This window comes from Gadus morhua, chromosome 3 (assembly GCF_902167405.1).
Source record: "Gadus morhua chromosome 3, gadMor3.0, whole genome shotgun sequence".
NCBI classification, from domain to species: Eukaryota; Metazoa; Chordata; class Actinopteri; order Gadiformes; family Gadidae; genus Gadus; species Gadus morhua.
This window is the reverse complement of record NC_044050.1, coordinates 29,810,278-29,881,518: the sequence shown is the minus strand read 5'-3', so window position 1 is coordinate 29,881,518 and position 71,241 is coordinate 29,810,278. Positions and strand designations below refer to the sequence as shown.

Below are 71,241 nucleotides of genomic sequence, written 5' to 3'. Positions count from 1 at the left end.
AAGCTCTCTCTCTCTCTCTCTCTCTCTCTCTCTCTCTCTCTCTCTCTCTCTCTCTCTCTCTCTCTCTCTCTCTCTCTCTCTCTCTCTCTCTCTCTCTCTCTCTCTCTCTCTCTCTCTCTCTCTCTCTCTCTCTCTCTCTCTCTCTCTCTCTCTCTCATACGCATGCGTGAAGCGTCACTCACAGAAGTACTTGAAGGTCTCGTCGATCTGCTGGTGCGTGAGGCCGAGGACGACCTCTGGTGGCAGCAGAGGGCAGTGCAGCCAGTCGTCGTGGTCGTAGCCGAACACCGAGTCGGCTCGGAGGGTGTAGTTGGGCTGGCCCTCCGACAGGAGGCTGACGATCTCCAGCTCGGGCAGGTTTGAATAAAGCTCTGGAGAGAGAGAGAGATAGAGGGGGTGTGTTATTTTGCACAAGGGTGTTTTATGATTAGGAAGGGTTGTAGTTAGGGAACGCATCTCTGAATACAGCTGGCTTTGTTGTATAGGCCTATGGAATGGGTTAACCCAGAGATTGTTGGTTCTATGAACATCTTTACTGAACCGACCGATATATAGTTGTTTCACTTCTTCTGACAAATTTACTTAGGATAAAAGCGTAAGAAAAAATGTAAGAGCTTTGTAACCTGAGGTGAGTCACCTGTAGTGTTATACTGCCACCTTGTGGCCAGGCATGGACTACCACTACTCTGAGGTCACTACCCCGGAGTTTGCATATTCAAACTTCATTAGGAACCTCCTGCAGTCATACACTCTGATTTCTGATTTGAAGTCTCATTCAAATCCTTTTTGCATTTGGGGTAATGTTCAAAGAATCGGATCCACTGAATGGGTTAATATTTACTATTAGCTTTTCACACTTGGCTTTGAAGCTTTTTCAAAAGCAGCATTGAAACATGATACAAGTCATTAAAGGGAAACTCAGATTTTGGCCAAACAAACATGTTGCTAACAAGTCCAACAGGAAGCACCTGACGATTGTCCCTCAATGAGTCTTCAACTTAAAAATAGTATTTAGCATTGTGTAGCGTCTTATCCTAGCTATCTCGGGGGGGGGGGGGCTGAAGGCAGCTGAGGGCTGAACTGGAAAATATGTTACGTCATTATGTTGGGGCCGACGCTTTCAGCATGAATGGAATCGGAACAACGTGTGAAATAGGTCTGATGAATCCACACTTTATTCATTCTGTCCGTGTTATGTTATGTTGCTTTAAATGTATTATTAAAGTTGACGTTTTTCAGCTCAGCAATGAGTGAGTCCAGCGCCCCCCACCAGGGGGAGCTGGTGCGGTGGCGGTGACGGTGGTTGGCTACGGGGGTTACCCCCCCCCCCCCGGGACTCACCCGTCAGAGTGGACACGTCCTGGGAGGCGCGGGCCGGTGGGGCCCCGCGGGGGGGGGCCAGAGGCGAGGGGTCCGAGCCCGGGGCCCCCGCCGTCTCCCCCAGGCCCTCATGGCGGGGGGGGGCTGGTGAGGCGTCGTGGGGGGCCCCGCAGGGCCCCGGGGCGGCGGGGGGGAGGCGCTGGCCGGCGGGAGAGGAGGGGGGGCCGGGGTCCAGGTCAGACAGCGTGACAGGGGCCGTGGGGTTCAGGGTGGAGGCGGGGGGGGGAGGGGGAGGGGGCCCCCGGCGTGGATCTGTCGCCCCCCGGTGGCTCAGGGGAGCGCTGCAGGCGTCCAGGACGGGCTCTGAGACTGGAACAGAGGATGACACCCGTGAAGCAGACGCTTTTACCAAGAGAGACCTACAATACATCTCACCGTGTTGAAGGACACCCGGTCAACAGAGTGGAGTTCTACACCTCACAGAAGGCCTGTCTGATCTCCTAACCCTAACCCTAACCCTCAATCAATCGTTTGAACCTTAAACATCAGCAATAACAGCATCCCAAATCCATCGCAGGTCTGGCTCTTTGCATTGTATTACGATATTGATTAGGATGTGGTCTCAGTCCTACGCTCGTTGTGTTCCTCTGGGACACAACGAGCAACGAGTCGACAAGCAAGATAAGGAAGTTCCTACGAGGCTGACTGCGCTCACCATAAGCCTTTACGTTCTACTGACTTCAAACTGCTGAAACAAAAACGAAATAGGGTTAGAAAGATCGGTAGCGATCTGTAAAAAAAGAAGGCAAGACATTTGTTCTTTCACATTACAACAGACCATCTTATCGCGGGCGGCCTTTGCTATTAGGGTCAAACTTCTACGGTTTCATGGCCCAGGGAGACAGCCTCCTCCAGTTACAGTTACTGACCCCGCCTTTATCACACACACACACACACACACACACACACACACACACACACACACACACACACACACACACACACACACACACACACACACACACACACACACACACACACACACTAATGTTCAAAATTCAAAGTGTCATAAAACAAGTCAGCCGGATTCACACATCGATCTGAAACCGATACTCTGGGTCCTCTGAAATGGGACAGAGAAAGAAGTCTGCAACACGCAATATCGAGTTATAGTCTGAAGATATACGATTATAGTACAGGGACAATCGTAGCCTATAGAACAGGTTAGGTCTAACCGACAACACTAGACCAGGGTTAACCTAGACTCTGCAAAGCCTTACCTCCCCACACCACTCTCACTCAATTATTGTATGTTGTGCGTCCTGGCACTTACATAACTTAATAACAGTACCTATCTTTGTGTAGTGTCTTATCCTAGCTATCTCTGTTGTATACGGGGAATGGGTTAACCTAGTGATCTTTTGTGCTTGGCACTTGGTTCTATGAACATCCTTACTGTACCGACAGAGATATATTATAGTTTCTCTTTCTTCTGCAAGCGTACTTATTGTAAGTTGCTTTAGATAAAGGTGTCTGCTAAACGCCCTGAATGTAACTGTAAACCCCCCCTACACCACAGGCAGGCTCTTCCAGGACAGATTAAACAACCAGCTACACATCAGAACAGTCCTCCCAATAGCAGGCACTAGTGCATATTGTTGAGACAATAACCCCAAGGAAGCCTGAATGATTTGGTAAGCGTGGCCGTACACAGGCCAAGGCTAAAGGGGCTGATCACTCTTATGAATTATGCCCGTCCATAAAACACGAAGACACGAGTGGCCCGTCTAATTAATTAAGTAGTAGGCTGACGATGAGGCCAGAGCACACACACACATCATGAAGGTATGAACACACACACACACACACACACACACACACACACACACACACCATGGAGGTATGAACACACACACACACACACACACACACACACACACACACACACACACACACACACACATCATGAAGGTATGAACACACACACACACACACACACACACACACACACACACACCATGGAGGTATGAACCCACACACACACACACACACACACACATCATGAAGGTATGAACTCACTCACACACACACACACACACTCACATCATGAAGGTATGAACACACACACACACACACACACACACACACACACACCATGGAGGTATGAACACACACACACACAAACATCATGAAGGTATGAACTCACACACACACACACACTCACACACACATATCATGAAGGTATGAACGCACACACACACACACACACACACACACACACACACACACACACACACACACACACACATCATGAAGGTATGAACTCACACACACACACACACACACATCATCTATGTACGACCACACACATCATGAAGGTACAAACACAAACACAACACACATCATGAAGGTACAAACACACATAATGCAGCTGCTACGCGGACACACAACCACACCCAAATCATGAAGGAACGAACACATACACACACACACACCATCTAGGTACGCACACACACACACACACACACACACACACACACACACACACACACACACACACACACACACACACACACACACACACACACACACACACACCTCTCTATTATGTTCTGCTGACCCAGTGAAGCTTTTCTAATCAGTTGAGTGCTTTGGGTGACAGCGAGCCCCTCAGCCCCCTCCTCCCCCCTACCCCCCCTCCCTCCAGCCCTCCTCCCGCCCCGCCTCCCCCCTCTAGCCCCTCCACTCGGAGCTGGCGGGGGGTGAAGAGGGAGGAGAGGGGAGAGGAGGGAGGAGATAAGGGAGGAGAGGAGAGGGGAGAGAAGGGGGAGAGGGGAGAGGAGATAAGGGAGGAGAGGGGAGAGGAGGGAGGAGAGAAGGAAGGAGAGGAGAGTGGAGGGAAGGGAGGAGAGGGGAGAGGAGATAAGGGAGGAGAGGAGAGGGGAGAGAAGGGGGAGAGGGGAGAGGAGAGAAGGGAGGAGAGGGGAGAGGAGGGAGGAGAGGAGGGAGGAGAGAAGGAAGGAGAGGAGAGTGGAGGGAAGGGAGGAGAGGGGAGAGGAGGGAGGAGAGGAGGGGGAAGAGGTGGGAGAGAGGAGGGAGGAGAGGCCGGGGGGAGAGGAGGGAGAAGAGGGGAGAGGAGGGAGGGGAGGAGGGGGGAGAGGAGGGGGAAGAGGAGGGAGGAGGGGAGGGAGGAGAGGAGGGAGGAGAGGCCGGGGGGAGAGGAGGGAGGAGGGAGCTGTCCTGCGGGGGGACATTAGTATTCCGCCCGTGGTAGGCTCCATACGCTGTGTCGGTCTGGGGGGTTCCACATGCTCCAGGTTATATCTGTACTGTCGCCCTTAGGCTCCGACATAAATAAACAAACTCCACCCAGTGAGGGGGCGGGCCCTCTGTCGCCGGCCGGTCAGAGGAGTGTGCGTTGTGTGCATGTTGTGTGTTGTGTGTGTTGTGTGTAGAGTGTGTAGAGTGTGTATGATCCCGTTTGGCAGCCACATGAAGCCCTTTTGTTTGTCGTGCAGCGAGCCAAACGCTGTGGCACACAAACGGCTTGGCACCGCGGCGCGAGATTAGCTCCTATACGCCGCGGGCTAACTGGCTAATACACTCAGAACGATACACACTGGAGCCTGAGCCCATTCAAAAGGGTCCTGTTACACACACAATAACACAACACAAAGGCAGATTTGAAACAGAGCAAAGAAAAGCCAAATAAAGAAAAGTTAAAGTGTTATCGTTTAAAAAATGCTAACTAATGAGTGCCCTTGAAATTGTTCACACAAGCTGGAAGAAAAGCTCTCTCTCTCTCTCTCTCTCTCTCTCTCTCTCTCTCTCTCTCTCTCTCTCTCTCTCTCTCTCTCTCTCTCTCTCTCTCTCTCTCTCTCTCCTCTTCCCTCCCTCCCCCCCCCCCCTCCCCCCCCCCCCCCCCAGGGCCAAGGTAGAGGAGAAAGAAAAGAATAAGAGGTGGAGGGGGTTGAATGATGGCCACACACAGGGAGGGGAACACAGAAGGTATCGGGTGTCCTTTCACAGCAAGACACTGAGTGAAGCCAGCTCAACAAGGTGTCTTTTCAAAGTAGGACTCCTCCACTGAGTGAAACCAGCTCAATTAGGACCAGTGCTGAACTTTCGTCTTTGCCTAGAAAGAAAATTTGCTGCAGTGACAAAGTCTGAATGAATCCTACACACAGTCGCTGTTCAGCGAAGCAGAATATGAATCGGTTTCAATGGAGAGAAAGTAATTATTCTCTGGTCCCAGTCTTTATATGCCCCGCATTACACAAATGTTGTTTGTGGATTTAAATTATAATTTTTCATAAGTTTGACTGTTTATTGTGCAAATGTTCAGTTAAAGGCTGTAGAGAAAACACAATGAGAAAGACTACATGTCTCGTATGTGACGTAACGCTCCCTGCGACTGGTGTGGACAAGACCAACAAACTCCCCACCGGCATGACTGAAACTCTCCACATGCCCAAACTTATAATGGTTTTCACCTCTTTCGATGCTTTTATCCTCCCCTTGGAAAAAACCTAATATTGTCAAACTTCTTCACGAAAATGTTGAGTTTTCTTTGCCTGAAAAATAATCATTTAAATCCACAAACAACATATGTGTAATCCGGGGCATATAAAGACTGGGACCAGAAAATAATTACTTTCTCTCCATTGAAACCCATTCATATTTTTCGATCTCATAGGTCCCATGGGCTCTACCGGAAGGGGCGTGACTTCGCCACTCTATAAGTCATCATTAGAAGGTGCTTGGCCATGAAATGACCATGGCCAGTTTACACCCAATGTATGCCCAACTTATACAATCACAAGAACAAAAGTAATTAGGCTGATCATAATCATGCTCTTAAATGCACAAAGTCAGCTGACGCTAGCAATTTTGTAAATGGATATTTTAGGTTATGATATAAACTTTTGTAAAACATAGTAAACTGGATTCTCCTTCAAAGCAATTCAATTTAAATTCAGTGTCTGGGCTGCGATCCAAGAGACCGTGGATTAAGAGCTTGGTTTCCTAACTTAGTCTTACCATCGATGAATAGAGCAATGCTTTCATCTGGTCTTCAGTTCTTTAAAGAGCGTTCCGGGAACACTCTGATTAGACGATGAGGCCGGAGGCCTGCACTAAGGTCTACGAATGCTCTTAGCCTCTCCGACATAGACCTGCAGACCCCTGCATTAATGAAGACCTACTGTATGTCACACAAGAGTAGCTCCCATGATAACCTCTGAGTGAGTTCACGTCAGAGTGTGTTTATGGCTCATGTGGTATACATAAAGCGCTTTATAGAGCTGGTAAAGAGATAGAAGAGGAGGTAGAGCGGGTCGGAGTGTCGAGGTGACCCACCTCACCCTGACTGCTCCTGACCAGCTGGCTGTCGCCCTGCGTGGTCGACTCCGCCGTCGGTGTGTGGATGTGTGAATGATTGGCTGTAAGTCGCTTTGGATAAAAACGTCAGCAAAATCCTCTAAATGTAAATGTAGAACCACTATACAATTCTGGAGAGAGGACATGTAGTTGTCTTATGTCGTTACAATGGTGTTGATGGACAATGTGGAAACTGTCCAGGTGAACTTTAAGCTAGGATCTGGGATGAGCTGATGTCTGTGTCTGTGTTGTGTGTCTGGATCTGGGTCTTTGTTGTGAGTCTGTGTGTGTGTTATGGTTGTGTGTTTGTGTCTATGTTTTGGTTGTGTGTTTGGGTAATGGTTGTATGTCTTTGTGTGTTATGGTTGTGTGTCTGTGTGTGTGTTATGGATGTGTGTCCATGTGTGCTATGGTTGTGTGTCTGTGTGTGTGTTATGGTTGTGTATCTGTTTTATGGTTAAGAGATGAGCACCTGGCTCCATTCCGATCTAGACGGATCCTGTGAGTCATCCTCTCGTCCTTTAAACCAGGAGTGTGAGCTGAGGCACGTCTGCAGGGCCGAACGCTGTGCTGAACACACGCACAATCACAGACACACAGACGCACTACGTCCAGGTGTGTGTGCTTCAACACAATTGTATTTCATTAAGGGGTTACGTTTAGTTCATTTTAATCATCACCCACTTCAGCATAAATCTTTTTTGTAACCTTTCATCAAGGCTAAAGCTGGAGGCTTGCTTTCAGAATGTGGGAGTCAAGGTTGGACCAACTTTGATATCACAACAGTGGCAAAATATGTGAAGGGAGGAACTGATGAACTGATGAACTGATGAACTGATGAAAACAAATTACCTTCAAGTCCCAACCAGGCGTTTCTAACAGCCTCTCTCTATATGAGGCTATCAACAGCCTCTCTATGAGGCTATCAACAGCCTCTCTCTATGAGGTTAATTGACATCCCAAAAGGTCACAGCGAGAGCACAGCATTCATGTTCCAAACATGCTTACGAGCTACAGCTAGCATCCCTTCGTTGCCATAGATACAGATCTCCTTTTAATCACAATCTGGTTGTCTGGTCGTTACTCTAAAGACATCCTAAGAAGCATAAACCCTGTGGTTAAAGATTTCCCCAGCGGCATGTATGTACTGTCAAACATTAATCAGACCCAGGAGGTCAGAAATAAGTAAATGGTAACCCAACTGCATTAATAACGCTTTCCTAACCAGCGGCCGCTCAAAGCGCTTTACAATGCTGCCCAACATTCACCCATTCATCATCCATTCACACCTCGAGGACGGAGTCAGCCCCGCAGGGCGACAGCCAGCTGGTCAGGAGCAGTCAGGGGGAGGCGTCTCGCTCAGGGACACCTTGACACACAGCCGGGGATCAAACTAGTGACCTTCTGGTTACCAGCCAACCAGACATGTGAATCTATGTGACCGTCTGGGAGGTTACAGAGAGCAGAACTAGCGCTCGGCTGGGCGGTGTTTCCTGTTTAGAGCCACAGTACTCCTGGGCTGTTTAACCATTAACAGATGTCTCCACCAGAGACAGCCTGATAAGACACTGATGATAACACTCACCTGGAGAGACGGAAGGAATCGGCCGCTTACTAAAGTTTATAAGCGTCCAAAAGCCGGCACACCTAGATTCATCACCGTTATGAAGCACTACCGACCCTAAACCCAGGCGTTGGGGCCTGGAGATCATTGAAACATAAGGTGTCTGTGGGAAACACCAAGCACATGTAATTTAACGACAATAAAACAACCTCCATTTTGTTCAAAGGTCACAATGCAAACGCCCGGTCTGATGACAAAAGGCAGGATGTGATGACTTCAACTGAACAAACACGGGACTCCATTGTTAGCGGACAGCAGCGATACAGACCTGAGAGAGAGAGAGAGAGAGAGAGAGAGAGAGAGAGAGAGAGAGAGAGAGAGAGAGGGAGAGAGGGAGGGAGAGAGAGAGAGAGAGAGAGAGAGAGAGAGAGAGAGAGAGAGAGAGAGAGAGAGAGAGAGAGAGAGAGAGAGAGAGAGAGAGAGAGAGAGAGAGAGAGAGAGAGAGAGATAGATATATAGATAGATAGATAGAGCACAACAGACAGACAGACAGAGCGTGAGAGACAGACAGACAGACAGACTTGTCTGCGGTGGGAGATCCTGCAGGTCAGTTCTTAGGGCCCTGCAGCCACTCTGACAACTGGGGAGCTATATCTAGACCCATCAGCAGTGATCAGTAGAAAGAGGGGAGAGAGTGAATACCAAAATACCAGAGAGGCTCGAGATGCCCGGTCAGGTCAGTGGGCGAGGCCGCAACATGCTCTGTGTGTGAGCAGGCTCTGGCCCTCAGACCCGGGTTCAAACCCTGAGGTCTGGGAGCCTGGATGAAGAGGACGTGAAGGCTTAGACCACATTATGAAAGAATGAGAGATTTTTTTTTTTATGGACTGCATTTATACGGCGCTATTCTAACCATCGGCCCCTCAAAGTGCTTTACAACACTGCCTCACAATCAAGCACACATCCACACACCGACGGCGGAGTCAGGGTGAGGTGCCTTGCTCAGGGACACCTCAACACTCAGCTAGGAGGAGCCGGGGATCGAACTAGCGACTAGGGCTCGACCGATTCATCGGCCGATTATATATATAATTATATATATAATCAACATCTGCCAAAAAGACACAGATTACAACTGATTTTTTTTATTATTATTTTTTTTTTAGAAATGTTATTGCGCTTAGTATCCTGCAGATTGCGCTCCTACTCACCTTGCTAACTAACAACTTTAGCTGGAGTAAAAAAGAGGAGATTGAATTTTACCGTACAACATGAAAGCACGTTCGCTCAGGCAGCTGCGCGCTCACCTCACCAATGTACACAAGACGCGTTGTTTGAGCATGTTGTGCCTGTTTTTCTTTAGGTCCCAGGCCATGTTCATTTGTTATACTGTAGACTCTAACGGTGAGACCATACTGCTCAGCACGCACGTGTTAGTCACTGCTCACGAGCGCAGCACATTGGGAGTTAGTTATTTATTTTATATTTTACATTACACTCATTTTTGACTGTAAATGTTTTCTAAAACACTCAAAGGTTCTGCATTCAATTCACATATTCGTCAAAAGTGTTTAAAGTATATTTAAGGTATCAAAAACTACGTTTTATAGGCTTTTTTTTGTTTTGTTTTTAATCGGCCGATTAAATCGTAGTCGTAATTTTTCTCTGAAAATAATCGGCATCGGCACTCAAATCAATATCGGTCTAACCTGGTAACCCTACTAGCAACCCTCTGGTTACCAGTCGACCCGCTCTACCTCCTGAGCCAAATGCCGCCCGTGAGAGAGAGAGAGAGAGAGAGAGAGAGAGAGAGAGGGGGAGAGAGAGAGAGAGAGAGAGAGAGAGAGAGAGACAGAGAGAGAGAGAGAGAGCGAGAGAGAGAGAGAGAGAGGGGGAGAGGGGGAGAGAGAGAGAGAGAGAGAGAGAGATGGGGAGGGAGAGGGACAGAGAGAGAGAGAGAGAGAGAGAGAGAGAGAGAGAGAGAGAGAGAGAGAGAGAGAGAGAGAGACAGAGACAGAGAGAGAGAGAGAGAGAGAGAGAGAGAGAGAGAGAGAGAGAGAGAGAGAGACAGAGAGAGGGAGAGGGAGAGGGAGAGAGAGAGAGAGAGAGAGAGAGAGAGGGGGAGAGGGGGAGAGGGGGAGAGGGGGAGAGAGAGAGAGAGAGAGAGAGAGAGAGAGAGAGAGAGAGAGAGAGAGAGAGAGAGAGAGAGAGAGAGAGAGAGAGAGAGAGAGAGAGAGAGAGAGAGTGTTTGACAGAGTGGTATGGGACATGAAGTCATTCCTACATGTGTGTGAGTCACAGGCATTGGTTTCCTTCATGGTTTGTCCCAGCGATGAGGCCTGTACACTCTACCCAGCCTCTCTGTAGTGAGAACAACCTCGCAAACATGACAATGAAGAAGGTTTTAAGTAGCTATGCTATCATGTCAGATACATACACCATGCTCATATTAACCATATCACTAAACAGGCAGAATAAGCACAATTTGTTTAGAAAAATAGTATTTTTTTCCATAATATTTATATTTACATTTAGGGCATTTAGCAGACTAACTCTATCCAAAGCAACTTACAATAAGTACATTTGTCAGAAGTACGTGAAAAATGATATCACTTTCGGTACAGTGATATAATTTTCAAGGGATGGAAAATAATGAATGAAATGTGTTTGGTAACAATCCACCCAGGCACTACTGTTGACTTCACTACTGTTGACTTCACGAGGTTAGGAAAGATCCTCAGAAAGGATCTACTGCTTATTGATCTAGACCAGATGTTCTGCAGGATCTGGTCTGTGGACAAACAGCAGAGTTCTTACAGTTGTTACAACAACTGCTTCCCTTTTTGCAATTTCCAGTAGCAAAAAGTTTCCAAATAGCGACCCAATGAAACTACTAAAGATAATTGTGTTGGCAATTAATTCAGATTCAGAGTCTGGGGCTACGATCACACTTTACTGGGTTTGGATTCTGATTCACAGGTTCAATTAAAACAGTATTTGAACTGATAGTTGAGAATGAATGGTAGGTCTAATATTCACACAAACCCAGTTATTATGCCTTTTGTCAGTACACTCTCTATCTCTGACTGACAGTAAAGCACTTGGCTGATGTGATCAATTGATTGGTGATCGGAAGGCTGAAAGCAGTGAGGAAGTGGTTATCGATAATGATCCATAATACAAGAGGCTAAGATGTCTATCTGATTTAACCTAGATATCAAACTTATAACAAATCCTAGATATCAAACTAATCATTTAACCTGGATGTAATTACAGTTTTCATCTCACACACACACACACACACACACACACACACACACACACACACACACACACACACATATATATATATATATATATATATATATATATATATATATATATATATATATATATATATATATATATATAAAGCGGGCGGATCGTCCACTTCCTCCTCCGACCCCCCCGGCGATGGAAACTCTCCTTGGATCGGGTTTGGTTTGAATAAAACTAAAGCAGGACCTCTTAATGTTGACGTGTGCGTGGAGACCCCGCAGATAGAGACAGAGACAGAGATAACTTAGTGGTAACTTACTGCTTTAAGTCCTCCGCTGGTCCAGGGTCGCCACAGCTGACTGCTTTCCTCCCGCAGAACTTGGAGCTCAGCTGTCAGGACGCGGTCTGTGTGTCAGTGGTCATTTCACTGCGACGCAAGGGCTGCTGGGAGATGTAGTTTAACACCCGGAATCATGAACTACTACTAATAAAGTAAAAGCAACATTTGAACTGGAATACAGTCGATCTAATAATTACCCTCAAATCAACCCCCTGCCCAAACCAAATATACACACACACACACACACATATATATATATATATATATATAAACCTAGAAGTATATATAAACCTAGAAGTATATATAAACCTAGAAGTATATATAAACCTAGAAGTATAATGAGTGCCAACATGATGTGCGGTATCTGGTAGCTCCATATGATTGTTCTTTGCAGTAGGCCTATTGCTTCAAAAACTAATTAAGAGATTGCGGAATATTTACCTAAGTAATGTGTCATTGGGTTGAGAATATATGTATATACTATAAAAAATGCACTGGGAATAAATGCAGAAATATGTCAGTAAAATAATATGGCAATGCAATGTACTCTTACAGAAATGTATAAGAACAAGAAATGTAAAAGAAAATTCAGAATTATTACACACCACATTGAAATAATGTTTTTTTTCATCAATTATTATTTCATTACGCTTTACCTTTGGAGCTTTAATGCACTAAGACCGTCTCACTGTCGACCCCTGGTGTTATAAATACACACTGCAGTGCTGAGATATCCTGCATTTGCAATAACAACGTTGATGCGGATAAACCTTTGAGATGTCATCATTAATACTACAACAATCTGTTAGACGACAAAACGGGTATATAAATAAATATCTTAAATTGAGTCACGTTAATTAGAATTGTTTCTTGTTTCTTTCCATTGTTGACCAACAATACTTCTGTTGTCCATTGTTCCACAATCATCCTGAGTTGACAGACTACAGTAAGTGTGTGTGTGTGTGTGTGTGTGTGTGTGTGTGTGTGTGTGTGTGTGTGTGTGTGTGTGTGTGTGTGTGTGTGTGTGTGTGTGTGTGTGTGTGTGTGTGTGTGTGTGTGTGTGTGTGTGTGTGTGTGTGTTTGTGTGTATGCGCCAGCATTCATGCATGCATTTGTGACTGCTGCATGTGTGTGCGTGCGTGCTTGCGTGTGTGTATGTGTGTCTATGTATGTCTACCAGTTGGAAGCTGCCATCAATAATGCACTGGCCTCTCCATCAATACAGTAGTCGGGCCCGTGCACGGCCCCTTCCTCTCCCAGGACAATGGGGCAGCTTCCTGCAGGCGCGCGTAGAGGAAGAGAGGCAGGACAGTGGGCCTCTGTGGGGCCGACATCACATCAGCCTGGCCTGCCTCTGGCTGAAAGACCCCCGTCTCACTAGAGCCACGGATCACTGCCTGGAGGGCACAGAGCCACGAGGGCCTGACATTGGGATGGGGTAGATAGTATATATACCGGTAGATAGTATTCATTATGATGGGGTAGATAGTATATATACCGGTAGATAGTATTCATTATGATGGGGTAGATAGTATCTATAGATAGTATTCATTATGATGGGGTAGATAGTATATATAGATAGTATTCATTATGATGGGGTAGATAGTATATATAGATAGTATTCATTATGATGGGGTAGATAGTATATATAGATAGTATTCATTGTGATGGGGTAGATAGTATATATAGATAGTATTCATTGTAATGGGATAGTTAGTATATATAGATAGTATTCATTATGATGGGGTAGATAGTATATATAGATAGTATTCATTGTGATGGGGTAGATAGTATATATAGATAGTATTCATTATGATGGGATAGATAGTATCTATAGATAGTATTCATTGTGATGGGATAGATGGTATATATAGATAGTATTCATTGTGATGGGATAGATAGTATATATAGATAGTATTCATTATGTTGGGATAGATAGTATCTATAGATAGTATTCATTGTGATGGGATAGATGGTATGCATAGATAGTATTCATTGTGATGGGATAGATGGTATATATAGATAGTATTAATTGTAATGGGATAGTTAGTATATATAGATAGCATTCATTGTGATGGGATAGGTAGTATATATAGATAGTATTCATTGTGATTGTGATGGGGAAGATGGTATTTATTGTGATGGGGATGGATCGTATATATATATAGTCTTGTGATTGGGATAGATTGTATATATAGTATTCATTGTGATGGGGATAGATAGGTTTCATTGTGATAGGGATGGATAGTATTCCTTGTGATTGGGATAGAGTATACCATATATATAGTATTCATTGTGCTTGGGATATATAGTAGTCATTGGGATTTTAATAGTATTCATTGTGATGGGGATATATAGTATTTATTTTGATTGTGATAGTATTCATTGTGTTTGGCCTATATGGTATTCATTGTGATTGGGATAGATAGCATTAATTGTGTTTGGGATAGATAGTATTAATTGTGTTTGGGATAGATAGTATTCATTGTGTTTGGGATAGATAGTATTCATCGTGTTTGGGATAGATAGTATTCATTGTGATTGGAATAAATAGTATTCATTGTGTTTGGGATAGATAGTATTCATTGTGTTTGGGATAGATAGTATTCATTGTGATTGGGATGGATAGTATTCATTGTATGGATGTGCTATGTGTTTACTTAACGACTATTGCATGATCAACATTAAAAACTACTAGGCAGAGAACTGGTCAGTGGATAAAAAACAGATTTAAAGTTCAACAACATAGCATCATATGTGTAGTGTACGTGCGTTGAACAAGTATAACATGACATTGAAATGAGCCAACTCTTTTTATAGTCCTTGGTAATGACCATCTTTAAGGCCGGTATAAGCAACAGGTTCTCCACCCAGGAACCCCAAACCCCATCAGGAGCACCACCCACCAGACGTGATGCTTTGAACCCCCAAACCCCATCAGGAGCACCACCAACCAGACATGATGGTTTGAACCCCCAAACCCCATCAGGAGCACCACCAACCAAACGTGATGCTTTGAACCCCCAAACCCCATCAGGAGCACCAACCAGACGTGATGCTTTGAACCCCCAAACCCCATCAGGAGCACCACCAACCAGACGTGATGCTTTGGGTACTTGGTTCATAACTCATAAACCCGCCGGCTATCTTAAAGGAAATCATCAAAACAAGTTTGAGCTGCCCCGGGGGCTTTAGACAGAGCTCTCTAGATCTTCAGATCTCTGGGTTTATATATAGTATCTATATATAGTATCTATAAATAGTATCTATAGTAGGCTATATCTATAGTATCTAGTATATATATATATATATATATATATATATATATATATATATATATATATATATATATATATATATATATATATATATAGATATTAGAGCTGTCAGTTAAACGCGTTATTAACGGCGTTAACGCAAACCAAATTTAACGGCGTTAATTTTTTTATCGCGCGATTAACGCAATTATTTTATAAAAAAAAAAAAAAAAAAAAATTTTTTTTTTTCTTTGGCTCAAAACAAAGAAGCAGTAGCCTGACTGCTATGTTGAAATGACATTTTTTCAAAGCAGTCGTTTAATTGCACTATAGGCTCTTTTTTTGTATCGTCCTGTTTTGATCAGTGTATATGCCAATGTTTTTATCAATAAAAAATGATTTGCACAAGGCAAGCCGATGCACTTCACCATGTTGATAAGAGAATTAAAATGAGAATTATGGGACAAAAAAATCAAGGGATATTTAGCCTAGAAAAATAATTTGCGATTAATCGCGATTAATTAGAGTTAACTATGACATTAATGCGATTAATCACGATTAAATATTTTAATCGCTTGACAGCTCTAATATATATTATTAGTATCAGCTATACAAACCTTGTGCGTTTGTCTCTTCATGATGGGATGGACAGTTTATGTTGCCATGGTGATAGAGAACAGATAAGATTAGTTTGATTGTCTTTATCTGTTTATGTGTTAGGGTTTCCTTGGAAATCCCTTTATGTGTAATAATAGTGGTTGTAAACGTTCTTCAAATTGTTCCTGTTCTGTTTACAGTGGTGGTTATATGCCTTCTTGTATAATGGTCATTCTGACTTATTATCCTCTAACTTTGGACTGGTTTGGACTGGTTCCACAGTTGATGATAGGTCTGAAGCTTTTAGGCTCACACCTGTCTTCACTCCATAGAGACAGTTTGTAGCACTGAATCAAATGAACATCCAATGATTAATCAAAGATTAATGAATCCATTAATCAAGCGAATTAAATGAACCGGATGCCACTTTGAAATATTCATCAGGTATACCTGCCAGCTTTAAGAGGCAATGGAAAAGGCGAAACATGGAAAATAATAAAGACGAATTATTTATAAAAATGAATCATAAAAATTATATATAAGTTACATTTCGGTCTATATTCTTATTATTATTATTATTATTATTATTATTATTATTATTATTGATTATTGTTAAGATAAGAATACCAATAGTTGAACGAGCAGGCGAATAACTTTTTTGAAAAGATCTATGATTAATCAAGTGAATAAACCAATGCAACAACGCAACGGTGAGGTAATGGCCCAAACGATGAGCTGTATTGTATAAACTACTCCCCCCTCCACAATGCTCCGATACAGTGTCTACTCTACAGGCCTGTCTATCATGTTTATACTTCGATGGGAAGGACAGAATGAGTTGTTCGACAGCTCCCCGACTTCCGTGCGTCATGCGTCTGGCTTGTCAAGTTACCAAGGTGTGGCCACTCACCCCTCAGGTGAGCGGAGCACCCAGCGGACCCGGGACGCAAACGCACGTTTTAATTCGAAACACCATTTTACGCATACATGTTACGCACATGATGTTGAATTTAAACATCCAATAAAGTAATTGTAACCCGCTGTGTTGTTGTTTCCATTTCGAGGGACACCACCTACCGTCCCAGCGCCCCGGCAGGGTGGGGTCACGGGGGGGGGGGGGGGGAGGGGATAGGGGGCGGAGCTCCCCGTGGTGACGCTTCTACTCATTGTTCAGCGGAGCGTCGACGCAGCGCGAGAGACAGTCTGTGGAGCCGACACGAACCTGGAGTAATCTGCAACCTCCCTTTAAACTGCGAAAAGGTATGTTTCATCGACTTGGTTTAGTTTAGAAATGTGCACGGATTCGTTTTATTTACCTTACGGCGAATTTAACTGTTTTGTGTTGTTCTCTATTGTGTGAGTTGTTTGGAGTTCGCTGATATACTCACTACTGCCGCAAATGTCCATGAGTGATACTTTAGGTGATACTTTGTAGGTTTTGTGAAATACAATCTACCTGTTCGCTGAACCTACACTGTTGGGGCCCCATTTCCGCATGCCGAGGGCCAGCCGGGCGCAGCGTAAAACCAGAGTTTGTAGTAGTAGTAGTAGTTGTGGGACGGCGAGAAAGTGGAATCACCCCGAAACTCATACAACCTATACGGGCTACAGGGGGAACCAGTCTGCGTAATGGGGTAGACCTGTACCGTGAGGCATGGATTGGTTTGACTCGATCAGCTGAACGTCAACAGACTGGGAAAGTTTATTGGTGAACAGAAGCGGGCTGGTTCTAGTCCCGCTGCGCTTCAGGGGAAACCAAGTTGAGTCTTCTGGTTGTTATACACGCACTATGTTCAAACTCTTTTTTTTTTGGTAAAACAAAGAAAATAGTGATGCGTGTTATTTTATAATACATTGATTTGAACTGTATCGTGCGTCATGAACCAAGTGCAGACATAAATATGTTGGAAATATTTTTTTAATTAAAAATATGATCTTGGCTTGATAGTATATGACGGTGCGAACAACAGTATGTGCTTGCGTGGTCTTAAGGTATCGCTCACCTAAACTATACCTATGCTCACCTATACACCAACGAGGGATTTGACCCTCCTGGTTGACTTTTGAATTGATTACCGGTTGGTGCGTCATGACCCCCGTTGGTCTCTCTCCATGTTGTGTTGAAGCTTGGGCGGGGCGTAGACATGCTTCCACATGCAGAATGTGTGTCGATGAGTAATGAAACTCTGAAGTCTCCCTGATCATTCACAACTGTCCCCGAACTTCCATTTCTTCTGCATCACTGTTGTCGTCAGCTCCGGTAAGGACCCGATGATGCCTTGAGTTGTTGCCAAATCCCTCCTGATTTCGTTGTCTTTACGCTCAACTTGACTCACAACTCCCATAAGTCTGCATCACCGCTCTTCTGCTATCTGGCACAGGGGCGGGAGGAAATGTTTCTGAGTCGTTCTTTATTTCATGAGTAAATCCAACAAGAAATTGACACAATTCCCATTCATCCGCTTTAGAAGATTAGGTCCCAGGGCTCACAGGCCAACGTTTGATCTTCATTTGTCCCCACTAGAGTCACGAGGACAGTAGTGACAATTACAAACACAGGCGGCATACAAATAGTAAGTCAACAGATGGAACTGGTGCGGCTGTTATATTAAAGGTGGTCAAACAGAGTGAACATTGTGGTTGTAGTTCATAGCAGACACCTGCAGGCCACCTGCTGTCTGAAGCGTCACCACATTCACATTCCTCTCTACTACCGGGAACCTCGCTCCTCCCGGCCGAGGTGGTTAAAGTATGTCATGTTGAAAACTGCATGTCAGTGCAATCCTGCCAGTTGGAGCCTTTTAGCAAGCTGGCCCTGGGTGCCTGCCACGCTGGGGGGGGGGGGGGGAGATTGGGAGTTGAGGTTGGTGACTGGTCATGCAGCTACAGCTGTGGTCCCACTGATGATAATCCTCAACTCACACGCACGCACGCACACACTCGGACTTAATTCTGGAATATTGTCCTACATTAGCAGTGAAAGGTCTCAGAGATGGTCTGGTTTATAAATAGGGGGGGGGGGATTACTGCATGAATCTCTGAGTCTTCTTTGTCTTGACTTGTTGGGTTTAATTCCGTGTTGTTGAGCACGCTGACGGGAGGCGCCTCGCTTCAGAGCGCTGTGTGTTCTACCTCCGAACCACATGCACACGCGTATGTTGACGTGTTGCCGTGGAGACCAGGTGTAGGGTTTCCCACCGAGAGGGAAGGTAGTGTGTGATGGCACCACCGTATTCTGGGAGGAGTCGAGTTCCAGCAGATTACCGAGGGATCTCCGTGGATAACGAGGTCGGCCTCCAGCAGATCTTTAATCAACCCTGTCTTCATCTTCACCAGCGGCCGCGAGCCCTGAAGGAACGGGCATGCGGTCCGGAGAGGGCATTCACTCGTTGATGTTTTGGCCGCTCGTGCAGGACTGACAGTCAGCCGAGGCCGACGTCCTTTGCTGTAAACGGATTGTATTTTATCTTTGGTTCTCTTTTGAATTCCTGGTCGTGTTTCTGTGAGGCCTCAGTCGTCATGACCTCACACGTCCCAACCGGGTCATTGACACGGCCACGTGAAGCTGAGCTAGCTCCCAGTGACCCACTCTCACCCCTCTCACCCCTCCACTCTCACCCCTCTCACCCCTCCACTCTCACCACCCCTCTCACCCCTCCACACTGACTCACCCACTCTCACCCCTCCACACTGACTCACCCACTCTCACCCCTCCACTCTCACCCCTCCTCCTCACCCCTCCACTCTGACCACCCCACTCTCACCCCTCCACACGGACTCACCCCTCCTCACCCCAAGGCTCCCGTTAACCGCAGTTAAATTAATAATTGAATGCGACAGCTCTCTCTTGGTGAAACAGAAACGCCCTACAATGCCCCCCCCCCCCTCCCAGTTCTGGTCCTTTCTGTATTCTGATGGCGAGCTCCACAACCGGTACCCGGTCAGAACTGTTAACCACGCACGCGCGCGCACAGCGTCCAGACTGTCTGCTGAGACAGACGCGACTGTCTGTCGCGTCTCCCTGATGCCTCAGCACGCCCAAGAATGTTAGGGAGTCTCTGTCTGTCTGTCAGCCGCTCTCCAGCTCTGCCTCAAAACACAAGCGTTACAGTCGCTTAACTGGTCTGTGGTGCGCTTCCACGCACAGAGTAGAGAGACAGAGTATAGAGACGCAGACAGACGCACAGAGTAAAGAGACACAGACACACAGAGTAAAAAGACACAGACAGACACACAGAGTAGACACACAGACAGACACAGAGTAGAGAGACACAGACAGACACACAGAGTAGAGAGACAGACAGACACAGAGTATAGAGACGCAGACAGACACACAGAGTAAAGAGACACAGACACACAGAGTAAAAAGACACAGACGGACACACAGAGTAGACACACAGAAAGACACAGAGTAGAGAGACACAGACAGACACACAGAGTAAAGAGACAGAGACACAGAGTATAGAGACACAGACATACACACAGAGTATAGAGACACAGGCAGACACACAGAGTAAAGAGACACAGACACACAGAGTATAGAGACACAGACATACACACAGAGTATAGAGACACAGGCAGACATGTATACACACAGATTATAGAGACAGACAGACACACACACACACAGAGACACAGACGGACATACACAGATTATAGGGACAGACCGACGTACACAAACAGCGAGCATAGATACAGACATGCATATAGAGACAGACGGTGTGTTGAGTCCTGCGGTGTCTCTCAGCGTCTCTGTAACCGACTCGTCCAGCCCACAGTCTCACCCTGGTGGGAGAGGGTGAGGGAGAGGGTGAGGGTGGGGCTGGCAGTGCTCAGCAGCAGAGTACTGCTCATGTTTGCCTTTGGGTAGGGAGGCTCGTCAACGAGAGTGGAGCTCGCAGGAACAGAAGGGCGTAAGGATACAGCGATGTGATCGGTTATTTCAGACAATAGGTCTCATCTCCACGAGCTAGTTTAGACCTGAACACTCATCCAGTCATCATGACACACACACACACACACACACACACACACACACACACACCCCTAGCAGCAGCACTAACACATGCACTTGTTAAAATATTCATCATCTGTCTGAAGGCGTTAAGATAAGTGGAAACAGCTGTGGAGAGCGAACCCTCAGACCCAGAGCATCGAACCCTCAGACCCAGAGCATCGAACCCTCAGACCCAGAGCATCGAACCCTCAGACCCAGAGCATCGAACCCTCAGACCCAGAGCATCGAACCCTCAGACCCAGAGCATCGAACCCTCAGACCCAGAGCATCGAACCCTCAGACCCAGAGCATCGAACCCTCAGACCCAGAGCATCGAACCCTCAGACCCAGAGCATCGAACCCTCAGACCCAGAGCATCGAACCCTCAGACCCAGAGCATCGAACCCTCAGACCCAGAGCATCGAACCCTTAGACCCAGAGCATCGAACGGGACGTGAGCAGACCTCAGCGAGCAAATAAAGCTGCTCTCTCTGTGTGGTGTCACCAGACTGGTTCCCTCCCAGTTCACTCCTCGGTTCCTCTTTAGCGTTCCGGGACGGCCGCTAGTTGCTCCACCAGAAGGTTCCGGTCCGTCTCTCTCTCCGCTGTTCTCCTTCCTTACACACCGTCCTCAATACCAACAGTTACCTTCAGGGCGTTCATCAGACGCTTCTACCCTGACGTCCATTTGTCAGAAGAACGAGAAACAACACTATATCTTTGTGGGTACAGTGAGGACGTTCATAGAACCAAGTGCCAAGCACTAACTATAACTAGGTTAACCACTACCCGTGTACAGCAGAGATAGCCAGGATAAGACGCTACAGAATGCTAAGTAGTACTATTGTTAAATGCAATCACGTATGTGAGGGGTGTTCAGTAATGTGTTAACCCCCCCACCCCACCGCCCTGGGGGGGGGGGGGGGGGGTTAACTATCGGACTCTTGGCTGCTCTCCCCTGAAACTCACTAAAGGCTCTTTATGTGTCGGACTCTGACGGCTCTATACCCTCCTGTGAACCGCCCATTGTGCAGCTGATGTTTAGTCCCGCCGTGGCCACGCCCCCTCTCTCCCCTTCCTCCCCCTTTCTGTGTCACACCCCCTTTCTCCCCCTCTCCTGTAATCCGACCCCCTGCACTCGACCGCCTCCTCCCCTGAGGCCGCCGCCCCCTTCCCCTTTGATTCCCCGATAGTCGCCCACAGGGAGTCTCCCCCACGGCCTCCCTCCTCTCCTCCTCTCCTCCTCTTCCTCCTCTCCTCCTCTTCCTCCTCTTCCTCCTCTCTGTATCCGCCCTGATCCAGCTCCTGATCAGAGCAGTTCTTTTAATGCCCGGGTGGACACACCCAGCGTGTGTTTAGTTCAGTCCCAGACCGTTTAAGTGGCGTGCACTTAACTCAGCTTATGCAGCACGCTGAACTCTCACAGCTACTTTACACGGTTTATTCTTTATTTAGAGATGGCTCTGATGGGATGAATAATGAATGAGTGAATCCTTGTAGTTGATGTTTACTTCCTTTTGGAGCTGAACTTTGACCTGAGAGATTGGTTTGTCTGGAAGCTCCGCCCATAACGAGCGAGGCATGAGTCAGACTGATGATAGAGTTTACCGGAATCTGAACCGATAGCGCCTCGTACCGTACCACAGTCAGCTGCTCTCTGACCACTTCCTGTATGCACCGCCACTTCCTGTCAGCGTCATGGTAACTCCCATTAGTCGCCCATCTCTCTGCTCTGATCAATTTAAACCAAGCAGCCAATCAGCTTCAGGCCGCCGGCACACCTTCAGAAGAGGGGGGGGGGGTTTGAGTTTGGAGGAGGGGAGGAGCCTGTTGAGGGCGGGTATTTTCTCCCACATCCCATAAATGTGAAGAAAGCCTCACTGTTGTCCCCCCCCCCCCCCCCCCACCAACAACACTCAACAACATACATCAACAGGACAGTAAATACATCAAGACAGGGCACAGTACAACATGCACTACTCCAACAAATACAATGCACCACATAGACACTGGAAGGACACGATAATCACAGCAACACCAACAGAGTAAACCCCCACACCCACCCGGGGGCCCTCAGAGCACCACATACTAACGCATGGCTGTCTGTTCTTTCATCGAACACAAGTTTGGTCCTGAGAGATAATTATTGAAAAAAAACACTACTTGCACGCTTTCATCTGTGGACAAATTCAGTTTCTGTGGGGTGGGGGTGGGGGCGGTTAACAGACTACATGTCTGTTCTGCCTGCCTCGGAGCCATGGATTTGGGTGTGGCAAGCTGGTTCAGGGCGTGGCAGGCTGGTTCAGGGCGTGGCAGGCTGGTTCAGGGCGTGGCAGACTGGTTCAGGGCGTGGCTGGCTGGTTCAGGGCGTGGCGGTGTGTTTGTGCAACCATGGATTTCTCAACTCCTCTCTCTCTTCGCGTCCAGACACGGCCGCACACGTCATGTCAAAAGGTCTTCAGGGGTGCATGAGGCTTAGGAGGAAAAGCGGGTCGGCTGGTAACCGGAAGGTTGCTGGTTCGATCCCCGGCTCCTCCTAGCTGAGTGTGGAGGTGTCCCTGAGCGAGACGCCTCACCCTGACTGCTCCTGACCAGCTGGCTGTCGCCCTGCGGGGCTGACTCCGCCGTCGGGGGGGAATGTGTGAATGTGAGGCAGTGTTGTAAAGCGCTTTGAGCGGCCGCTGGTTAGAACAGCGCTGTATGAATGCACTCCGTTCACCGTTTCAGCTGTAAGGTGTGTTGAGCAGAGGGCCTCGCCCGCATACTGCACTGCGCAGCACACGGGTGTTATCAGGACGCGCCCCGCGGGGGAATGAGGGAGGGCGGGGGGGGCCGTCTCCTCTCACTCGTCTCCCGGTCACTGGTGGAACGGCCCAGCGGTCAGTCACTCTGAGACATAGCTGAGCGAAGCGTTGTGTTCGCTGGCTGGGAGGGAGGGGCTCGTAGGAACAGGGCGGGGATGTGATGAAGTATTCAGGAGGAGGAGGAGGAGGAGGAGGAGGAGGAAGAAGAGGAGGAGGAGGAGGAGGAGGAGTGACACGCGGGGAGGGGGTGTACCGAGTGCCCTCAGAATGTCACACCAGGGCTCTGACCGGCTGGCCGCCAGAGAGGACTCCTTTATTTATTGGACTTCCTATCTGCGTTGTACTTTCACTCTTATGAAGCTGGGATCAAGGTGCAGTCAGGGTGTCAGTCATTAACAGAGTCCGGCCGAGGCCTCTGGGTAACGACTCCATTGATCAGCAGAGCAGGGGACACGTTGTCAATAACAACGCTGAAAGGGAATCAGGAAGTATCAGGAGTACTGGAACCTATTGGTGACCGTCGCTACGAACCCCGACCGGCGGCTCGAGCTGGTGAACTGAAGCAGCCAGTGGGCTGATCACCCGTTACCGTGGCGATATGCTGAGTGGGTCAAAGCACTGCCGTCGTTGGCTGAACACACACACACACACACACACACACACACACACACACACACACACACACACACACACACACACACACACACACACACACACACACACACACACACACACACACACACACACACACACACACACACACACACACACACACACACACACACACACACACACACACACCCACACACACACACACACACACACACACACACACACACACACACACACACACACACACACACACACACACACACACACACACACACACACACACACACACACACACACACACACACACACACACACACACACACACACACACACACACACGAGAGAGAGAGAGAGAGAGAGAGAGAGAGAGAACTGGTGACGTTTGGTCATTGGTGTGTGTACCATTTTCTTGGCAAATACAACTACTGTTATTATATTCATAGCTGAAAGAAATCCTCATCATGCGTCAGGATTCGGGAATGTGCTACTTATCCTTGCTGATAAAAGCGATTTTATTGGATGTTATCAACGGCCTCACAACAGACTAGGCACCAGTTTACATCGTACCTCTTCAACAACCACATTGGTTTGCATTTTGTTAATGAAAATGGGATCAGAAGCAAACCAATTATAAATGTAGTTAGTGAGCGGAATGTGTGGAGCCACACCCATCCCTTTGGCCCCGTAGACGTCGCATCTTATCCTCGCTATCTTTGTTGTATACGGGGAATGGGTTAACCTAGTGATTGTTAGTGCTTGTCCCTCCCTTGGTTCTACGAACAGCCTTACGGTAACGACGGAGATATATTGCTGTTTCTCTTTCTTCTGACGTGTACTTATTGTGATTGGCTCTGGATAATGGCGTCTGCTGAACGCCCTGATGGTACGCCGGGTTCCCGCTGTGCTCCCCCTCCCTGTTAAGGACGAGTCTTCTGTGGGGATGGATGGGGAATGCAGAAGGGCTTTTAAGATAAGGGGAATATATTTAAAACAGCAGATTATACACATCGGGCCCCGATGTGTTTGGGGAGGTTAGCCAAGGGCCGCGCAGATAACGACCCTCCGGGCGTTGGATAATGTCCTGTGGTGCTCGGCCTTCTTCTAGAGCTTTCTAAAACCTTTGAGAGCTTTTTTCTAGTGCCTTCTTCTAGAGCTTTCCAAAGCGTTCTTCTATCTAGAGCATTCTTTCGTACGAAGCTCCAGGCGTAGAACTGGGCAACCTGCAGCCATTTGTAGTGTTAAAAGTTTGTTTATCTGAGTGAGTTTAGGATTAAACGAGAAGTTAAACTAACGGGTTCCACTGCAAGATGCACACTATCACTGATGCAGAAGAAGTTACATTTTTCTAAAACATCTGCTTTAATAGCTGTCAATCATTTGTGGCACTGAAACAATATATATTCAAGTAGGATAGTTTCAACCTGATTACCAGGTTTTAGAAAAACAAACTGCGCATCTTCACTCTAGCCATTTTGGCATCGGACACAATAGTCCCAAGCGGCCATTGAATGGTTCTGCTTAACTCTGGTTCCAACCGGCCAGTCAGAGCACCACTCAGTACCCTGTGTGGCACTCGTTCTAGAAGCATCCAGTCACACAGACACCACAGCGCTGAGCCTTTGTGTGACCAGCGAGGAATCCGGTCACTCCCCAGAGCCAGAAAACATCTTAAACACTGCTCGCCAGTACAGTGGAAACACTGTTGGCCCGCACGCTGCAGACTGTAGAACCCTCCCCGAAAACACACGCTGAGCCCGCTGCCTCAGTAAGGGGTCTGCCAGGCAGAGGAGCGCAGGTAGACGGGTAGGCAGATAGACATGTAGGTAGGCCAAGGAATTTCAGCAAACTTTGAGAAAGAGCTTCTAAAATAAATATCTTACAGTAGCTTTAATAATACGATTTGTAATGAAGTTCCTCAACTTTGAACGTATGAGAACCTATAATGGGAAACGCCCTCATTGCAAAATGTAGCAGCCTGGCCCCATTAACGAGCATGCAGGGCCCCATTAACGAGCGTGCAGGGCCCCATTAACGAGCGTGCAGGGCCCCATTAACGAGCGTGCAGGGCCCCATTAACGAGCGTGCAGGGCCCCATTGACGAGCGTGCAGGGCCCCATTGACGGGCGTGCAGGGCCCCATTGACGAGCGTGCGGGGCCCCATTGACGAGCGTGCGGGGCCCCATTGACGAGCGTGCGGGGCCCCATTGACGAGCGTGCGGGGCCCCATTGACGAGCGTGCGGGGCCCCACCGACGAGCGTGCGGGGCCCCACTGACGAGCGTGCGGGGCCCCACTGACGAGCGTTCGGGGCCCCACTGACGAGCGTTCGGGGCCCCACTGACGAGCGTTCGGGGCCCCACTGACGAGCGTTCGGGGCCCACTGACGAGCGTTCGGGGCCCCACTGACGAGCGTTCAGGGCCCCACTGACGAGCGTTCAGGGCCCCACTGACGAGCGTTCAGGGCCCCACTGACGAGCGTTCAGGGCCACACTTTGACTCAGCGGAGAGGCTGGAAAGGCAAAGTTTAGGCCACTGTTGCTGGGCAACAGGCAAAGTAGAACAATCAGGAATACTGTACAAGAGTTGCATTTCAGAGCGAAACTTGAGAGAGGAGAGTAGAGGGAGAAATACGAGCGGACAGGATTCAACCTGCTGTACGTAGCGTGAGAGATGTCCAGGTTTGGAACACTCCCAGTATTCGCCTGAGGGTGTGTGTGCGTGTGTGTTAGTGTGAGAGAGAGAGTGATGACTCTCCCAGCCCTAGTCACAAACAGAAACCAGCCCGGCCGGTTTGAACACCGATACTCTGCGTCAGCATACAGTCTAGCTCTCTCCTGTATGGGCGGAGGCTCCGGGGTCAGAGGTCAACGGACTGAGTGACGGCATTCCTGTCCTAACCCCCCCCCCCCACGCTGGCCAGCTGCCCCACACACACCTTGTTGACATTTTGCGAGCAGGGTCACAGAAGTAGATTTTAACTATTAGCTCCCGAAGGGGAAGAGGTCTAGGAATGATCCTGTTTTTTTTTAATATTCGTCCAGCTTTTTGAAAAGTTGTAACTTTTATTTCTTAACCAGAGAACATTGATTAACGCGGTTTTGTTTTGTGTGCTCTGTGTAGGACGGTTCCCCCTGCTGTTTGGTTCTGAGACTGCAGGAGACGCTATGGCAATGTCAAGTAAGTGAAGTGGTTGTTTACCGTCTGGTTGTTGATGTCGATTATCCGTTCTTAGTTCCTTCACTTTTGGAATGCAGCCTTCTGGTGGTGGGGGTCTGTGAGTGAGTGAGTGAGTGAGTTCCTCGGGGTTCATGTGTTCATCTGTTCTAGTGGAATCCGACGGGAGGATGAAGGTGGAGGAGTGGCAGCACTCGTACCACGGCGACTCGGGCATCCAGTCGGGGGCCAACACGGTGCGAGAGGACGACGGGGACTACGGGACCTCCAAATACACCACCGTCACCACGACAACCGTCTCCAGCGAGTACCCAGAAGGTACCAGACAGCCTTCATGTGCAGGAAGTCGTGTGACCTCATGAGTATTGTCGCCCTTAAGTCGAGTCTAAAGCCCATTCCAACCCCACTGTCCCTCCTCTCCTCTCTCCTATCCCCCACATCTCTCCCCTCTCCTGTCCTCTCTCCCTCTCCTCCCTCCTCTCCTCCCCCCTCAGACCTGGACGCCCAGTACACCCTGACCCGCGCCCAGCGTGTGCGTAACGCCATGTTCCCCGAGACCCTGGCCGAGGGGACCACCATCCTGTCCACGCAGACGGACTCCACCCAAATGACCAACGTGCAGAAGCTGGCGGAGCCGTCTCAGATGCTGAAGGTGGCCATCATCCACCTCATCAACTACCAGGACGACGCGGAGCTGGCCACCCGGGCCGTGCCCGAGCTCACCAAGCTGCTCAACGACGAGGACCAGGTGAGGAAGAGGAGGGTCTCCCTGACGACCACGACCTGCTTCTGATGCCTCTCTTCCAGTTCCTCAGAAGCCACATTTATCTTTATATTTACCTTCTGGGCGTTTAGCAGACGCGTCATTCCACAGTTACAATAAGTACATTTGTCAGAAGAAAGAGAAACGACAATATATCTCTGTCGGTACAGTAAGGATGTTCATAGAACCGAGTGCCAAGCACTAACCATCACTAGGTTAACCCTAACCCCGTATACAACAGATAGCTAGGATAAGATGCTACACAACGCTGAGAACTATTTTTAAGTGCAAGGACGTACAAACATGCAATAAGTAGATAAGCACGGAGTCGGCCACGCAGGGCAACAGCCAGCTGGTCAGGAGCAGTCAGGGTGAGGCGTCTCGCTCAGGGACACCTCGGCACTCAGCTAGGAGGAGCCGGGGATCGAACCAGCAACCTTCAGGTTACCAGCCGACCCGCTCTACCTCCAGAGTCTTCAGCATGCGTTCCTCCATTTTAAAAGCCCAATCGCAGTGCTCCCTTCTGCTCCGCCTCTAACCCACCGCCCCCCCCGTCCCCCAGGTGGTGGTCAGCAAGGCAGCGCTGATCGTGAACCAGCTGACCCGCAAGGAGGCATCTCGCCGCGTGCTGATGCAGTCGCCCCAGGTGGTGGCGGCCGTGGTGCGCGCCATGCAGAACACCAGCGACATGGAGACGGCCAGGGCCACGGCCAGCATCCTGCACAACCTGTCCCACCAGCGCGAGGGGCTGCTCGCCATCTTCAAGTCAGGGGGGATCCCCGCCCTGGTCCGCATGCTCAGGTAAGGCTCTGACTCAGGTAGACTCAGTAGGCTCAGACTCAGGTAGGCTCTGACTCAGGTGGGCTCTGACTCGGGTGGGCTCTGACTCGGGTGGGCTCTGACTCGGGTGGGCTCTGACTCAGGTGGGCTCTGACTCAGGTGGGCTCTGACTCAGGTGGGCTCTGACTCAGGTGGGCTCTGACTCCGGCTGAGCTTACCTTAATTTCCGAGTTCAGAAATTAATAAAATAAGGCGTTCTTGAGAGATTTCCCTGCTCCTCAAGGGGGCGCTCAACACACGAACGAGGAAACTTGAACGGACCTTAACTAACCGCAGACGAGTAACTGAAAAACTCAGTCTGGACCGTGGATCAAGACAGAAGTCCAGCACCTGTTCGCGGTCATTTAGCATTCGTCGTTAGACATATCTTGTGATGTATCGTTATACACTGCCGCCAGTGCCTCTCCAACTGATAGCAGGTGTTATCTCCAACAACCTCCATTTGTTTATGTCGCTACAAGGACGAACAAAATGGCGTTCTCGTAGCGTCCCGAGCCGTCTGGGTCAGAGCCAGGGCCGTAGACCTTATCAAGGGAGGCTTCGCTTCGCTTCTTTTGTTATTCGCGCTTTCTTTAGCATAATACTCGCCGGTCGATTCAATTACTAACTTCAGAACATGCTAATTTACATTTATAATATATGGTAATAGATCGTAATCTAGCATATTTATTTTCCTGTGTTAAACTAGCTAGTCATGTGATGGTATCGGATCGGCAAACAGACTTGCGTACTCCGATTCCCGGTGCTGCGCTTTGGGCATTATCGGAGGAGCGTTTGATAGTGTTATCGGAACAACTCTACTTCTGATGTACTAAAGTTAAAACAAGCAATGGAAGCGTGTGCGATGTGTGGTGGATCCAATGGAAGCAGAGTCAGGTGACCGGCGCGAGGTCTGATCCGTCTCACCCTTTGCCTCCCCCTCCTCCCCTCCAGCTCCCCCATGGAGTCGGTGCTGTTCTACGCCATCACCACTCTGCACAACCTGCTGCTGCACCAGGAGGGCGCCAAGATGGCGGTGCGCCTCGCCGACGGGCTGCAGAGGATGGTCCCGCTGCTCAAGAAGAGCAACCCCAAGTTCCTGGCCATCACCACCGACTGCCTGCAGCTGCTGTCCTACGGCAACCAGGAGAGCAAGGTCTGTCCGTCTGTCTGTCTCTGTCTCTGTCTCCTCTCTGTCTCTGTCTCCTCTCTGTCTCTGTCTCTGTCTCCGGCCACACCCACTGACGCAGATGGAATCAGGCCTGAATATAAGTCATTCCCTGCGACCTGAATCACCCAGGTTGTCCCGGGACGGCCTGGGCCTCGCCCTTAGCTGCTCGCGTAACATAATCTCCCCAATTAGTTTGAGCTGTGGGATGCACAGTGTGGATCAAAGGCTCCATTTACAATGAACACTTGATGTCAAAGCGCTTTCTAGTTAATAGTTTCGTGACCAGTCCCCTTTGATTAACCGTACAGTGAAAGGAGCAGCTTTAGCCTATTTGGCTAATTTCCAGCTGTAGTCCCCGGCCAGTTGTCAATAGGCAACCTAAAATACAATAAGAATAAAATACATGCCATTAATAATTACACGAGGCGTTGTTGTTCACGGTCCTCTGAGCTGCAGCTCTAGAACCTCGCTGTGTTGTGGTGACGCTAGCAGAACCCCGCTGTGTTGTGGTGACGCTAGCAGAACCTCGCTGTGTTGTGGTGACGGTAGCAGAACCTCGTGTGTTGTGGTGACGGTAGCAGAACCTCGCTGTGTTGTGGTGACGGTAGCAGAACCTCGGTGTGTTGTGGTGACGCTAGCAGAACCTCGCTGTGTTGTGGTGACGGCCGATGAGAGGAAATACTGGTTTACTGATCATCTGAGGGTTTCTGAAGACACCCTCCCCCTCTTGTCCCAGCATGCACCCAACAAGCACTTAACCTCCCTCCCTCCCTCCCTCCCTCCCTCCCTCCCTCCCTCCCTCCCTCCCTCCCTCCCTCCCCCAGCTGATCATCCTGGCCAACAACGGCCCTGAGGGTCTGGTTCACATCATGAGGAACTACAACTACGAGAAGCTGCTGTGGACCACCAGCCGCGTGCTCAAGGTCCTCTCCGTGTGCCCCAGCAACAAGCCCGCCATTGTGGAAGCAGGTATGTGCCCCCCCCTCTCTCTCAGCTCTGTTCAGGACACACCTGGGCAGGAGGGCGGGGCCACAGGTGTGCCGCTCCTTTCATCTCGCTCTGTGGTTTAATTCCTCTCCCGGGGGGGGGGGGGGTGGTGAGCTCTGTTGACGGGACAGTTATTGGATTGTAATCTGCAATCTGCCTCCAGCAGTTCTACTGTGTAAGGAAAGAACCTCTGTCTTCTCTCTGTGTCTCTGTCTCTCTCTCTGTGTCTGTCTTCTCTCTGCTGAGTCTCTCTGTCTCTGGCCGTGTCTGTATCCGTCTCTCTGCTGTGTTTGTCTATCTCCGTCTCTGCTGAGTCTGTCTCTGCATCTGTCTCTCTGCCTGTCTCTCTATCTCTCTGTCTGTCTATCTCTCTGTCTGTCTCTCTATATGTCTCTTTGTCTATCTCTCTCTCTGTATCTGTCTCTCTGTCTATCTCTCTCTCTTTCTCTCTCTGTCTGTGTCTCTGCCTGTCTCTGTCTATCTCTCTGTCTCTATGTGTCTCTGTCTATCTCTCTCTCTCTCTCTCTGTCTGTGTCTCTCTGTCTATCTCTCTCTCTCTCTCTCTGTCTGTGTCTCTGCCTGTCTCTGTCCGTCTCTGTGTCTGTCTGTCTGTCTGTCTCTCTCTCTGTCTCTATGTGTCTCTCTGTCTATCTCTCTCTCTCTGTCTGTGTCTCTGCCTGTCTCTGTGTGTCTCTGTCCGTCTCTGTGTCTGTCTGTCTGTCTGTCTCTCTCTCTGTCTCTATGTGTCTCTCTGTCTATCTCTCTCTCTCTCTCTCTCTCTGTCTGTGTCTCTGCCTGTCTCTGTGTGTCTCTGTCCGTCTCTGTGTCTGTCTGTGTCTCTGCCTGTCTCTGTGTGTCTCTGTCCGTCTCTGTGTCTGTCTGTGTCTCTGCCTGTCTCTGTGTGTCTCTTAGAATGGCGACAGGCCGAATGCTGTTTCCTCAGTGTTTCTACGACACCAGTCTAGAGCTGCTGGCTGTCTGTCGGCTGTTAATATCCAATGAGGCCGCCCTGGCCCCCGGGTCCAGCGTCTTCAGGGGACTAATGGGAAGCTGTTGTACCCCCCCCCCCCCCCCCCCAGGTGGGATGCAGGCCCTGGGGAAGCACCTGACCGGTAGCAGCCAGCGGCTGATGCAGAACTGTCTGTGGACCCTCAGGAACCTGTCAGACGCTGCCACCAAGCAGGTCAGCAGGTCACCCAACGCCAACCTAACCCCCACCCTAGCCCCACCCTGACCCCCACCCTAACCCCACCCTGACCCTAACCCCAACCCCAACCCTAACCCTAACCCCCACCCTGACCCTAACCCTAACCCCCACCCTGACCCCACCCTGACCCCCACCCTAACCCCACCCTAACCCCCACCCTGACCCCACCCTGACCCCAACCCTAACCCCCACCCTGACCTGTGAGGGTGGGGGTTCTCCTCCTGCTCCTCCTTTTAAACTCGTCTTCTGATCTTCCCAGGAGGGTATGGACGGCCTCCTCCTCCTCCTCCTCCTCTTCCTCCTTCAGGAGGGTATGGACGGGCTCCTCCAGGTCCTCGTGGGCCTCCTCCTCCTCCTCCAACAGTGTGTCCTCCTCCTCTAACCCTCCTCTTCCTCCTCTTCCTCCTCCAGGAGGGTATGGACGGGCTCCTCCAGGTCCTCCTCCTCCTCTAACAGTGTGTCCTCCTCCTCTAACCCTCCTCTTCCTCCTCTTCCTCCTCCAGGAGGGTATGGACGGGCTCCTCCAGGTCCTCGTGGGCCTCCTGAGCTCTGACGACGTCAACATGCTGACGTGCGCCACCGGCATCCTGTCCAACCTCACCTGCAACAACGCCTACAACAAGACGCTGGTCACCCAGGGCAACGGCGTGGAGGCGCTGATCCACGCAGTGCTGCGCGCCGGCGAGAAGGAGGACGTGACGGAGCCGGCGGTCTGCGCCCTGCGCCACCTCACCTCCCGCCAGCAGCAGGCCGAGACCGCGCAGCACGCCGTGCGCATGCACTACGGCGTGCCCGCCATCGTCAAGCTGCTCAACCAGCCCTACTACTGGCCCGTCATCAAGGTGGGCGCCGGGGGGTGTTTAGGGACCCCCACTCTGGGGTACGAACGTGGGGGCGTGCAAAGAGTGTCGTTGATGGTAGTGCTGCTGAGCGATGAACTGAACTGTACTCCTCCTCTTCCTCTTCCTCACCCCTCCCCCTCCTCTTCCTCTTCCTCACCCCTCCTCCTCCTCCTCTTCCTCACCCCCTCCTCCTCCTCCTCTTCCTCACCCCTCCCCCTCCTCTTCCTCCCCCCTCCTCCTCCTCCTCCTCCTCCTCCTCCTCCTCCTCCCCCTCCTCTTCCTCACCCCTCCTCTTCCTCCAGGCGGTGGTGGGTCTGATCCGTAACCTGGCCCTGTGCCCTGAGAACCAGACCCCTCTGAGGGACGCCGGGGCCATCCCCCGGCTGGTCAACCTGCTGCTCAAAGCCCACCAGGACGCCCAGAAGAGGGGCTCCTCCAACCAGCAGACCTACCAGGTGAGCCCGACCCCTGACCCCGACCCCTGACCCCGGCCCACACCACCCCATTGTTTAGATGTGGGGTGTCACCGTGCACCCCAAAGTCATCAGAGTTGAATCTGCTAAATCGACATGGAAATATGCAGATAATATCTCCACATGCACGATGTGAGAGAAGTAAACACAAAGGAAGGATGTCATTGGTTACACGATGGTCACATGAGGGGGCGGCATGAGGCTGAGGAGGCGGAGCGGGTCGGCTGGTAACCTGAAGGTCGCTGGTTCGATCCCCGGCTCCTCCTAGCTGAGTGTGGAGGTGTCCCTGAGCGAGACGCCTCCCCCTGACTGCTCCTGACCAGCTGGCTGTCGCCCTGCGGGGCTGACTCCGCCGTCGGGGGGTTAGCGTGAGGCCGTGTCGCGCGGCCACTGGTTAGAACAGCGGCCCGCGGGGCTGAGTCCTGGTCTGACGGCGCTCTCTCTGTCAGGATGGCGTCCGGATGGAGGAGATCGTGGAGGGCTGCACCGGAGCTCTGCACATCATGGCCCGCGACCCGGTGAACCGCGGGGAGATCGCCAACATGCAGACCATCCCGCTGTTCGTCCAGGTGAGGTCGCCGGGCCGCAGCTGGGGGCGGGGCTACACACCGATACATCCGGTCCTATCGTCGCCTTCCTTCATGCGATACGGAAATTGATACTCCGGTGCCAAATATCGATATATTATTTTATTCTTTCATTATTATTTTTCCTTTCTGAGGATTCTATTCATGAGGAGTTAGACGGCACATATCGCCCACGATGGAAGACATGAATGAAGGACACTTGAATGGAAGTTGGCTAGCTAAAGACCGCGAATAATGACAGAAGTTCAGCACTTTACCTTTCCCGGTCATTTGGTGTTCATCGTTAGACTTATTTCATGATTTATCGTTGTAGGATTGTCTTACAGTATATAGATTATCGCAGAATCAAGATAATATCGATATCATGCATCATATATCATACCGTGAGGTACTGATTCCCAGCCCTAATCACTTCTCTTTTTTTAATCGTGGTCAACGTAGGAGCGACCCAGGTGACCCTCGTTAATTATAGCTCTGCTGCGTCCATCTACTAAGACGCACAGCTAGTAGACTAAGTGTGTGTGTGTGTGTGTGTGTGTCCCAGCTCCTGTACTCGCCCGTGGACAATGTGAAGCGCGTGGCAGCGGGCATCCTGTGCGAGCTGGCTCTGGACAAGCAGTCAGCCGACCTCATCGACAAGGAGGGGGCCTCGTCCCCCCTGATGGAGCTGCTGCACTCCAGCAACGAGGGCATCGGTACGACCAGCGCCCCCCCGAGGCCTTTAGCAGACTCACAATGAGGACATTAGTCAGAGGAAACAGAAACCACAATATATCGCTGTCGGTACAGTAAGGATGTTCATAGAACCAATTAACCAACTAACAATCGCTAGGTTATGCAGTGTTCTTTGGAAAAGGTACTCGAATCAGGATCGCTTTTAACTCACTTTAATTGGTAAAGGTTTAGTCTAGTCTCTATGAAGCAAAAGGAGAGGAATTGTATTACGCACGCGTGGAGATACACTTAGCAGGGCATCTGATAGATGCGTTACCTGGAGCGTTCTGCCCCCTGGGCTATGGGTTGGGACTTATCTACTTGGCAGGCGTGGACTCAGTTATGTGCTCTGATTGGCTAAGCATGGTGCTGAACTCCCGCCTCCTGGATACCCTTATGTGTCTCTATGCTGCCATCTTGTGGCTATGGGTTGGTATTGCAACTTCGTTTGTGGCCCAGAACGTCTGAGTTTGTCGAACACCTGGGCCGCTCGTATCTCTAGAATTGGTACGTGAATGAATGGCTTCTTGTACGGGCCGGACGCCTCCCTAGGCTCAGGATCCCTCCCTAGGATGGGAACGAAGCCTCTCTAGTCGCCAAGGACACATGTGGCCTGTTGGTATGAATGTGTGAATTATGCCACAGTTGACCCATTCCCCGACTACACCAGAGACAGCCGGGATAAGAGGCTACACGATGGAGGCTAAGTACTGTTTTAAGTGCTTAGCAGATGGAATAGACAATAACTTGGTTTCAACGTCCTACTTTTGATGTCAGAGTTATGGGGCGGTGATGAACAGCCAGCCTGCTAAGTCCTTTGAGCCTGGACCTGTGAGTTCAAATGTACTGAGATTGACCGCATGCCCCCCCCCCCCCCCCCAGCCACCTACGCGGCCGCCGTCCTGTTCCGGATCTCCGAGGACAAGAACACCGACTACAAGAAGCGCGTGTCCGTGGAGCTCACGCACTCCCTGTTCAGACACGACCCAGCTGCCTGGGAGAGGGTGAGTTCTGCCGCCCCCTGCTGGCCCCCTCAGGCAGCTGCACCCGCTCCAAATGCACATCAGGAATGTTTAGGACTTGATGAACACATTCAGAGCCGTGTTCCGTGTGTAATGTCGGCCTTTGTTGAGCACGGCAAAGGACAACGCATCAGTGGTAGGAAGTGATGCGTGGATGGACGTCAACTTGAATGCAGACTCGTCATGGGAGCGGTGGGTTGACCTTGTGTTGTGCTCTGCCCCCCCCCCCCCCCCCCCCCCTCAGGCCCATAACGCCGTGCCCATGGACGCAGGCTACGCAGCTGACGGTGAGTGACTCAGACTGAGCCTCTTCCTGCGTGTGTGTAGTAGAGCCTCTTCCTGTGTGTAGTAGAGCCTCTTCCTGTGGGTAGAGGAGCTACTTCCTGTGGGTAGAGGAGCTACTTCCTGTGGGTAGAGGAGCTACTTCCTGTGTGTAGTAGAGCCTCTTCCTGTGGGTAGAGGAGCTACTTCCTGTGTCTAGTAGAGCCTCTTCCTGTGGGTAGAGGAGCTACTTCCTGTGTGTAGTAGAGCCTCTTCCTGTGTGTAGAGGAGCTACTTCCTGTGTAGTGGAGCCTCTTCCTGTGTGTAGAGGAGCTACTTCCTGTGTGTAGAGGAGCTACTTCCTGTGTGTAGTAGAGCCTCTTCCTGTGTGTAGGGGAGCCTCTTCCTGTATGTAGAGGAGCTACTTCCTGTGGGTAGAGGAGCTACTTCCTGTGTGTAGTAGAGCCTCTTCCTGTGGGTAGAGGAGCTACTTCCTGTGTGTAGTAGAGCCTCTTCCTGTGGGTAGAGGAGCTACTTCCTGTGTCTAGTAGAGCCTCTTCCGGTGGGTAGAGGAGCCTCTTCCTGTGTGTAGAAGAGCCTCTTCCTGTGTGTAGAGGAGCTACTTCCTGTGTGTAGTGGAGCCACTTCCTGTGTGTAGAGGAGCTACTTCCTGTGTGTAGTAGAGCCTCACCCTGTGTTGCCGCCCCCCCCCCCCTCAGAGCTGGACGTGGCATACGGCGGTTACCCTGGCGACATGGGGATGGACGGGATGATGGAGCCGGAGATGCTGCCTGAGGAGTACCAGCCCGCCTATGACCGCCACCAGTACGCCGACCAGTACTGAGACCAGAACTGAGACCAGTACTGAGACCAGTACGTATCCACCTCCCATCTTACCGCTTGTTGTCCACTGACAGTACTGAGGCCTGTGTTTACTGCCTGTTTTGCTGCCTGTTATGACTATTATGTATTGACTGGCTGTTCTCCACTGACCAGTACTGTAATAAGTGCGTACATTAAGTGCCAGGACGTACAACGTACAGTACGTTTGTCAGACGGGGGGGGGGGGGGGGGGGGGGCTGTGCAGAGTCCAGATGAACTCTGACTGGTTCGTCTTGAGTCCTTTCAGGGAGCTGCTGAGCGACTCAGTGTCCGTGGGTCTCCTCGGGTCTTAACTTGTGTTTCTTGTCTTTTCAGATCGCAGCAGAGAAGGCATAAGGACGGGGGATGAACGGACACATGAATCATATATACTTTAATAGTGCTTTTGCTTCTGATCCAACTGTTTATTGGGTAATCACTGACTATGTAACAATTAATTATGTCCCATCTCTATCTCATAGTTTCTTGTGACGCTGATAATGTTGATTATGACTTTTAGAATGCCTGTGGGTTTTTTTAGAAGATATTTTAAGGGTGTGTGCGTGTATGTGTGTGTGTGTGCTTTTGGGGTGAATAATCTATGCCAAAGAGATTTTTATTTTGTGACGATAATCATGTAGCTTCCATTTTATACGGAAAAGAGTAATCGATACGGCCGACACCACGGCGATCATGATCTTTAGGACGCTCCTCGGTCCGATCAGCACCGTCGGGAGAACCTGAGTCTGGGTGGTGTCGCCCGAAGGTGGGGCAGTCTAACGTTCACATCTCGCGCCTCAATGGAGAACCAATGGAGAGGGCAGATTAATAACTGCTGGGTGCCCCGTTTCTGGGTTATAACGTGTTTATTATTCGTTGGTTATTTTGGATAAGGTCGACAAAGACTGTCTCTGTAACAACAGTTTCTAATCGTTCCAAATGTTTTTAAGATGTTTCCTACACCGGTCATATCTTGGCCTCAAGCAACCTTTCAGAGATGCATCTTCTTTGTGATAGAATAAATCTTAAACAAAACTATTTTGTATCTTTGCATTAATGGTCAACGTCGACACGGTTGTTCACCATATATTAATTTAGCCGGGCAAACTACTAGCGCTAGAATAAACTACTGAAGAAAAGTGGTCTTTGTACTTACGATTTTTTACTTAAATTTTGTTTACAAAAATAAAGAATATATATTAAACAAATTCGGTTTCCAGTGTTCATTACAAACTGATTGGAAATGTGTGCTTTAATTATTTCCATAATCTCACCTACACATTCTTTGCTAAACAAATTAGATTTTAGTGTGCAATAATTGACATCTCCCAGCTGTGTGTAGCTGCTTCGTTTAGATTGTAGAACTAAAAGTTCATTCATTGATTAATTCAAGGAAAGTGGCTTCGACCATAGTCATGAATTGTTTCAAATCATAACTCTAAATATGTAGAAATATATCCATCGCCTGAAATATTTTTCTATGCATAGAAACTTTAAACAATATTTGATATAACGGTCAGATCACACCTCATGCATTGATAATCAGTTCAACCTATCAGAGCCCAAATCATTGATCGTCCAAAGGTGATTGTGTGTTCATGTGAGGCAGTACGACGCACTGACTGCCGCGGTCAGACGTTGTACTCATGCCGTATGGAAGCACGTCCAGCGACATGTCCATCTCAGAGTGGTCTTGGTGTGAGTGACATTGTATTACCACTGCGTCTAAACGCACAATCATTACTCTGCATATCCCACACTAGGACGAGAACCGGTCCCAGTAGCCCTGGTCTGGAGGGTCCTGGTCTTCTCCCTGGGTCTCCAGCCTCCGCTCTAGATGACGTGGTCCAGCATGTGCATTGACTGCATGATGTTCTCATCCTGGGCGGTGAAACACAACAGGAAACGTCAACAAAGGGTTTCCTTGAGATGTTTGGTTCAATGCTGCTGCTGCTGCTGCTGCTGCTGTGTGTTTGTGGCATGAGGCTCAGGAGGCAGAGCGGGTCGGCTGGTAACTAGAAGGTTGCTGGTTCGATCCCCGGCTCCTCCTAGCTGAGGGTCGAGGTCTCCCTGAGCGAGACGCCTCACCCTGACTGCTCCTGACCAGCTGGCGGTCGCCCTTCGTGGCTGACTCCGCCGTCGGGGTGTGAATGTGTGAATGAATGGGAGGCAGTATTGTAAAACGCTTTGATTGGCCAATTAGAGAAGTGCGGTGTAAATGCAGCCTGTTGGCATTGTTCAGTGAATATAAATGAAGGACCTTCCTGCACGTCTCCATGAACTCCTCCATGGTCACCACACCGTCTCTGTTCCGGTCCATCTTCTGAGGGTTGGAAATAGAGACTCGGTGATTCAATAAAACTGGGAAATATATATTACCTCATTTATGCATTATGCAGGGGTGGGCTTAAAAATAGTACTTAGCATCATAGAGCATCTTATCCTAGCTATCTGTGTTGTATAAGGGGAATGGGTTAACCTAGGGCCGGAGGGGGGGCGTGGCGGGAATGGCGGGGGCTATTACCCTGAAGAAGAGGTCGACGTGCTCGTCGGGGGCGCTGGCCTTCATGCCCGGGGAGGTGTTCTTCCCCATCAGGTTGTAGATGGAGTGCATGATGTCCGTCATCTCCTGACCAGAGACGGAGGGAGGGGAGAGCATCGTTAACACCTCACAAACAAACCTTTCACGCACACACAAAGAGAGAGAGACAGAGACCGAGAGAGAGAGAGAGAGAGAGAGAGACACAGGCAGAGAGAGAAGAGACACACACACACACACACACACACACACACACACACACACACACACACACACACACACACACACACACACACACACAGACAGATGTGGCCTCACCTCTTTGGAGATGCAGCCGTCGTTGTTGAGGTCGTACAGGCAGAAGGCCCAGCTCAGCCGCTCCGTCACAGAGCCCCTCAGGATGGAGGACAGCCCCGTCACAAAGTCCTGGGGACGAGGTGGGAGACGTCAGGAGGAGAGCCCACCAGTGCAGGGTACTGGGAGCCCACCAGTGGAGGGTACTGGGCAGCCATACTGGAGCAGACTGACTCCTCCCTGCTCCTTCATAACATGGGTTCTAAATCTCGTTAAAGCTCCGGACCAAAGCGTCTGAGCGGGTCAGTAGTGAGCGTCTCACCTGGAAGCTGACCGCGCCGTCCCTCTGCGTGTCGAACGCTCTGAACAGGAAGTGAGCGTACATACTGGAGTCTGGGATCAGGAGAAAACAACGAAAAACACACAAATGCCATGAGGACAAAGTGACTCAGGAATAACTCAGTTCATCTTCGAAAACATGTGTTGTCGTTTACACGCACAGCTAGTAGCTCGCTCGCTAGCACAGCTCGTAGCTCGCTAGCCAGCAAAGCTGGTAGCTTGCTAGTAGCACAGCTAGTAGCTCGCTAGCTAGCACAACTAGTAGCTCGCTAGCTAGCACAGCTAGTAGCTCGCTAGCTAGCACAGCTAGTAGCAAGCTCTCAGTGAATTTGAATCTTTGAAGGCAGGCTGGTCGGGGGGGAGCCCAGCACTCACCTCCCTGGGGGAAGAAGCGTGAGTAGATCGACTTAAAGCCCTCCTCGTCCACCGTCCCACCGGGGCACTCCTGAGGAGCACAGGGGACCAGCTGAGACACAGGGAACCAGCTTAGAGACCAGGGAACCAGCTTAGAGACAGAGGAACCAGTTTAGACACAGGGGAACCAGTTTAGAGACAAGGGAACCAGCTTAGAGACAAGGGAACCAGCTTAGAGACCAGGGAACCAGCTGAGATACAAGGGAACCAGCTTAGAGACAAGGGAACCAGCTTAGAGACCAGGGAACCAGCTGAGATACAAGGGAACCAGCTTAGACATAAGGGAACCAGCTTAGAGACAAGGGAACCAGCTTAGAGACAAGGGAACCAGCTTAGAGACCAGGGAACCAGCTGAGATACAAGGGAACCAGCTTAGACATAAGGGAACCAGTTTAGACATAAGGGAACCAGCTGAGATACAAGGGAACCAGCTTAGACATAAGGGAACCAGCTTAGACATAAGGGAACCAGTTTAGACATAAGGGAACCAGCTGAGATACAAGGGAACCAGCTTAGACATAAGGGAACCAGCTTAGACATAAGGGAACCAGCTGAGATACAAGGGAACCAGTTTAGAGATAAGGGAACCAGTTTAGACATAAGGGAACCAGCTTAGACACAAGGGAACCGGCTTAGACACAAGGGAACCAGTTTAGACTGGATCGGTCAGGGTTAGTTTAGAGACACAGGGTGGACATGTTACAGGGTGGACGAGATACCACACACACACATTCATTCACCATCCCCACACTATCCTAAAGAACCCAGCGGAACCTCTGGGATTGAAAATCGTCCATAAAAGGTGAGACTCTGGCTGACATTTTTGAACTCCCTGTAGAGAATCTGGAGCTCTCTCCGGTTGAACTTGGTCCGCTGGGCGAGCTGGTCCAGACCTTCTGGTCTGCAGTACACCGTGGAGAGCTCCCCGTCGCCCGCCTCGCTGTCTAGGAGGACACAAGGAGACAGTTAGGACCAGGACAGACCCAGAGAGAGAGAGAGACAGTTAGGACCAGGACAGACCCACACACACACACACACACACACACACACACACACACACACACACACACACACACACACACACACACACACACACACACACACACACACACACACACACACACACACACACACACACACACACACAGAGAGAGAGAGAGAGAGAGAGAGAGAGAGAGAGAGAGAGAGAGAGAGAGAGAGAGAGAGAGAGAGAGAGAGAGAGAGAGAGAGAGAGAGAGAGAGAGAGAGAGAGAGAGAGAGAGAGAGAGAGAGAGAGAGAGAGAGAGAGAGAGAGAGAGAGAGAGAGAGAGAGAGAGAGAGAGAGAGAGAGAGAGAGACCCCCCCCGTTAGGACCAGGACAGAACCAGAGAGAGAGAGAGAGACGGTTAGGACCAGGACAGAGACACAGTTAGGACCAGGACAGGCCCACAGAGAGAGAGACAGTTAGGACCAGGACAGACCTACAGAGAGAGACAGTTAGGACCATGACAGACCCACACAGAGAGAGACAGTTAGGACCAGGACAGACCCACAGAGAGAGACAGTTAGGAGCAGGACAGATCCACACAGAGAGACAGTTAGGACCAGGACAGACCCAACCCATCCCATAGCACAGAAACAGAGAGGGGGGGGGGGGGCAGGGGGAGAGAGAGGAGCAGGCTGAGATCTCTGAGGGTCAGAGTTAGAGGAACTTGCTCTGATTGGTGGAGGAGCTCGAGGCTGACGGGTAGCAGGGCAGCAGTCTGAGGAACCTCTGCTTTAGGGTCTTCTTATTGGGTCTGGACGGCAGGTGACCTGGAATCAACCAATCGCAGCGAGGGACGATTGAGGCAGGATTAACTTGTCATTTACTATGATACGTTTTAGGTTCCATATTCATGTTTTTATAGGAACTTGGTTTGCTGACCTGGTGTCAAAAGTAAAGCTCATCTCATCAAGGGGCGTGTCACATACCTCGGGGGTGGGTCATGTACGCATTATACATTATACATTGAGACTTACATCAAGTTTATTATATAAAGTAAGGTTTGTGAACTATAGCTTCAAATGTTCCACATATTGTTGCGGTGGCGGTTTTAGTTCCTCTCTCCTCACCCCTCCTCTCTCCTTTCCTCCCTCCTCTCCCCTCCTCTCTCTCTCTTCCTACTACCAGTCTCACTCAATAATACCTTTCGCATTGTCAGCTTATTTTCCTAACAGGCGTCTCTCTCTCTCTCTCTGCAGCTGTGAGTCTCACGTGTTCCTTGGAGGAACGTTGACTGTCCTAACAACGCCTTTGACTTCCTCATTGAAGTTCCAAGGAGGCTGCTCCCATTTGTCAACATTACTACATACAAATTAAAGTATGATATATTTTTACTGTATAAACTGATTCTATTTTTACTGGTGGGGGAGGGTCTCCAGTCTCCCCAGAGAAAATGACACGTATACCAACAAGAATGTACTCAACTAAAGACAACAACATGGAAGCTTTAGTCGTGTTTAAGTGAAGTACCTCTGCCGAACCACTGGAGAGCAGCATTGTGTTAGAATTCTGTTAAACATGTACAGAGGCCTGTTATTCTCCTGGGGTCTCATTTATAACCGTTGCGTATGCACAAAACGGGGCTGAAGGTGGCGTACTTCGTGACTTTCCACGCCAAGGTTGTGAATGTGATCTATAAAAAAATAACTAAGCAAACTCTGACCCATGCGTACGCATGGTTTGGAGGAAAAGGAGAATTGGCGACACAGACGGTGTGCTGGTGAACTGAATTCAGACTGAAGAAATGTAGAGTGAGTGAGATGAACGATTATGTTTTATCAAGTTTAATTTCAACCCATATCATGCGTTAAATCTATGTAGCCTAATCAGAATAATTTAAGTCTACTGCGGTATTTCTCAGTTATAAATCCAGAAATATCTCCTTAGAATCTCTATGTTTAATCCCGTCACTCCATACTGTCCACTGACGGCGCGACTGCATGGAATAAAGCATCTGTCCAACATGTGTCAATAACATAATATTTGTATGTGACACCGTAAACTCAAATGTCAATTAAATCCCAAATGTGGAAAACCAAGCCACATACTCCTCATCACAATCGTTATATTATTGTCCGTTCCTCTTGATGCTTTTCATGACAAATCAGGCATTAAAAAGGGGTTATGTTCAAGAACATTTTACGTGGGTGATTACAAACTGATTATCCAAGTGTTCTCGGTCAGTCTTATTACCGTAACCCTATAAATACAGCGGTGAGCCCCGTGCGTAATGCTGCACGCACTGCTGGCACTGCTGGCGGACCACGCAAATGGAAGGATTCGGATGGAGAGGGTCTTCAGGGACCATAACGATTTATTGGTACATACAAATATGTACCTTTACGTCAGACCACTTCGTTTTTAAGGCCCCGTTCACACGAAGCCGAAACGGGCGAAACCGTTACGGTTTCGATCTATCCGGTTTCGAAGTATCTCCGTAAAGACGAAGCCAAGCGAAACCGGGTAGATCTGTAGAAACGCTGTAGTACACATTCCAGGCCCATAAGGGGCGCCTCTTCTGGTACAGAAATCCAGAAGAAATGAAATAGGAAGAAGAGGCGAGCATGCGCATAAGGGCAGCCCTTATGCGCATGCTCGCATGTGATTTCTGAGACTCCGCGGGCTTAAGAGCCATTGGCTAGGAGGTCGAGGGGTGGGGCGATGACGTCATGGTTTGCGGATTCAGTCGGTTTCAGGCGTACACACGAATCCAAAACGAAACCGTGTAGATTTGAAACCACCTCCGAGGGTGGTTTCAGAAGTTTGCGGTTTCGGTCAGCGGATTCGCCGGCTTCGTGTGTACGGAAGGCCGAACCGTACAAGACCTTTGCGGTTTCGCCATGAAATCGGCTTCGTGTGAACGGGGCCTAATTCTGGGACTGTGCGCTCCGTGCCACTAGTTCACTGCTGCAGCAACATGTTGCCACTCACTCTGCTTATTGTTGTTAGTGATCCCAATCCCGTGACCGCCGAACAAAACTACTTTTCGGGCTTCCACCTCACCCACACTTCAGCCTCCGTGAAATTTCGCTTTTTTGCTTTTCTCAGTCCTTCTGCCATTGTTTCCGAATACTTGCATCTGAGTCTGTTTTATATGCAGATCGCATTCATGAGGTCGTTTGCATTGACCATTTATGGTTAAAAGGGGCGTGTACAGGGCGGAACGTGAAGCTGATTCAGCTGCACACCCTTGTAGGCATTCTGTGATTTATAAAGCAAAGATTGCTTAGAGGTGTGCGTACGCAGGGTATTATAAAGGTGCGGCCACACCAGACGCGTATCTCGCGTACTTCGCGTATGAAATCGCCATTTTTTCCATAGGGAACCATTGGTTTACGCGCGTATTACGCGTATTAAGGTACGGCCACACCAAAAGCGTTACCCGCGTATCACGCGTATCAAATCAGCAATTTTTCCATAGGGAACCATTGGTTTACGCGCGTATGAGACGCGTACGAGCGTTACATGCGTATAAGCAACATTTTACTCACGTTAGGTGCGTATGAGGCGCGTATATATACGCGCGTACATATACGCGCGTACATATACGCGCGTACGAGGAGTTCAAAAAATTGAACTTTTTACGCTCATACGCGCCGCAATAGCCAATCAGCGTTGAGCTTGACCCGACGTCACTGGCAGAGAGTAGTGAGCTTGGACAGAAGCATACGGCCGACATCTTTCTTTATTCTGTGTGGAAATAGTAACATAGTTACGCCATTAAATGCTTTTATGGAAACATTTTTAGCGAGAAATGTGCATTTTACTTTCATAATGTTCGCTCGGTGAATGTGAAGGATGTTTGGTTTGATAGTTATGACGAAGAGGGAACGCTCCGTTCACTTGCATGGACAGAGTCTCTGGTTACTAAGCAACCTCAACGTCTTGGCGGACTATATATCTGCTGATCAACACTACGAATGCTGGAAACACACCAGACACACCATGTGAAGTTATTTAAGACGATTATTGTTATTTATATCCGAGATTATTTAATCTAACCCGATCTAAACTCTATCACTCAAACACGGCGGCGTTTGGGTTTCCTACCTCGGACTCCAGCGCAGCCATGTCCATGGCAGCCACGGCCGGCAACTTTCTTTATTCTGGGTGGAAATAGTAACATAGTTACGCCATTAAATGCGTTTATGGAAACATTTCTAGCGAGAAATGTGCATTTTACTTTCATAAGGTTCGCTCGGTGAATGTGAAGGATGTTTGGTTTGATAGTTATGACGAAGAGTGAACGCTCCGTTCACTTGCATGGACAGAGTCTCTGATTGCTAAGCAACCTCAACGTCTTGGCGGACTATTTCTCTGCTGATCAACACTACGAATGCTGGAAACACACCAGACACACCATGTGAAGTTATTTAACCCGATTATTGTTATTTATATCCGAGATTATTTAATCTAACCCGATCCAAGCTCTATCATCCACCCAAACACGGCGGCGTTTGGGTTTCCTTCCTCGGACTCCTAAATCCAGCGCAGCCACAGGCTGGGGGGGGGGGGGGGTCTCATCTACGCGCGTTACGCGCGTATCTGACCATTTTTGACACAAATTGGTCAAGCAACATTTTAGGAGCGTTACGCGCGTACATGGTACGCGAGATACGCACTTGGTGTGTTCGCGGCTTTACGCGTATTAAGCAACATTTTACGCGCGTATAGCGCGTATATTTACGCGCAATACGCGCTATACGCGCGTATATCGCGTACATTTCAAGAGTTCAAAAAATTGAACTTTTTACGCGAAGTACGCGAGATACGCGTCTGACGAGACACGCATTGCCCAATCAGCGTTGAGCTTGACCCGACGTCACTGGCAGAGAGTAGTGAGCTTGGACAGAAGCATACGGCCGACATCTTTCTTTATTCTGTGTGGAAATAGTAACATAGTTACGCCATTAAATGCTTTTATGGAAACATTTCTAGCGAGAAATGTGCATTTTACTTTCATAATGTTCACTCGGTGAATGTGAAGAATGTTTGGTTTGATAGTTATGACGAAGAGGGAACGCTCCGTTCACTTGCATGGACAGAGTCTCTGGTTACTAAGCAACCTCAACGTCTTGGCGGACTATTTCTCTGCTGGGAAACACACCAGACACACCATGTGAAGTTATTTAACCCGATTATTGTTATTTATATCCGAGATTATTTAATCTAACCCGATCTAAACTCTATCACCCAAACACGGCGGTGTTGGGGTTTCCTACCTCGGACTCCAGCGCAGCCACGGCCGACAACTTTCTTTATTCTGGGTGGAAATAGTAACATAGTTACGCCATTAAATGCGTTTATGGAAACATTTTTAGCGAGAAATGTGCATTTTACTTTCGTAATGTTCGCTCGGTGAATGTGAAGGATGTTTGGTTTCATAGTTATGACGAAGAGGGAACGCTCCGTTCACTTGCATGGACATGGACTCATCTAGGCGAGTGACGTATGCGCGTATGGCGCGTATGTGACCATTATTGACACAAAATGGTCAAGCAACATTTTACGCGCGTATCTCGCGTAAAAATTACGCGAGATACGCGTCTGGTGTGGCCGCATGTCTGAATAATTTTAGGCGGACGCAAAACTTGGCTTTTGGGCGTACGTACACTTTTAATAACGATCCCACGCACAGTTTTATAAAAGAGACCCCTGGTGGTTTGACGCTTAACCTTACCTATAAATCGCGGACCGGTGCAAATGGAAATACTTCTTTATATGTTAACTTTCAACAAACAAACCGGTTAAGAAATAAATTGTGAATGTGAACATGTATATTCGGTAGAATTAGACTCTAGATAAATATAGCATAAAGAAATAGGGGCCAAAAACCGTCAGAACACTGTGTTTATTATTATTTCGGAGGATAGGGTGTAGGCCTAATTAATGTAGGTCTGAAACAGCTTTTTTGGTTTGCTCCCTCAAGCAAAAAAATGCCAAGGAAACACATGATAAAGTATACAGTAGCCTATGAGATGGAGTAGGCTACACAACATGTGTTTATCTGAACACACCTGTTACTAAAATTTAGTAACAGAATGTGGATTTGAATGTGGATTGGAATTTTTTGATTGGCGTCCACTGTGTATTATGTCTATTGGAAATAACTAAGATTACTGTAATCTCAGTTATATATTCGACTACTGTATATTTGTAACACTCTCTCCCTCCCTCTCTCTGTCACTCTCTCCCTCTCACACCCTCTCTCTCTTCCTCTGTCACATTAGTGTTGACTAGAAGGTCAGATCCATCAGGTCATACATGACGTGTAATTCATAAACAGACACACACCGTTGTTGGTACATGCCTGTCCCCTGAGTTTCCTAGAGATGCAGAGAGTGTCACCCTGGCTCTGCGTCTCTGCCCTGAAGACATCTGGCCGATCTCCGTCACTCTGAAGGCTCTGTTCCACACACTTCAGGGACCACAGTAGGGGCCACCAGACCGTGGGGGGGAACACGACACCCCCCCCTACGGCGGTGTGTTGTTCAGGAGGTAGAGCAGGTTTGCTAGTAACCAGAAGGTCGCTAGTTCGAATCCCTGCTCCTCCTAGCTGAGTGTCGAGGTGCCCCTGAGCGAGACGCCTCACCCTGACTGCTCCTGACGAGCTGACCGTCGCATGCGTAGCTGACTCCGCCGTCGGTGTGTGAATCTGTGCATGAATGTTAGGGAATATTGAAAACGGCTTTAAGTGGCCACTGGTTAGAAAAGCGCTGTATAAATGCAGTCCGTTTACCATTAAACCAACCATCGGAGGTTTGACTGCACCGTGAGTGACGCATAATGAAGGTAATGTGCCACACCTGCTTTAGCCTCCAATCAGGCCATCACCCCTGAGATAATTGAATGATCAACAAAAAAATAAGGGACAAAAGAAAAGAGACTAAACGAGCACAGATCATTGTGTAGTTATTATCCTGGAATGACTTTCTATTAAGGGCTTTCGTTAATATAGTTCACAATATTAAGACTATGAGGCCGAGAACAATCCTCATCCCCCCACATTGACGGACTTTACGCACGTTGCCCAGATGTTGGACAGCATTATCGGTGCCTTTCTAATTGAAACACGAAACCAATCAAATAAAAAAGTTTTAGAAATAGAAACCCGGATAGCAAACACATGGAGCAATTAACAGATATAAAGCCAATTCCTTACGGAAAAGCACAATGAACCTTTACGCACCTGTTAGCGGGTCGTATGATCTGTCCAGCTCCGAGTCCGTGAAGCTCTGATCCTGACTGACGGACTTCATCTCACGAGATTCACTCCAGATCCAGTCCGCACTTGTTCTTTAATGGAGGTCTACCACCTAAAGAAGATCATGTACTGCGTCCTCATATTTTACACGCAGACAGAGAAGCAGAAAGGAGGTTTTACGCAGCAGCGATTCAGTCAAACCAAATCCTAACTCTGAAGCTCCGTCGTGTTTCCTCCCGACTCTTCCCGAAGGACGAACCTCCGTCCTCCGTCGGTGAACCTCCTCCTCCCAGTCCTAGAGCGCAACCGTGACGCGTCACGGTGATATTCCTGCGCGTCGGAGACAGAGGCTTCAGGGCTCAGCCTCCGGTCTCCATTCTAGTGAAGCGGCCGTGGACGTAAACGTGCTGAATCCTGGAGTGCGAGGGTCTGGGTACCCCAGTGAGACCACGTGTTTGTCTTTGAGGCTTCACTGATGAGGAGGGGCAGGTTGGATGACATCCAATAGATCGTGAAGGATGATGAACAACACCGAGCCGAGGCAACACGGGCCTCCTGTCATCTGAACAGCACAGGGAATGCTCGGGATTTGAGACCCAAAGCCCTCATCTCCAACTTATTCTGAGTATGATTAAGAAGGTGTAAAATAGTTGACCACTATAAAGTGCGCAGTGCCAAGGTCTTCGTACTGTCAAATGTGCCCACAAAACGCTTGAATAAAGAAGCAACCATATTTTGGTCAAGGAAGCTCCACTCAGCTTGTTGATAGTGATGACGTCACGCAATGGTTTTCAAATGGAGGCGCGTACCCCTAGGGCAGGGGTACTCAAGTAGAAATGATGAGGGGCCACAAAAAATTTTTTCAGTGACTCAAGGGGCCGGTCGGTATATGTGTGACTGAGGCCGATATATGCTCTGTTTTAGACGTAACGCGTAAGCACGTAAGATACATAACCCCCCCTTGCGCGGTAAAATATCCCCCCTTTAATGCTTAAGTGCGTCGGCCAAAATTCCTGACTATGCGACTAAAACACTACGGCCCTACGCAGCTCGCAAAGACTGTGATTGGCCAGCTAATCACATCCTTTCAGGAGTCTCACATTTCCGGTTTTACAGCATAATAGCGCCATTTTTAAAAGGCCGTGACAGAAGCGAATGAAGAATTTTGAAGAAGGAGAAGAAGAAAACACAAGAACGAATTATGATAATTATAAATATAAACAAGCCAGCGATTTCCACTTCCACGCCCACACAATCGTTCGTTGCTCCCCCTACTGTTCTGGCGGAGAATCCCCTTGCAACACGCGCAATCCTTAAGGAACCTTAAAGGAACCGTAAATCAAAACTTGTCTAAAACAAGTCCCTTGTGTAAATTACGTGCTTACGTCTCTGCGTCTAAAACGACCCTAAATCGGCCTTGACTGCTGCTGAGATGGACTGTCTGCCTCGAGTTTGGGAGGGCTGGAGCGGTCTGTGGGCTGGAGTGCTATCTGTTTATCGTTGCAACCCCCAGCCTCGTATTGAGATCGCGGCGCGCGGTTTCAAAATAAGAGCGCCCAGCACGATTTTTATTTTTTTTTTATAATTAAAAAAACTTTTCAATACAGCTCGAGGGCCATTAATAGACACCCCGCGGGCCACAAAAGGCCCGCGGGCCGCTACTTGAGTATGACTGCCCTAGGGGTTCTTTGGAGTACTGCAGGGGGTTGCATGAGGCACAGCCCCGTGTTTCTCACTAAATTGTGGGTATTTACACCCTTTTAATCTTCAATTTTACACTGCCACATAGAACACGCACATTATTTATGATCATTTAATATTTTTTAGCCCAACATTGTTTTGTGCCGGTGAAAGGGGCACTAAGGTGAAACTATATCTTAGGAGTTGACTGGTAGAGAAGGCTTGAGACCCACGGATGATGCTATAGAGAGGAGATCCTGACGGTAGCCCCAGGCCTGAGGCGAGTCTTCATCATGTTCACCAGTTCATCTCTGAATCTCCTCCAGCAGCATCCAATCATAACGAATGCAGGAAATAGTAGAAGGACAACAAGGTTTATTAAAAAAAATCAATGATCATAACTTAACCGAGGTCAAATGGAGAGGGAGCCCACTGACATGAGAACCTTAAGAAATACGTCTGGGAAGCTCCCGGTCTCAGAGTGATGCTCTTCAGACGGTCAGACCCACCCTCGGGGTCTGGACCTCGGGTGTCTCCAGCCGGTCTCCTGGTCCCTCCCTCTGGTTTAGTGTTCACCCTACTCCGGGGGGGGGCGTGTGCATTTTAAAGGGGAAAGTGTTAACGTGATTTAAAGGAAAGACAACCCCTAGAGGGCGACCCCGCCCCCTTCCACCCCCTCAGGAGAACCGTCATGAAGAAGAGTTTGACAATCACACTGAGGACACCCTTCAGGGTTGTTGTCATCACCGCATGTCCTCCGTAAGCCGTCCTATGAACCAGGCGGTCAGCAGCCTGTCCAGAGCTCTGAACCGGCTGGTACTCAGTCCGTTCTGAAACAGGTCCTACTCGATACGTTTGGGTCCGGAAACCGACTTAACCTTTGGGGAGCACTGAAGAGGGCTTCAACATGATGGGGGGTTAATAGGTCCTCAAATACTGTGAATCAGTAGTAGTAGTAGTAGTAGTAGAGACACACACACACACACACACACACACACACACACACACACACACACACACACACACACACACACACACACACACACACACACACACACACACACACACACACACACACACACACACACACACAGGGAATACTTGTAGAGTGACTGGTTTTGTCTGGCTAGGTTGTCGTTGGGTTTGAGTCCTGACCAGGGTGGACCAATGGGAGCTTCCCTCACCCCCTGGGGGCATCGAGACTCAGTGGGGGGGGGGGGTCTCAGGCTAGACCTGGGGTGGTGCGGGTTGCCAGGTTGGAGCACGCTGTTGACAGGCTGAGTGGCGGGGGGCAGAGCTGTTCAGGAGATGGTGGAGAACTCCTTGAGCAGCAGGTCCTGGCTCATGGTGCTCAGAGACACGTTCCTCCGCACGTTGAGGCTGATAGAGCGAACCTGAGGGGGGGGGCACAGGTGGTGAGAGCTCTCTCTTCATCACTAGACGATATTAAACCGATTCATTGGACAACGATACAATATTCGATTTCGATTTGATTCAGGGGCATGCGGTCGATATCATATTCCCATTTAACACAACCTCTTACATTCACATCAACTCACAATCAACAACTTAATTATAATTTCTTCATTTTACTTCTTTGCTCTTCCGGATATTTAAAACAAAAACAATCTTTAAAACAAATAATAAAGTGCCACATTGCATTTAAGTGCAAAATGTTTTTTTATGGCTTAACTTAAAGGGGTAGTTCGGAATTTTGGACATAGGGCCTGATTCCCAAGTTACGATTGATTTACCTCGGGTGTACTGCGGAGTGGGTAAGACTGTTTTATTAGCAGGCTAGTATAGCCAGTTGCCGTGCGCTAGCCTAGCACGAGCGAACACTGCAACTAGAAGGACTGAATGAAATGTGTTGAAAACTGTCTCCAGTGATAAAGAACACCTAGGCTAACTGGGGAATCAGGCCTTACGTCCACAATTCCAAACTACCCCTTTAAAGAGCCAGTAATGATCTTTCATTTTGAACATAGACCATTCCCAACCATTCCCAGCCTATCTGTGTGGATAGTTTCTCCTCTAAATACAAAACATCCCTTCGGAATCATCTTGGCTGTTGGATTAGCGGTCAGTGTTGCCACATTGGGCCAATTTTCCCGCTCAATTGGGCTACTCTTAATCACATTAGGCTGGAAAAAAACTGAAATCTGCCCAATCTGGCAACACTGCTAGCCGTGCTGCTAGTAGCAAAACTGAAAGTAGACATCCTCGCGGTCACACATGCGCTGGCCTCGTTTAGCTGGTGACCGCATACGTGAGCGGCTTGGCGCACTGTCATACAGCGATATGCTTGGATGTGTGGGCGCTACCTCGATACAGTTGGACCGTTGGCCGATCCATCGACCCCCCCCCCCCCCCCCCCCCCCTCCCTCACCAGCTCCTTGAAGAAGGCGGCCTCGCGGGGCTGCTCTGAGTATCTCTCAAACTGGTCCAGACCGTCCTGCAGCTTCAGGGTCAGGGTGTCGTAGTTGGTCCGCACCACCTCCAGCACCTGGGGGGGGGGGGAGATGGGGGGGGGCAGGGGGAGGAGAGGGGCGGGAATACGTGAATAAATGGACTGCATTTAGACAGCGCTATTCTAACCAGCGGCCGCTCAAAGCGCTTTACAACACGGCCTCACATTCACCCCTTCATGCACTCATTCCCACACCGACGGCGGAGTCAGCCCCGCAGGGCGACAGCCAGCTGGTCAGGAGCAGTCAGGGTGAGGCGTCTCGCTCAGGGACACCTCGGCACTCAGCTAGGAGGAGCCGGGGATCGAACCAGCGACCTTCCGGTCACCAGCCGACCCGCTCACACATCCCCTCTCTAGAGCCTGTTGTTGTTACAGAGTACCTTGCTAATGACTCATCGCGGCCACTCAGAGCTACTCATACTGAGGGGCTGACATTCACCCATCCAGACACCCAGGTTCACCCAGCAGTGGTTGGGAAATGGCACAATTATGCAGAGCTTTTCTCCAGATTAGAAGTGGAAGTCAGCCGTGAAATGATCCCCAACCAGTCTCTCCGCACGCACGCGCGCACGCACGAGCACACACACACACGCACGCACGAGCACACACACACACACACAGTTTAAATACCATGTGAAACAAAAAGAGAGTTTGCGTGGGGTTTTGTTTTATTCAAACGTCTAATGGAGCTGTGATGAAATATTCATCCAGGATGCGGCCTACCTGCTCTTCAGACAGCTGGGAGATGTGGTTCACGGCCGCGTACGACTCGATCTTGGGGTTGAAATGGTTGATGATGGCCCTGGAATCCATGAGTTCATATCAAACGTTAGGTTATAAAAGAAGAGAGCGTTTACCTCCCAGGGTTTAAACGCCACTTTGTGATGGACCCGCAGACCATCAACGTGTTTTACTTCAACAACATTTCGCTCACTGTTTCCCGCTCAGCATCGGAGGTCACAGGAGAGAGGGTAAACATCTCCCATGCCTCCTCAGAGAACTCATCACTCTGCTCGTGTTTTAAGTATCTATGGATCCCCCCGGGTGAGCAGGGATCAGGTGGGGGGGTTCTGACGCGCTACACACCTCCAAACACCCCCACACTGAGATATTACTGCTTCTGCAGTCCCATCACGGATCCCTTTCCAGTATCTCCATCACAGCCTCTGGGCTACAGCAGAGCTTCATGCTAGGAGCTCTGAGTGATAGAGGAGCGCTATGTTACCTTATGGGTACGATTTATCCAACACAACGTCCTACTGATAGAATCAAGGCCAGTCAGCCCTGGTAATATGGTATTAATATCTAATATACACTATCGTGGAAAAGTTTGAGGGCACCCAGACATTTCATGTTCTCCATCAAAACTCACACTACTAATCAACAGTTTTCAGCTGTGTAAACATAATTGCACGTGGGTTATTTAATGATCAATTAGCCTTTTAACACGATTAAACAATGTACCATAAGAACACAATGTACCATATCACCATCATGTAGATATTCAAATAAACATCGGCCGTTCCCAGCTAGAATGGTCCTTCACCACAGTAACAATGTCTAGACTGTATTTCTGATCATTTAATGCTATCTTCATTGGAATAAAATAAGGACATTTCCCAAAGTGACCCCAGGCGTTTGAACAGTAGTGTATAATATATAGATCATCTATTCTCCCACACTGGGGAGTCACTGTGTGAATGAGAAGCAGGAAGATAAGAGAAGAAGATCAATAGAAAGAGTCATGGATATGGAATGGAACCAGGCTTTCATTCAGACACAGCATGCTCCGAGGTCCTATGTGCTCTGTGATAACTGATAACTGATAACATCTCTTTGAATCCCTCTTTTGCCATTATGGCTGCAGTCTCCCTCAACCCTTCTATAGGCAGAGAGATGAAAGAGGAAAGATGTAATAACCAGATCACTGAATGATGAGGAGGAGGAGTGAGGGAATGATCTGGAAGACACCGACTGATGGATAAAGGAAATAACGGTGTGAGGGTGACCAAGGCAAGTGGAGTGAGTGAGTGAGTGAGTGAGTGAGTGAGTGAGTGAGTGAGTGAGTGAGTGAGTGAGTGAGTGAGTGAGTGAGTGAGTGATTCAGTGAGTGAGCGAGTGAGTGAGTGAGTGATTCAGTGAGTGAGTGAGTGAGCGAGCGAGTGAGTGAGTGAGTGATTCAGTGAGTGAGTGAGTGAGTGAGTGATTCAGTGAGTGAGTGAGCGAGCGAGTGAGTGAGTGAGTGATTCAGTGAGTGAGTGAGTGAGCGAGCGAGCGAGCGAGTGCTTACCGAACATTGACCAGAGAGTGTGTGACCTTGCTGGCGGGCTCCTTCCACTGGCCGGTGTTGGTCGAGACCCTCAACACTGAACACAACAAGAGTGACCGTTTAGACCCAGACGCAGTTACAGGCCTCAGGTCAACACAGTGTAACGGGCAGTCAGGTCAGTGTAACAGGCAGTCAGGTCAGTGTAACAGGCCGTCAGGTCAGAGTAACAGGCAGTCAGGTCAGAGTAACAGGCAGTCAGGTCAGTGTAACAGGCAGTCAGGTCAGTGTAACAGGCCGTCAGGTCAGTGTAACAGGCCGTCAGGTCAGTGTAACAGGCAGTCAGGTCAACACAGTGTAACAGGCAGTCAGTCAGTCAATCCACTACCCCCAAACCCACGCACACTACAAAAACACATTATTTAAATACATATTTCTGTAATTTGCACTACATTTTTGCACTAGAAAAAACCGTGGCTGGTACCACTACTGCTCCTGGTACTTATATTTACGTGTTTCCATTTGTACTGTAATCTGTATTTACTTTATCTTGTATTTTTGCCGCTAAGTGCCTGTTGAGGAACCAAGCCTAAGAATTAGACTTTTGTGTACTTGTACAATAAGATGTAATCAAAGTAATTCTGATTCTGTGTTCTCTCCATCTCTACTCTCTCTGGTTATCTGCCGTTGGTCTCCCTCTCCTTACCCATGCAGTAGAGGTTGTTCTCTAGGTCTCCACTCTCTCTGGTTATCTGCCGTTAGTCTCTGGTCCATACCCATGCAGTAGAGGTTGTTCTCCATCTCTACTCTCTCTGGTTATCTGATGTTAGTCTCCCTCTCCTTATCCATGCAGTAGAGGTTGTTCTCCATCTCTACTCTCTCTGGTTATCTGCCGTTAGTCTCCCTCTCCTTATCCATGCAGTAGAGGTTGTTCTCCATCTCTACTCTCTCTGGTTATCTGCCGTTAGTCTCTGGTCCTTACCCATGCAGTAGAGGTTGTTCTCCATCTCTACTCTCTCTGGTTATCTGCCGTTAGTCTCTGGTCCTTACCCATGCAGTAGAGGTTGTTCTCCATCTCTACTCTCTCTGGTTATCTGCCGTTAGTCTCCCTCTCCTTACCCATGCAGTAGAGGTTGTTCTCTAGGTCTCTACTCTCTCTGGTTATCTGCCGTTAGTCTCTGGTCCTTACCCATGCAGTAGAGGTTGTTCTCTAGGTCTCTACTCTCTCTGGTTATCTGCCGTTGGTCTCTGGTCCTTACCCATGCAGTAGAGGTTGTCAAACACCTGGTGCATGCGCACCACCTCGTAGTAGAGCTCGTCGTAGCTGTTGGACGTGGGCAGGAAGGTGTCCCCGTACGTGATGAACATGTTGAAGAGGTTCACCACCTGGAACCCCAGGGCAGGGGGGGTTAGGAGTGTGTGCGTGTGTAGGGGTGTGTAGGGGTGTGTGCGCGCGTGTGCGTGTGTGTGTGTTTCCCACCAGCAGGGCCAGATGGAAGATGTTGTGCTTGGCCAATAGCGTCGTCTCGTTGGAGAGCAGGAACTTCAGCAGGTTGATGAGAGCTGCACAAACAGAGACACACACTGTAACACACACACTGTAACAGACACACACGCACACTGCAACACATTCAGGAAGACACGCACACTGTAACACATTCAGGGAGCAACACACTGTAACACATTCAGGGAGACACACTAACACATTAAGGGAGACACACACTAACATCTTCAGCAGGTCTAGAGCTGAACACAAGAGACGCACACAATAGCTGTGTTCAAAATCGTTCCCTATTCACTCACTATTCACTATTCCCTATAGTGTTTATGATATAGTGCACTATAAAGGGAAGAACAAACGAAAATTCGGACACTACGCTGAACATTCCTAAACGACCGCATTGTGGTATTCGGGAGTAACATGTACGGATCGTATGTTCACTCAAATGTTTGGTATTTTATGTCCACTATATAGTGCATGAAATTAACTACTGAGAATTCAAACACCACTATAAAATGGCGAGCCCCCTGTATAGTGCACTATATCCGTGATAGGGAACGATTTCGGACAGAGCTAATGCAAGGCATTCAGCCGGGGCGCGGCCACCTCTCCTCCCCCCAGGAACACGCAGACCCACTCGGGTTCCCCCTGGCTGCACGTCCCCGTGACGGGATGTAAGACAGGAAGGTATAGGAGAAAGACGGGAGGACACGCAGTGATGGACCACGGGCAGGAATCGAACCCGGGTCTCGGCGTTCAGGCTGACGGAACGCCCCCATCGAGTGCTTCAGAACTGGAACCTGTGAGCCCCTCCTCTCAACGACAGAGAAAGCCCAGCAGGAGGAGGAGACTGCTTTATGTCCTCCGTTGGGCTTGGTCCTCAGGCTGCATTGTGCCCCGATCACCAGCCTCGAGGAGAGGGGGGGTTCAGGTCCTCAACGGTCTGATTACAGGAGGACGGCGGAGTCGACCACGCAGGGCGACAGCCGGCTGGTCAGGGGCAGTCAGGGTGAGGCGTCTCGCTCAGGGACACCTCCACACTCCGCTAGGAGGAGCCGGGGATCGAACCAGCGACCTTCTGGTTACCAGCCGACCCGCTCTGCCTCCTGAGCTACTTTCGCCCACGCCCAGGAACGTGGTTGTAATGAGACACAGCGAGAAGGAGCCATCCCAGCCTGCAGGGATACCCTGATGTGGGCTTTGACCTCGGCTTTTTGGAACCCTTAAAGAGGAAACTACAATCCTAGAGACGTCTAAATGGAAATGAGGCTTTGTTATACAAGCTCTATGTCAGCTCTGCCGGCTGACATACAGACAGCGAGTCTTCTGCCCTTCCAGAATAAAAGCCTCTCAACAGCAAAAGCTCTTTGACAGTGAAGGACGAGTGCAGGACATGAATAATGCACCCCTCTCAGGGCTCTCCTGGGACCAGGGGAGTCCGTACTCAGATGGCTGCCGGCACAGAGAGAGGCACGCAAGGGCCGGAGGCTGAACGAAGACCGAGACCGAGGAGGGAAGGTGAGACAGGGACCGAGAGGGAAGGTGAGACCGAGACGGAGAGGGAAGGTGAGACCGAGACGGAGAGGGAAGGTGAGACCGAGACGGAGAGGGAAGGTGAGACTGAGACGGAGAGGGAAGGTGAGACAGGGAGACGGAGAAGGGTAGGTGAGACCGAGACCGAGGGGGGAAGGTGGAGGACAGACCTGACCACAGAGAGAGGAACAGACCTGACCCCAGAGAGAGAGGAGAGAGGAACAGACCTGACCACAGAGAGAGAGGAACAGACCTGACCACAGAGAGAGGAACAGACCTGACCACAGAGAGAGAGGAACAGACCTGACCACAGAGAGAGAGGAACAGACCTGACCACAGAGAGAGAGGAACAGACCTGACCACAGAGAGAGAGGAACAGACCTGACCACAGAGAGAGAGGAACAGACCTGACCACAGAGAGAGAGGAACAGACCTGACCACAGAGAGAGAGGAACAGACCTGACCACAGAGGAACAGACCTGACCACAGAGAGAGGAACAGACCTGACCAAAGAGAGAGAGGAACAGACCTGACCACAGAGAGAGGAACAGACCTGACCACAGAGAGAGAGGAACAGACCTGACCACAGAGAGAGAGGAACAGACCTGACCACAGAGAGAGGAACAGACCTGACCACAGAGAGAGAGGAACAGACCTGACCACAGAGAGGAACAGACCTGACCACAGAGAGAGAGGAACAGACCTGACCACAGAGAGAGGAACAGACCTGACCACAGAGGAACAGACCTGACCACAGAGAGAGAGGAACAGACCTGACCACAGAGAGAGGAACAGACCTGACCACAGAGAGAGAGGAACAGACCTGACCACAGAGAGAGAGGAACAGACCTGACCACAGAGAGAGAGGAACAGACCTGACCACAGAGAGAGAGGAACAGACCTGACCACAGAGAGAGGAACAGACCTGACCACAGAGAGAGAGGAGAGAGGAACAGACCTGACCACAGAGAGAGGAACAGACCTGACCACAGCTCCCTCCAGGTGTAGTGTAAGCGGATCCTGCACTTCTTCTGGTAGCAGATCAGTTTGTGGATGATCTGGACACAGCGCCTGCAGGGAGAGCCACCACACACACCACACACCATAGCATCCAAATATTAATAAAGAGCCTATCATGTCTCAAACAACACAAACACTGCAAGCATCCACAACCAAGTGAATCAGTAGAGATAAATACATAGTTATATTATTGGTAGAGATGACAGCACCTTCTCCATATATGCAGACTGCCTATGATTGCTGCTGACACACAAACATACACACACACCATGAAGTATTGCTAAAACTGTTAACACCAGATAACAGATTCTTCTCATTAGTTTAACGATTACAATTAGCAATAATTCGGTTGAAGCTTCAGAAATGCTTAATTCCGTTTCCGATTATAAACGGAATACTGGCCAATCTCAACCCCAGAAATAATGGCCCATTTGCAACCGCTTATGACATTAGTATAGAAATGATCCTAAATAATATTAAAGAACCCAAACATTGGTGATTGTCACAGAGCCCTTACATGTACAGATCCATGGGGAACTCCTTCATCATGTGAGTGACGATGAACTCCACCATCAGATCTGGAATCACAGAGACAAGCGTTTTCATTTATATTTACATTTAGGGTTTTTTGTTGCGCTGTTATCCAAAGCCATCATTCATGCACCCATTCACACACCGACAGCGGAGTCAGCCCCGCAGGGCGACAGCCAGCTGGTCAGGAGCAGTCAGGGTGAGGCGTCTCGCTCAGGGACACCTCCACACTCCGCTAGGAGGAGCCGGGGATCGAACCAGAGACACTGCCTCCCCCAGCACCGTGAACCAGGTGGAGGAACATCTCCAACAGGGGGGAGGGGGGCCCCCAGAGCAGGAGGGGGGGGGGGGGACGTACCTAGGACCGCACACACCAGCGGGCGGCAGGGGATGTTCTTGTCCACTCCCTTCTTCCTGTGCCTCATCGGCTGTAACACACGCAGTGGGACTCGTTAGAGGGCTACACACGCTCCGATGTTCCTCACCCTCTTTGTCCTTCCTGATACTGATTCCGATTCCTGATCTTGAGTATCGGCCGATACCGGGTACATACTGATACAGCGTCTAGCGTCCTAACTACTAATAGACCCTTTTTCTTATTGAAGGGTTTTCTTAGGACGACGGAAATGTACAGTCGGTTCTCTAGGTTATTGACATTTATAATCTAGAATTATAATAACACGTTAGTATTCTTGTAGTGAAGCATGAGCATCCCTGTCTTTCCGACATGGCAGCTCGAACGCACGTAGGTTGGAGATGACCCTCCACCTCCGGCCGCTGACGAACGCAGCATAACACCGCACGTTGTCATGTGATCCTAGCTGCCCAAAGACTAGCGTACTGGCCGATACTGGGGGGATTGCCGACAGTGGTGTCGGCCCCAGAACAGCTCTAAAGCGTCTGGCCTCCTTCCACGCCCACACCCACCATTTTGTGCAGGTTGACCCTGAAGTTCATGTTGTCGTCGTGGAGGAAGGAGTCTGCGTACTGGTCCTGTAGGAGACACGAGCAGACCAGAGCGAGGTGAGACACCAGGGAGGAGGGGGGGAGGGGGGGGAGGGAGGGAGGGAGGGAGGGAGAGGAGGGGAGGGGGGGAGGAGGGAGGGAGGGAGGGAGGGAGAGGGGAGGTCTCCTACCTCCGCGATGCAGGTGAGGATGATGAGACACAGCCGTGCACTGTTGAGCCTGTGTTCCTCTGGAGACACACACACACACGCACGCACGCACACGCACACACACACACACACACACACACACACACACGTAAAGTTTCCCTTCCAGACGTTGACTGAAACAAAGTCATGGCAAGCGGGCAAAGGCCCCACATCAAAGAGGAGAGGGCGGGGGCTGTAGAGGCCCGGGGGGGGGGGGGGGGGAGGGCGGGGGCTGTAGAGGCCCGGGGGGGGGGGGGAGAGGACTCACCTTTGGTGTCCTGCATGACGATGGAGGCGTACTTGAGGAAGGTGATGAGGAGGTTGCTGGTCTGCAGGTTGGGGTCCAGAGTCAGCTGCTCCTGGTTGTTCATGGCTGCAGACAGACAGACAGACAGCGGGGTGTAGGGGGGGGGGGTGAGACTCACCGTCCAGGGAGGGGGGGGGGTGTAGGGGGTGGGGGTGGTGGGGGTGAGACTCACCGTCCAGGGAGGAGGGGGGGGGGGGGGTGTAGGGGGTGGGGGTGAGACTCACCGTCCAGGGAGGGGGGGGGGTGTAGGGGGTGGGGGTGAGACTCACCGTCCAGGGAGGGGGGGCTAGTGCCCAGCGGGGTGGTGGGGGTGGTGGGAGACGGGCTGATGGAGGTGACCCCCATGTCGATCTCCGGGTGGCTCTGGAGAGGCAGAACGTTAGAGAGGTTAGAGTCCTCACCACACGACAGAGGGACCAGGGCCCTGGGGCGCTGGGCCCTGGGGCGCTGGGCGCCGGGCCCTGGGGCGCTGGGCCCTGGGGCGCTGGGCGCTGGGCCCTGGGCCCTGGGCCCTGGGGCGCTGGGCGCTGGGCGCCGGGCCCTGGGGCGCTGGGCGCTGGGCGCTGGGCCCTGGTCCCTGGGCCCTGGGGCGCTGGGCGCCGGGCGCTGGGCCCTGGGGCGCTGGGCCCTGGGCCCTGGGGCGCTGGGCGCTGGGGCGCTGGGCCCTGGGCCCTGGGCCCTGGGCCCTGGGGCGCTGGGCCCTGGGGCGCTGGGCCCTGGGCCCTGGGGCGCTGGGCGCCGGGCCCTGGGGCCCTGGGGCGCTGGGCGCTGGGGCGCTGGGCCCTGGGCCCTGGGCCCTGGGCCCTGGGGCGCTGGGCGCCGGGCCCTGGGGCCCTGGGGCGCTGGGCGCTGGGGCGCTGGGGCCCTGGGGCGCTGGGCCCTGGGGCGCTGGGCCCTGGGCCCTGGGGCGCTGGGCGCCCCAGGGCCCGGCGCCCAGCGCCCCAGGGCCCGGCGCCCAGCGCCCCAGGGCCCGGCGCCCAGCGCCCCAGGGCCCGGCGCCCAGCGCCCCAGGGCCCGGCGCCCAGCGCCCCAGGGCCCGGCGCCCAGCGCCCCAGGGCCCGGCGCCCAGCGCCCCAGGGCCCGGCGCCCAGCGCCCCAGGGCCCGGCGCCCAGCGCCGGGCCCTGGGGCGCTGGGCCCTGGGGCGCTGGGCCCTGGGGCGCTGGGCCCTGGGCCCTGGGGCGCTGGGCGCTGGGGCGCTGGGCCCTGGGGCGCTGGGCCCTGGGGCGCTGGGCCCTGGGGCGCTGGGCCCTGGGGCGCTGGGCCCTGGGGCGCTGAGCGCTGGGGCGCTGGGCCCTGGGGCGCTGGGCGCTGGGCCCTGGGGCGCTGGGCGCTGGGCCCTGGGGCGCTGGGCGCCGGGCCCTGGGGCGCTGAGCGCTGGGGCGCTGGGCGCTGGGGCGCTGGGCGCTGGGCCCTGGGGCGCTGGGCGCTGGGCCCTGGGGCGCTGGGCGCTGGGCGCTGGGCGCTCTTACCTGGGCCAGCACCGTGATGAAGTTCCTGTTGAGATGAACGGCTTCGTACAACGCCAGCAGGATGGCCTCGTTGGTCCTGACAGGAGACCGGGAGGAAGTGAAGGGGGGAGATCAGAGACCGGGAGGAAGTGAAGGGGTGAGAACAGAGACCGGGAGGAAGTGAAGGGGTGAGATCAGAGACCGGGAGGAAGTGAAGGGGTGAGATCAGAGACCGGGAGGAAGTGAAGGGGTGAGATCAGAGACCGGGAGGAAGTGAAGGGGTGAGATCAGAGACCGGGAGGAAGTGAAGGGGTGAGATCAGAGACCGGGAGGAAGTGAAGGGGTGAGATCAGAGACCGGGAGGAAGTGAAGGGGTGAGATCAGAGACCGGGAGGAAGTGAAGGGGTGAGAGCAGAGACCGGGAGGAAGTGAAGGGGTGAGATCAGAGACCGGGGGGAAGTGAAGGGGTGAGATCAGAGACCGGGAGGAAGTGAAGGGGTGAGATCAGAGACCGGGGGGAAGTGAAGGGGTGAGATCAGAGTACAACATTCTAACAGGAAGTGAAGGGGTGAGATCAGAATACGACGTTCTAACAGGAAGTGAAGGGGGAAGATCAGAGGAAGTGAAGGGGTGAGATCAGAGTATAACGTTCTAACAGGAAGTGAAGGGGGGAGGTCAGAGGAAGTGAAGGGGTGAGATCAGAGTACGATGTTCTAACAGGAAGTGAAGGGGGGAGGTCAGAGGAAGTGAAGGGGTGAGATCAGAGTACGATGTTCTAACAGGAAGTGAAGGGGTGAGATCAGAGGAAGTGAAGGGGTGAGATCAGAGTATGTTGTTCTAACAGGAAGTGAAGGGATGAGGTCAGAGTACGACGCTCTAACAGGAAGTGAAGGGATGAGGTCAGAGTTCGACGCTCTAACAGTAGGTGAAGGGGTGAGGTCAGAGTACGACATTCTAACTGAACCACAGAGAAACCAGCTAACACATTAACCCCATTTGACAGGCGATCTATCAAAGTGAACAGGTGTAGAAAACAAGCAGAGCACTCACTGTACGGAGAGCTTCTCGTCTGCGTCCGCTATGAACATGTTGCCCACCTGTGGACAGAGCAGGTATCACACCCTCAGTCACCTCAACTCACACCTGTCTAACCCTCCTGCTGTATGACACTGATACCCAGAATGATCACACATGAACCAGAGTTCATATGTGATCCCCCCCCACAAACTTATTGTATGTTGTGAGTCCTGGCACTTAAAATGAGTACTTACACTGCATGGTGTAGCACCTTATCCTAGCTATCTCTGTTGCACACAGGTAATGGGTTAGCCTAGAGATCTATGAACATCCTTACTGTACCGACAGTGATATATTGTTGTTGCTCTTTCTTCTGACTAATGTACTTATTGTAAGTCACTTTGCATAAAAGCGTCTAATAAACGCCCTGAATGTAAATGTTAACGTAGACCAAACAAGGAACCTATCCCAGGCTGCTCTCAGGTCTCTGTCTCCCCTGAAGGTGGTCTCCTACCATGGTGGTGAGGGTGGAGAAGAAGCCCCCCTGGTTCTCCTCCTCCTTGGCCTTGTACTGCCTGATGAGGAGCAGACAGAGGGGTGGACCTTCAGGTTCATGTCATGTGATTCTATAACACCCATACGTTGCTTTTCTCTAAAACACGGCACGAAGTCTGCTGCCTGGACCACAAGGAGTAGGGCTGAACGATTTGGGGAAATAGTCTAGCTAATTGCAATTATTTTGACCAATATTGCGATTTAATGTGCGATTCTTATAATTAATTAAGTTCCTTATGTTGTGTATTACTCACAAAAATAAATAAATCATTCTTTAGTATGACCAACACAACATTGGAAGCAGTCAACATAAAAACTGCTCTTTCCTTTAGGCAAGGCCGATGTTTTGAGATTAATTTATATTATAAACTTCTTTATTTAACTATTGAATTGTAAATTAAAATAAATGAATCGTACTGATTTCCAGTCAGTAATTTTTTTAATATTTTATTTTTTTTAATCGCAGCCTTTGCGATTTGCATACCGCGTTCTATTACATCGCGATTCTGATTTGAATTTGATTGACATTTGAATGAGATAAATGTGGTATGTCTATCTTTTACAGAAATACACTTCAGACAGACATAACTGTGGTATGTCTATCTTTTACAGAAATACACTTTAGACAGAGATAACTGTAGTCTAACTATCTTTAGGTGGACCAAAGATGGCGTGTTTGTTGTCAACATAAACCGAAGGGAAGCCTTTCAAACCCTTTAATAGAGTCCAGCTGATAACACAGAATGTGCTCTGCAAGAAACGCCATCAGACAAACCAAGTGACCATCAGAGGGGATGGAGCCCTCTCTCTTACCGGCTGTATTCTGTCAGCGCGTGATGCACCACCATCCCCATTCCCTGCAGACATCGGACCGGGAGGAAAGGTTTACGTTACCGAAGATCAGACCAGGAAAACAAGCTCTGATCAAAAGGATCCACTCAGACCAGGTGAAGGGGAAGCACTCACGTCTAGGGTGGGCTCGTCGTCCACGATGGAGAGCTTCACGATGTACGGGTTCACCGACTGGAGGACAGACGAGCATTGGTTTAACACAGCTCCATTCTACCTGTAGAAGGTCCCCCCCCCCCCGCCTCATCTGCATAGATCTGCATACTCACGTTGTGGAAATAGCAATCATAACCATAGTCTACAGCTATATCCATATTATATTAACCTGGATTATATAATTATTGGTCAATATAAAAGGAACCGTTTACACTCTGCTTGGACCTAGAGATACCTCCCTTCCTCTCTCTGACTGAGCGGTGTTAAGATAGGTGGCATTTGCATCGACATTGTAGACACGATTATTCTGCTTCCAAAGTGTCCTTAAGAGGTTTTTCTTCATCCCACCTCATATTTCCTGTAGTTGACCAACAGAGCGAGGAGCACCACCGCGTCATAGCCATGCTGCCCCCTGCTGGACACGTCTGACAGGATCTGAACACACGGGACAACCAAAGCTGAGTAACACACCAGGAGAAGGACTCCAGGGATTCACCGGGACCTGAGCCCACACACCTGGAGGATGGCTTCAAAGATGCTGTTGATCATCACGTATTCCAGGATGGTGTTCTGGCTGATGTTGTCCGTCACCTGGAACACAAGAACCAGTCAGGCAAGGTTTTTACCAGAGTGAGACGCTCCACCCAGAGTGAGACGCTCCACCCGGAGTGAGACGCTCCACCCGGAGTGAGACGCTCCACCCGGAGTGAGACGCTCCACCCGGAGTGAGACGCTCCACCCGGAGTGAGACGCTCCACCCAGAGTGAGACGCTCCACCCAGAGTGAGCTGCTCCACCCAGAGTGAGCTGCTCCACCCAGAGTGAGCTGCTCCACCCAGAGTGAGCTGCTCCACCCAGAGTGAGCGGCTCCACCCAGAGCTGCTCACTCCCCTCACCGTGACCAGGCACAGCAGCAGTTTGAGGCAGAGACTCTTCAGACTCTCAGATCCGTCCCCACACAGCAGGCTGTCCAGGCTCTCCATCAGGTCCTGTCAGAACACAGAACAGACCGTCAGATATACATTTAACATTAGAGTTGGATCAGAAATCAGCATCAGAACCCCCTCGGATACTGCCTCAAATGCAGTATTGTGTATCGGCGAGCACGTCTATGCGCGATCCATCCGATACGATCACATGACTCCTTTACTACACAGAGAACATCACAACACGACGTGTTACGCTGGGTTCCTTAACGGTCGGCGATGGAAGTCGGAACGGGAAACACGTCGTCTCTGACCGACGTGTGTTCGAGCTGCCAAGTTGGAAAAAATAGGATGCTCACGATCGACTACAATAATACAAATCTATCATATAATTCTAGATTAGAAATGTTAATTATCTAGTTCTGGAAAAAAAGGGTATTGTGGACTGTGCATCGCTGTCATCATAAGAGAGCCCTTCAGTAAGAACAAGTGCTGCTAGTGGTGACAATGCTACAGGCAGCATCGGTGTATACCCGGCATCGGTCTCCATACTCAAGTTCAGGAATCGGTATCAGGAAGGAGAAAATGGTATGGGAACATCTCAATTTAAAAGACGTCTCTGGGTCTGACGCTGTGGGCGGTCTGACGCTGTCGGCGGTCCGTCTCTGGCCCCGCTCCAACCCTCACCTTCATCCGGAGCTCCGCCTTGTCGAAGCCCATCAGCATGTTGATGATGTCGAAGCCCGAGGACGACTTGTTCTTCTGGTGGACGCCGCGGAACAGAGCGCACAGCGTCTGGGGAGGGAGGGGGGGAGGGAGGGAGAGAGGGAGGGAGGGAGAGAGGGAAGGAGGGAGGGAGAGAGGGAGAGAGGGAGAGAGGGAGAGGGGGAGGGAGGGAGGGAGAGAGAGGGGGAGGGAGGGAGGGAGGGAGGGAGGGAGGGAGGGAGAGGGGGAGGGAGGGAGGGAGGAGCTTAGGAGTGAGATATGAGAAAACAACAGTAATCCATTCCCCTGCCTCCTCTCTGTGGTTAGCGGCTGAGATCGGTCGATCTAGATTTGAACCAATGAGTATAACTTACGGCCACAATCAGTCAGTCCTTCTGGAATCACTATGGGGTCGCTATGAGGGGGCGGGACCTGTCTAAAAGGGGGCGGGACCTTTCTAAGAGGGGGTGGGACCTGTCTCAAAGGGGGCGTGTAACAGAGGGGGCGGGGCCTGTCTCACAGGGGTGGGGCCTGTCTCAGAGGGGGCGGGACCTGTCTCAGAGGGGGCAGGCCTGTCTCGGAGGGGCGGGGCCTGTCTCAGAGGGGGCAGGAGCTGTCTCAGAGGGTCTGTACCTGCAGGGCGTTGACCACCTTGATCTGGTGCTCCTCCCCCAGTGCCTGCACACAGTGGTGGAACAGAGAGTTGATGTTGTCCTGGATCCTCTGCACCTCCTCCCCGTCCACGCTCTCCAGCTTGGACTCCAGGTACTCCAGGTTCACCTGCAAAGGGAGGGGCCCGTTTACAGCGTGGTTCATACTGGGCTGAGACGGGGCTATCCTAGCGTGAGCAGTGTAACGTGTAAACTTTACACTGCAGTGTAACGTGTAAACTTTACACTGAAGTGTAAACTGCATTTCAGGCAGTATCGAGTATCAGCGAGTACGGAGGTCTATGCGCCGATCCGATCACATGACTCCATTACCACACAGAGAACGTCACAAACACCACAGTGTACGCAGCGTTCGTTAACGGTCGGGGGAGGAAAGTCGGAACGGGAAACGCGTCATCTCCGACCGACATGCGTCTGAGCTTGTATGAGCTTGATGCTGTATCGTTATATTAACGGTCTGTGAGTGGGTACAATACTAGATGCTGTATCGTTATATTAACGGTCTGTGAGTGGGTACAATACTAGATGCTGTATCGTTATATAAACGGTCTGTCAGTGGGTACAATACTAGATGCTGTATCGTTATATTAACGGTCTGTGAGTGGGTACAATACTAGATGCTGCATCGGTATATAAACGGTCTGTGAGTGGGTACAATACTAGATGCTGCATCGTTATATTAACGGTCTGTGAGTGGGTACAATACTAGATGCTGCATCGGTATATAAACGGTCTGTGAGTGGGTACAATACTAGATGCTGCATCGGTATATAAACGGTCTGTGAGTGGGTACAATACTAGATGCTGCATCGGTATATAAACGGTCTGTGAGTGGGTACAATACTAGATGCTGCATCGGTATATAAACGGTCTGTGAGTGGGTACAATACTAGATGCTGCATCGGTATATTAACGGTCTGTGAGTGGGTACAATACTAGATGCTGTATCGTTATATTAACGGTCTGTGAGTGGGTACAATACTAGATGCTGCATCGGTATATGCTCGTATCGGCCCATACTCAAGATCAGGATCCGGAATCAGCATCGGAAAGGAGAGAATGGTCGGAACGTGTCTATTTTAAAGATAAGGATTTCCAATGATACAATTATAAATGGCTAAAAGTGTAACACACTGTTTCCATCATTACCACAACGACACATGAACAGGCCCTTAGAGAGCGACGGCTTGTGGCCGGGTCTGGGGGGGCTCTGTGTCCACGTTCTTTGGACTTCTAAAAAGACAAAATCTGAAGATTTTGTCTGTTTTGTTATCAGAGCCTATTAAGCTAAAGCTATGCAATTCATAACATAAGAGTCTGAAACATCAGAAACAATCCACTACATTATTCCTAGAATGAAAATGAGCATAAATTGCATAACCATATGCATACCAGTACTTTCAACGATGTGCTTATTACATTATTTGGCGAATGCTTTTATCCAGCCATGAAGATACAACCCAAAAATTGCAATCATCATTCAGGGCTTATGGTAAATGGACTGCATTTAGACAGCGCTTCTCTCACCAGTGGCCACTCAAAGCGCTTTACAATATTGCCACGTTCACCCACTCATGCACACATTCACACACCGACGGCGGAGTCAGCCACGCAGGGCGACAGCCAGCTCGTCGGGAGCAGTTAGGACGAGACGTCCGGAGAGGCGGGGAAAGATCTAGCAACCTTCTGGTTACCAGCCAACCCGTTCTACCTCCTGAGCCACATTCCCCCAGATGACCCTATGCACCTCATAGGTGTGACAAACCTCCCAAACATGGGACGTTCAGACATGGGGGCGAACGCGTATTCACCAACATGTCAGACTAGCGAACAACGCTGGAGTCTCCTCACCTTCATGAGGAACAGCTCGTCCCAGAAGCGGGGGTTGTGTTTGGAGGGGTCTTCTTTCTGTGGAGGGCGAGACAGCAGATTATTCCTCCTCCCCCTCCCCCCAATGCACCTGCTACCAATAACGATACTACAGAGAACAAGCAGAAGCCCTTACCGCAAAGATTTCGTCGTACATCAGCACCACCTTCTCCTTCAGCGGCTTCTTGGAGGAGGAAGACCTCCGGAGAAGCCCCACCTTCTTCTCCACCTGAGACATGGCGGTCTGGGGACAGAGAGACGCTGAACTCAGACCGGTGGAGAACACAGGCTGATAGGAATCCATTCAACAGACCTGCTGCTAGCAATCACTCTAGTACTATTTATTATTAGGACCTGTTTTGTGTAGTGTCAGTTATTTGCCTTTCATACCAAATAAATACATATATAAATAAATAAATGAATGCCCTAAATGTCATAGTGACCTGGAGCAAAGCAAAAGGCATCTGGCTGGGCAACATTTCTTTGCTAGTTTACAAAGTTGTAAAATCCCAAAGTAAAGATGACTATTGCAAGGCTGATAGTCTAATAACACAGTCATTCACAACCACTTCAACAGCAGAATATCTGCTTGCTTGGTCTCTGATACTCTGAATGCCATCACAGGAACCCAAGCCCAGATCTGACAGACAGACAGACATGACCTGATCTGACACGGTTGTCGTGCTGAGATCTGATTGGTTACTTATAGAAGAGGTTTATATTAATATATATATAAAAATTAATATCCCCATATGCTATCAGTCAGTCAGTCAGCCGGCTAAAGGTAGGCAGATAGCAAACACCTCTCTCAGTAGCATAACATTGTATGCTAAGACAGCTAGCATGCTAAAGTTGGCTTTTGATGGTAAAGCTTTTGAGATTCGTGGTGACATTAACATGTTGTCAGTTCCATTGTGTTCAACATTTTAACTTCGACCTTACCGGCGTTAAATGTTATTATCAAGATAGTAAATGTTGTTCGTGAAGCTATATCGTTGGTAGCATCGGTACGTTAGCGTCTGCTGCTCGCTCTGCTTCCGCTGTGAAGCCCTCCCTCTGCAAGGGTGTCTGCGGGGTCCTAGAGACGGACGGGTTCCGGGAGTCCGCGGGGTCCTAGAGACGGACGGGTTCAGGGAGTCCGCGGGGTCCTAGAGTCGGACTGGTTCCCTCTGCTGCAGGGTGACCGCAGGGTCCTAGAGATTGACGTGTTCACCGTCTGCTCACGCTAAGAAAAATGAGATGCTACGGAAACATGGATTCAGTTTTCCTACATTCTTTGTTTTTAACCTCTCACTCTCAGACATTCTGAAAGAAATAGATACACATTCCTAACCATTAAAATATACATTTAGTTAAAACAAACAATATTAACAAATATCATTGTTACATAATCCAGGAGCTATAGGTTTTGTATTAAAGGTTTTTTGTGATGAATACAATCCTACATGCCTGGTAACTTCAATCAGCGCATACAGCTGTCTAATCACATGACTGTGTCATTACGCGACCGATGATGAACTAAATTCATTATTTAACGGGACAGCAAAGTCTAGATAAAATTGGTCAATTAAATAATATTTGAACCTTAGGCCAACGACTGAGACGTGTTCATTAAAGCTAGAGCTGAACAAGCAGGACTGAATGAAGTCATATCACATCATTAGCAATAAATATATTATAAGTTTGAGACTTAAATTAAATTAAACAAATGCGAAGGTTATTTGAAATCCTCATATTGTGCCTTTATTAAATCAAAAATATA

General features: G+C 49.9%; 3 protein-coding genes across 4 annotated transcripts; 1 reads left to right on the top strand and 2 right to left on the bottom strand.

The window, feature by feature from the left end:
• Positions 1-16,849: 16,849 nt before the first annotated feature.
• On the top strand, positions 16,850-38,215 carry LOC115540345 (junction plakoglobin). Of its 2 annotated transcripts, none has more exons than XM_030351526.1 (16): positions 16,850-16,975; positions 27,247-27,303; positions 27,454-27,618; positions 27,795-28,048; positions 28,626-28,864; positions 29,837-30,038; positions 30,878-31,022; positions 32,120-32,223; positions 32,751-33,089; positions 33,392-33,544; positions 34,012-34,131; positions 34,694-34,844; positions 35,746-35,867; positions 36,130-36,172; positions 36,866-37,007; positions 37,344-38,215. In XM_030351526.1, the coding sequence occupies exons 2-15, from the start codon at positions 27,291-27,293 to the stop codon at positions 36,988-36,990; spliced, it is 2,175 nt and encodes a 724-aa protein (XP_030207386.1). In that variant the 5' UTR covers positions 16,850-16,975; positions 27,247-27,290; the 3' UTR covers positions 36,991-37,007; positions 37,344-38,215. The 2 variants fall into 2 exon arrangements, with proteins under 2 accessions (XP_030207386.1, XP_030207385.1); XM_030351525.1 differs by having other exon boundaries at positions 36,866-37,019.
• On the bottom strand, positions 37,861-49,688 carry LOC115540346 (Kv channel-interacting protein 2-like). Its single transcript, XM_030351527.1, has 9 exons — positions 48,807-49,688; positions 42,289-42,387; positions 41,413-41,537; positions 40,555-40,624; positions 40,163-40,233; positions 39,865-39,972; positions 39,532-39,636; positions 39,268-39,330; positions 37,861-38,888 (listed from the first exon to the last, which is right to left on the bottom strand). Exons 1-9 carry the CDS (start codon positions 48,874-48,876, stop codon positions 38,841-38,843), a joined length of 759 nt encoding a protein of 252 aa, XP_030207387.1. The 5' UTR covers positions 48,877-49,688; the 3' UTR covers positions 37,861-38,840.
• A 1,166-nt stretch (positions 49,689-50,854) lies between these two features.
• On the bottom strand, positions 50,855-70,571 carry armh3 (armadillo like helical domain containing 3). The gene is made up of 26 exons (XM_030352020.1): positions 70,422-70,571; positions 69,616-69,723; positions 69,462-69,518; positions 67,573-67,719; positions 66,922-67,029; positions 66,205-66,297; positions 65,826-65,900; positions 65,658-65,744; positions 65,271-65,327; positions 65,118-65,161; positions 64,264-64,324; positions 63,783-63,829; positions 62,754-62,829; positions 61,553-61,646; positions 61,245-61,349; positions 60,959-61,017; positions 60,750-60,815; positions 60,181-60,250; positions 59,809-59,869; positions 59,254-59,342; positions 56,718-56,800; positions 56,497-56,623; positions 55,262-55,337; positions 53,695-53,773; positions 52,891-53,007; positions 50,855-51,895 (listed from the first exon to the last, which is right to left on the bottom strand). The coding sequence occupies exons 2-26, from the start codon at positions 69,715-69,717 to the stop codon at positions 51,803-51,805; spliced, it is 2,073 nt and encodes a 690-aa protein (XP_030207880.1). The 5' UTR covers positions 69,718-69,723; positions 70,422-70,571; the 3' UTR covers positions 50,855-51,802.
• Positions 70,572-71,241: the final 670 nt, after the last annotated feature.

What these genes read in the sequence shown, in the direction of transcription:
- LOC115540346 (XM_030351527.1), bottom strand. Translation starts at nt 48,876, where the DNA reads ATGAAGTCCGTCAGTCAGGATCAGAGCTTCACGGACTCGGAGCTGGAC. An exon ending in ATCATACGACCCGCTAACAG is followed by an intron (nt 42,388 to 48,806) that starts GTGCGTAAAGGT and finishes GGTTGATTCCAG; the next exon opens with GTCACCTGCCGTCCAGACCC. An exon ending in ACGGCGCGGTCAGCTTCCAG is followed by an intron (nt 39,973 to 40,162) that starts GTGAGACGCTCA and finishes CCTCGTCCCCAG; the next exon opens with GACTTTGTGACGGGGCTGTC.
- LOC115540345 (XM_030351526.1), top strand. An exon ending in TGCTCAACGACGAGGACCAG is followed by an intron (nt 28,049 to 28,625) that starts GTGAGGAAGAGG and finishes CCCGTCCCCCAG; the next exon opens with GTGGTGGTCAGCAAGGCAGC. An exon ending in CCAACCAGCAGACCTACCAG is followed by an intron (nt 33,545 to 34,011) that starts GTGAGCCCGACC and finishes TCTCTCTGTCAG; the next exon opens with GATGGCGTCCGGATGGAGGA.
- armh3 (XM_030352020.1), bottom strand. Translation starts at nt 69,717, where the DNA reads ATGTCTCAGGTGGAGAAGAAGGTGGGGCTTCTCCGGAGGTCTTCCTCC. An exon ending in AGGCGGAGCTCCGGATGAAG is followed by an intron (nt 66,298 to 66,921) that starts GTGAGGGTTGGA and finishes GTGTTCTGACAG; the next exon opens with GACCTGATGGAGAGCCTGGA. An exon ending in TCCTCACCTGCATCGCGGAG is followed by an intron (nt 60,816 to 60,958) that starts GTAGGAGACCTC and finishes TGTCTCCTACAG; the next exon opens with GACCAGTACGCAGACTCCTT.